Below are 67,879 nucleotides of genomic sequence, written 5' to 3'. Positions count from 1 at the left end.
GAATAAGCAGAGTCCAAAATATCAACCACAACCCAAGCAAGATGCACCCTAGCAAAATTCCAAGTGATCAGAAGCCACCACCAAAACAAACAAACAGACAAAAAAAAAAAAAAAAAAAAAACAAAGCCAAAATGAAAAACAAGAATAAAACTTTAAAAATTGAAAAAAGGGGGGGATAAAAGTAAGGCTATAATCTCTCAGTGTGGACAAACCAGGGAGTTTCAGTTTTTCCTGGGTATATTTTGGTCTGTGTGTTAGAGGACACTAAATTCCCAAAATTACAAGAAAAATAATAGTTATGTATATCTCTATACCTATATCTATATCCAATATATATATAACTGAATAGTGAGAAAAGGACTATAATAATGTATATATGTATAAAAATATAGCAATGAAAAAATACAAGTTAAAAAGCTAGTACAAAACACAAGTTGATATAATAAACATCTAGTTGAAATGAGAAGGCAAAAAGGAAAAAAAGGAGAAAAAGCATAAGAACAAGAAAAAAAAGAAAAGGAAAATTTTATCTGAAAAATGAACAAGTGGTGAGGCCACACCTGGAGCTCAGTATGTAATTTTCCCCTGACATTGGGATTTTACAGTCTTACAGTATCCACAGGATTGTCGTCCAGCTCTTATTCTAGCCTGTCTTCTGGGGAGAAGCCTGCCTGTGGTTTCTCAGGTAGCCTTGTGTGTGCAGAGTTGCCCTACCCCCTGTCTAGAGTATGGGCTCAGGGGAAACTGGTCTTCTGTGTGGTTTTTGTTCCCTGGTTGCTTTTTTCTCCTCTTCAGAGGATCAAAGCAAAAGTGATTGCAGTGAAACCTCTGGCACAGAGCAGAAAATTCAAAGTCTGCCTTTTAATTAACCCTCCAGGACATACAGTCTCCACTCTGCATGCACTGCTGAAAACTGCAGCCTCCCATGGCGTGTGTCCACAGAAACTCTCTCGGGGACAGTCCCAGGGACCCGGGGGTGCTGCTGCCTTTTGTGATTCTCAAGTCTTGAGCAGCTACTGGCTCCCATGCACCCAGAGTTCCTGGATCATGTCTTGGTGCCTCTAAAGCCCTTTCTGGTTTGGTGCCATGGCAAGTTTTTGCCCTTTTTGGGGCACAGTTTCCAGATTTCTTTTCAGGCAGTTCAAAGAAAGAGCAGTTATCAACTGGCCCAGGTCGTGGTCTATGGAGATCCAAGCTGAGAGTCCCTTCCTGGGCTCACTGACCATAACCTGTTTCCTGGCTCCACTGCTTGCACTTTCTACCACTTTGGAAACCTCCTTTTGCTCTGTGGTCCCTCCTACCCTGAAGCCACAGTGCTCTACCTAGAATTCTGCTTTTTCTTCTCCGGAGCCCCTTTCAGAGAAGGATGTCCCTCCTAGAGCAGATTTCTGAGGGTTCTGAGAGTGCGCTCCTGTGTTATATCCCTTTCTGGGATCCCACTTATGGAGGCTCCCTCCCCCTCCTGTTTATCTTCCAATATCTCTGCACAGATTCATGACTCCGCATATCTCCCTTGCAAAAAGCAGTCACTTTTCTCCTTGTGGAGATCCAGATATATACTCTTACATCTCAGGCTGATTTCATGGGTGTTCAGAATGGTTTGGTAGATATCCAGCTAAATTCAGGGGACCAGGTGAAACTGGTCCAGCTGCCAGGTACCCTCCTTTCATGCCCCTAAATCCTGGGTGCCTCAGGATGAGACCTGAGTGGAGGATTCCCATTTACCTGCTCTGCTCTGGGACACAGGGGTTCCCTTGAGGGTGGGGAGGGTGGTGCTGCCACACAGGCCTTTTTTATACTCTGGGCTCTGGCCACACCCACCTGAAGCACACGCCTGGCTCCCAGAGCATGCTGGGAGAGGAGAGACAGCCCACAGAGCCCCCAACCCCCTGCTGGACAGTTGAGGGCAGGGTCAGATAGGACAGGGGGATGGGGCAGGGGTCAACATGGGGTCCCATACCCTCCAGCACTCTCTCCTGCCCCACACCTCTGGGCTCCTAAGACACTGGGAGTCCCCAGCTGTCCAGAGCAACAGGCTCCTGGTCTGAACTTTGGCCTGCAGCCAAGCATAAGGTTTCTCTCTCCATGCAGACTTCCTGCTGGTGCAGGCTGGGGAAATCCCAGAGACAGAACTGCCCCTGTCCCCCAGGGACTCACAGCTGGCCTGGCCTGGACCAGGGAACTGCTGTGCCTCCCTGATGGCAGGCCAGAGGGGGTGGGGGCAGAGGGTGGAGCTGAGGTGCACCAGGTGGCAGGCGGGGGGGTGTGTGGTCGGAGAGCATCCTGGGAGATACCGGGGATAGCCCAGGGCCAGCAGCCCAAGAGGGAGAGAGAGGTGGCCTCATCCAGGCTTTTACTTCCTACACATCAGGGTGATATGGCTCCCAGCCAGCTGGGGGGAGAGGGTCAGAGCCGGGAGGAGGGGGCGGTGGGGGCTGCGACACAGGCAGGGATGCCTGACTTGTCCGTCGGGCCAGAGCTGGCCCTGCCCACCCTGGGGGAAGAGAGAGGAGGAAGGGAACATGACGATGGGCCAAGGTGAGGGTGTGGACAGCCGCGGGGCCAGCCAGCGCCCCTCGCTGGGAGCTGGAGATCCCTCCTCCCCACGTCTGCCCGGTGCAGAGTTGGAGGATGGAGGGTGGAGGCCGTGGGAGTGTGGGGTGTCCTCAAGGCAGAAAGCAAAGCCCCCACAGGGAGAGAAGGCGGCTGAGCTGGAAGGGTGCACCACAATGGTTATTCTTGTCCTGTTTCCCTGGAGATCTCATTCTGGGCCCCCTCAAGACAGCTGTGATGGTCTCTTCCTCCAGCAAGTCCTGTGGACAGGTGAGGGGACCAGGCCCAGCATCCCAGCCTCAAGCAGGAAGCCTCATCTTCCTTCAAAGACTATCATCCCTGGATTCTCTCCTCGTCCTTGGCAGCCAGCTGCCCATCCTGGCCAAAGCTGAGCCTCTCCGCCCCCCTCCTTCACCAGGAAGCTCTCCAAACAGACCCTCCCTGTCCCCTATCCAGAGCTCCTCATCCTCAGTGATCGGACTCCCTTTCCTTTCCTGGGTGTTGACAGGTGATTGTGCATGTGTCCTAAGTTCTGTGGTTTCCTGGGTGTGTCTCAGGTCTCTCCTGTAAGAGCAAGTCCAGGGCAGGGACCTCGAGGCCAGGTCACAAGCCAGTCCATGGGTTCGGGGGAGGGAGCCATCAGTGGATTTTCATAGCCTGGAAGCCCAGGTATGTGGCCCTTGTCTCTCCATCTCCACCTGTCTCAACCTGACCTTTGCATGTTCCCTTCCCCCACTTTCCTCTCTGACCCAAGCCAGCAGCTTCTCCCAACTTCCCTTCTGTGCCGTCAGCCCCGTCTCCCTCCTGCTGGTCCAGACTCGGTCCCCGGAGTGGAGTCATCTTTGCCTCTCTCCTCTGACACCCAGGACACAGGTCAAAGGAAGCCCTACATCCTCTGGAGCTCCAGCCCAGGCACCTTGTTTCATTTCAGGTCAATTGCACCTGCCAGGGCTGGGCTGACATCAGGTGCTGGTTCTTGAGGGAGGAGTAAGACAGGGCAGTTGCCCTGGAGGGAGTCACCACAGGGAAAGTTGCAGTGTAGGAAGTATTATCCTGCAGGCACAGAGGGCTGTGGAACCAGACAGCTGCGTGTCCTCCTGCAGCTGAGGAAGGCAGTGTGGACTGGTGTGTTTGCTCTTCATGGAAGTCCTGGCTCACCAGTGACTGTCTGGGTGGCCTGGGACTAGTTTCTCAATTTTTAGATCTTTGTTTCCTCAGCAACGATATGGGATGATAAAGCCTTGCAGAGTTTTTGGAGGACTGACATTAACAATAGGTAACATTTATTAGGTCTTGTTATGTACCAAGCCCCGTTTTAAGTGTTTTGTATGTATTGTATGTTTTGTATGTCATTTTGTCCTTGCACCTAGTATGAGGTGGGTGACGTCGTTCGTATTTTCAGAAAAACTGAAGTTGTGGCAGGTTATGTAGATTGTCTGATCTAGCCTCCCTAACCAGGACAGTGCCTGGGTTTGATGTAAGACAGTGTTTCATAGTCCAATGCATCCAACTTTATCTCCAACATAATTGTAGTAAGAGGTCATATTTCTTGAGCATTGCCATGTGCCTGACTCTAGGCTGATTGCTTTTCTTCCATTTAAGCTTTAACACTGTTCTAAATAGGCAGACATTATTATAGGATATTAGGAGAAAACTGAAGGTCAGAAGATTAAGTAATGCCTGATGTCTTACAGCTAGTTCCCTACAGATCCAAACTTAAGCTGAATCTATCCAAAAAGGGGCCCATCTAGTCCAGAACTAAATTTTCTAGAAGGTTCCACTTTGGGAGAAAGGACAGGTCGCTCAGCAGTCACAGGTATCAGAAGCTCCTCTCCTGCTGCTACTCAGCTCAGCTTTGAGAACAGAGCACACAGAGAGCTCCAAACTGGGGTGAGGAGAGGAGGTCACCACTTCACAAGGTAACTCAGTAGAGGGCAGGGACATCAGGGGCAGCAGCAGGAGGAAGAGCAGGGGAGGCCCCTTATGTTTTGGCAGCAGATTTACCTGGATTCTCTGTGTTTCTGCTTTTTCAGAGCCCCTGATCAGGAACTTTGGCTGGGCAGTTGTGAAAGATTGGAAGGGAAGACTGTAGCTAATGTCACCGCCTGGCCCTCCCCTTGCCACCTCTTCCCCAGCTCTGGTTATGGAACAAAACTTCGAAAGATAGCACAATCTTGCCAGCCAAAGTTACCAAAGGCCAGAGCTCAGGGTTTCCAAATTAAAGGAAAAATTTGACATGTAAGAATCTAGAGGGATTGAGATCCAAATGCAGAAAATAAAGTCTCTAAAACTCTTGGTTGGCAGCTCAAGTATACACATGAGAAGGACCGTAGGGACCCTGGGAAAAAAAAAAAACCAGTATACAGCAGAGAGAGACATACTATGGACAGACAGCCATGAAGAACCAGACCTGAGAGGTGTTTTGTTTGTTTGTTTATTTGTTTTGTTTACTGAATTTATTCCCTAATGGTGTGCAGCTTGATGGTAAAAAGCTGAAGCCAGACAGGCTTGAAATGTTAAAGAACAGAGTCTAAATCTGGAAGAGACACTGGCAAAAATAGGGGATATCTAAACATAAGAAAAGCATGGAGAGGGCAAAGCCATCTCTGCTTGAATCCTGGCTGGCTGCCCATTTTGCAGACTCACCAAGTCTTCTAGGCTAAAAAAGCAACAATGAGAGTCATAAGAGCAGATATTGGGCAGCTGTATACTGCATGGGTAACAACACGTCCAGTCTCAAGTTAAGCAAATTAACTGCCTATTAGAAGAGCAATCACCTTCAGAAGAACATGGCAGAATCCACAAGTGCTACGATACATTATTTACAATGAGTAAACTTTTTTCCCCAGAAGTATGTGCAAAAAAACAGTAAATGTGATACACATTCAGTGAAAAAACACAATCTATAAAATTTCAAAGGGGCTCAGATGTTTGATTTAGCAGACAAAAATTTTAAATGAAATACAAATATATTCAAAGAATGGAAGGAAAATATGCTATCAATGAATGAACACACAGGGTTTCTCAATGGAAAAATAGAAATTGTAAAAAAAAAAAAGAATTAAGGTGGAAATTATGGAATTCAAAAGTACAATAACTGAAATTAAAAATATTTTTTGATTTGTTTATAAGCATATTAGGTACAACAAAAGAGAAAATTCATTAACTAAATGATAGACCAATAGAGACTGCTCTTCTTAAATGAAAGTGAGAATGAACACTGTATAAAACTGAACAGAGCTTCAAGGACCTATGGCACACTATGAATAAATCACATATGTGTGATTGGAATACCAGAAAAGGAGAGACAAGAAGGCAGCAAACATATTTGAAGAAATAAATTAAAAAAAAAAAAAAAGATTAAAAGGTGTCCAAAATTTGATAGAAAACGTTAATTTTCAAATCCAGGAAGCTCCAAGAAGATGGCCCTTTGTCACATTATAGTTGAACTGCTTAAAACCAGAGGAGAGACCTGTGGCCAGCAGCCACAGGAAAATTACGTGGTGCCTACAAGGGATCAGTGATAACGGCTGACTTTTCATCAGAAATTATACACACATAAAGACATTGGAATGATCATCCGAAGTACTGAAGGGAAAAAAATGTCATTTGAAATCTAAAAAATTTGCAAGAACTCCTTCAAAAACAAAAGACTAAAGTCATTTTCAGATAAACAACAAGGGGGAAATTTGATGCCAGCATATCTTCACACGTTAATTCCAGAGACTCCAGCAGTCTGAGGGGAGATGACTCAAGAGGACAGCTCAGATCAGCAGGAACAACCGGTGACACTGGAAATGGTAAAAATGTAAATACACATAAAAAATTATACATAATTTTGGTTTCTTTCTCCTGAATTTTTAAAAAAGTCATGATTGTTTAAAGCAAAAAAATAGCATTATTTTGAAAACTCTGATACATCTTTTCCAGAAACAGATAGAACAATTAGACACTAAAATGTCAGGAAGAATATAGGTGATCTGATTGGCGTGCTGACATCTTTGACCTAACTGACATTTACAGAACATGACATCCAACTGCGACAGAGTACATGACCTTCCAAGGGCACATATAAAATGCTCATCAAGAAAGACCATATTCTCAGCCACAAAATAAACTGCAATAGTTTTTGAAACATTTAAACATTACAGAAATATTTTTTAACACAACGTAATTAAGTTAGAAGTAAAAAATGCAAAACATCTTTTTAAAAGTCCCCAAATAACTGGAAATTAGACAACAAACTTTGATGACCTATGGGGTCAAAGAAGAAATCACTGAGGAAGTTAAAAAATATTTTCAAAGTACATAACAATAAAGACACAACAATTAAATCTAAAAATTTGGGGATGTAACTGAAATAGTCAAGTATTACCTGCTGATTTAAGAGAGTAAGAAAGTTTCATCATCTAAGATTCCACCTTAACAGGTTAGAAAAGTAGGTTAGAAAAACAGGTTAGAAAAGAGCAAAGTAGATCCAAAGTAAGCAGAATAAAGAAAATACAGAAAAGAACTGAAGTCAATGAAATACAAAGCAGAGAAAAACAGTGGAGGAAAAATCCACCACATCAAGTACTGATTCTTTAAAAATATGATAAAAAACATTAAACATCCAGCTAAACAATAAGGAAAAAATGGAGAGAGGACACAAATTATCAACATCAGAAGAGAGAGAACATTACTAAAGTTACAACACACATTAAAGTAACAATAAGGAAATATCACAAACAACTCTTATCAATAAATTTGATGATGTTGGTAATATAGACAAGTTCCTTGAAAGACACGAATTAGCAAAGCTTACAGAGGAGGAAATAGATCATTTGAGTAGCCCTATATCTGCTAAAGAAGTTAAGTCTATGGTTAAAAATCTTCACACAAAGAAATTTTAGGCCTATGTGGCTTCCTTGGTGAAGTCCACTCAAAACAAAAAGCAGAAATAACCACCAATTCTACAAAAGTGCCTTGAGAAAATAGATGAGAAAAACACTTTCTAACTCATTGTATCAGGCTAACATTATTTAGATACCAAACAAAGATAAAACAAGAAAATAAGGGAACTAACCAGTATTCCTCATGAACACAGACACAAACTTCCTTACCAAGATATCAGAAAATTGGCTTCTGCAATATATTAAATGAATACTGGATTCTGAGCATGTGGGATCATGCCGGGAAGGCAGGGTTGACTGAACCCTCAAAATCGTGTAGTGTAGCTCCCTGTATTACCTTTAATCATCTCAATAAGCCCGAAAAAGCATCTGACAAAACTCAACGCTATGAATTAAACTCCCAGGAAACTACGCCTAGAACATGACTTACTCAAACCAAGAAAGGACATCATAAGGGAGGATGCAGAGCCAGAGAAAATACTTGCAAAACATGGATCTGATGCATGGCTTCTATGGAGAACCTATGGAGAACTCTCCGAATAAGACACGGTAGGAGGACTAGACTCTCAAAAGTGAGCAAATGATGAGTGGACACTTCCGCTGAGGGGTGGACAAGTTACTTGAAATGTGGAAAATGCTTAGCATCAGGAATCACTGGGGAAACATGGATTAGGGTCACAGTGAGGTACAGCTGCACAGCCCTATGAGGGCCAGCACGGGAAGACTGGAACAGCCCCATGTGTTGATGAGCAGGTGCAGCCACCAGAATTCCCATGTGTTGCAGAAGGTTCTAGAAGTGGTGTGTGCATCCTGGGGACTGGTCGGGCAGTTTTGTATAATTTCTTAAAAATTTTTAAAAAGATTTTATTTATTTATCTGACAGACAAAGATCACAAGTAGGCAGAGAGGCAGGCAGAGAGAGAGGAAGGGAAGCAGGCTCCCCGCTGAGCAGAGAGTCTGAGGCAGGGCTCGATCCCAGGACCCCGGGATCATGACCTGAGCCAAAGGCAGAGGCTTTAACCCACTGAGCCACCCAGGCGCCCCTTGTATAATTTTAAATATCCACTGACTGTATGACCCAGCATCCCACTCTCAGCTGTGGATGTCACAGTCCCATTCCTGAAGAGATAAACGCCGAGGGTGCGACTGTATGAGACGAGACATGCCCAGGGAGGGAGATTCACCCCCCAGAGCTGCTCTTGCAGGCCCCGAGCACGGACGCCTCCTTAAATTCTGTCCCCAGTGCTCTCCTTGCCTCACCCTTGTCCCAGCCCCAAGCAAACGTGCCCACACAAGGACACGCATGTTCCTCATGTCTGCTTTCATAACGGCTCGGGTTGGGAACCGACCCAAACGTCTGTCTGTGGTGAATGGATAACCTCGCTGTGGTGCAGTGTTATTGAGCCACAAACACACCCAGAACCGTGGGGGGGGGTGGTCTCCGTGGCACTGCGCTCAGTGGAAGGAGTCAGACCGGGTCACTCCATTTACATAAATTTCTAGACAAGACTGGACTATAGTGTCAAAAAACAGACCCATGTTGCTCGAATCCAGGCGGAGGCAGAGGGAGGGAGATTGATTGAAAAAGGCACCCTTTTTGGAGTGATGGAAGTGTTCTCCATCTCGATTGTGATGGTGGCTGCCTCACGGTGCACATTCGAATAAATGTGTAAACATACACATCCTTCAAGGCAAACAGAACTTGTGAGTCCCTGAGACCGGCTTAGAAGCCCCGAGCTCCAGGATCATCAGACTGTGGTGGGGACTGACCCAGAAGTGAGCCATCCTCCGCTAAGTGGAAGGACCGGAACTCAACCAGCGATGAGCTGACAGCCGCTCACGGAGCATCCGTCTGTAGAGAGACCCATGGATTAAAGAAACAGAAGCACCCGTCCTTCATTACGAAGAGCAAATGGTCCCACCACTGAGCAGAGGACTCTGGAGGCCAATCCAGCTGTGCGGAGCTGCCAGAGGGAAGGGCAGGGGAAGGGCGCTGAGGCAGGGGAGCAGCGCTCATCTCTCATGGATGACTTTTTTATTGAGATGTGAAATACATACAGTAGAGGTCACCAATTTCAAGCATAAACAAGATCTTCTTGTGTTTCCCAGAGGAAAAAAAACAACTTTCCTACATCTCTTTATTAAAAATCCTCTCATTGAGGATTTTTACTTCTTGGGGACAGTCTGGTCTGCTGTTTGCCTTCAGATATTGAGTGAAACTGTGCCTCCCCTTTCAGTTGGGATCTTCCTTTTAGGACCATGTAGTGGGGTCAGATGTGGATGTCTGTGTGGCCACTCAGTTGTTGTAACAGGTGGGTTTAGATGGGAAATAGTACACGTTTACTCTCTGTGGATTTGCTCTGAATTTGCTAGGAACACCTGCATCTCAGGCTGGTAGCCTGGCCTTATGAGCTGGCTCTGTCCCACGGTGACAGCAGTGCCCCTTGGATATGTGTGTGTACGTTCATTTTTGCATGGTCCTGGGGTACTGGCACCATTGGTATTATCTCTAGGAGCAGAGCCTGGAGAAAACAATGTGCTGGCAAACACAGGTTTTTGCAAACCTTTCTGGGAGAATTGTTGGGTGAGGATGAAGAGCTTTGCAGAAGTTACACAATTTACTTCTTCATTTTTTTATCAGAGAAAAATCATAGCAGGGTATCTAAGCTTCCATAGGGCTAAGAGTTGTGTCATTTAGAATCAAGAATTCCCCACACTTGAGATGCTTATTGGTGTCTGGGCAGAGCACCAACCATGGCAGAGCAGTGGCAGGAATGTTGAAGCCACAGTGGGCTATTTGGGAATCATTATCAGCAGACGCCCAGCCACACCCTCACATGTCTTGTCATGTACAGTAGCACCACAGGAAGGAACTGGTTGCTCAGGTGAGCTGATGGGGCACCTTTCCTATGTTAACTTCAGAGGCTAGGGGACAGAGGTGCCCTCACAAAACCCCAGCTTCCTAGTTGCTGTCCAGCACTCGATGGTCTTCTGCAAAGGCCGCTTTGAGACCCTGCACCATGAGGCCCAGAGCTGAGGCTGCACAGTTGAGCTGAGCCCACTGGGAGGGGAACCCAGATGCTTGGCCTCACAGGTGACACCAGTTGCAGCGGGTCACGGTTCTGAGGTCAGCGGTCTCTAACGCAAAGGCTGGTGGAGGTATCTGTGGTGGGACCCTGAGACCACAAGGGCTGCCATGAGAGGGGCAAAGCAGTAGAACATCTAGGTCCAGGCCACACCTCAAGGGGGAGCAGACAGGTTGGAGGGACCTGGTAGTTCCTGCTCGCCAAGGTCTGACCAGAACACGAGGAAGGCATTAGCAGTACTTACATCGCTCTCTCTGGAGAACACCACGAAGCTAATCAGCGTTTTAGTGAATCTGTACCACGAGGGCACGTAAAGTGGGAGAGGAATGAACTGAGTTAGTGTGAGTGTACGTTCTCGGATATAGCGGGTCATCGCAGAATGAGTAGACGGTTTAAAATGTAACCAGTGGACCAGAAAACATGAATGCCCGTGAGTCCCATTAAATTCCGAATCACCGTCTTATTTCCAGCAGGGGAACATCACACACATGAAATTAACATTAGCTTGAATTGTGTTGTTCTGTTTCCAATTTTATACTTTAAACTTTTGTTGTTATTCGAGAAGCATAAGGCGTATGAATTTTGTATTTGCATACCTTTGAGTAATGTGGCAATAAAGTTAATATACTCAAAACTGAGTTCCTTGTGTACGGTGTAAGAGAATGGTAGAATTTCATTCTTCTGCATATAGCTGTCCAGTTTTCCAACAGCATTTATTGAAGAGACTGTCTTTTTTCTACTGTATATTTTTTCCTGTTTTGTCGAAGATTATTTGACCATAGAGTTGAGGGTCCATATCTGGGCTCTCTACTCTGTTCCACTGGTCTATGTGTCTGTTTTTATGCCAGTACCATGCTGTCTTAGTGACCACAGCTTTGTAGTAAAGCTTGAAATCAGGTAACATGATACCCCCAGTTTTGTTTTTGTTTTTCAACATTTCCTTAGCGATTCGGAGTCTCTTCTGATTCAATACAAATTTTAGGATTATTTGCTCCAGCTCTTTGAAAAATACCAGTGGAATTTTGATCAGAATGACATTAAAAGTATAGATTGCTCTAAGCAGTATAGACATTTTAACAATGCTTTTTCTTCTGATCCAAGAGCATGGAATGGTCTTCCATCTTTCTGTGTCTTCTTCAATTTCTTTCACGAGTGTCCCGTAGTTCCTCGAGTACGGATCCTTTACCTCTTTGGTTAGGTTTATTTCCAGGTATCTTATGGTTCTTGGTGCTATAGTAAATGGAATTGATTCTCTAATTTCCCTTTCTGTATTTTCATTGTTAGTGTATAAGAAAGCCACTGATTTCTGTACATTGACTTTGTATCCTGCCATGTTACTGAATTGCTGTATGATATCTAGTAGTTTTGGGGTGGAATCTTTTGGGTTTTCCATATAAAGTATCATGTCATTTGCGAAGAGAGAGAGTTTGACTTCTTCATTGCCAATGTGGATACCTTTTATTTCTCTTTGTTGTCTGATTGCTGTTGCTAGTACACAAAGATAAACTCAAAATGGATAAAAGACCTCAACCTGAGACAGGAATCCATCAGAATCCTAGAGGAGGACATAGGCAGTAACCTCTTCGATACCAGCCACAGCAACTTCTTTCAAAATATGTTTCCAAAGGCAAAAGAAAAAAAAGTGAAAATGAACTTTTGGGACTTCATCAAGATCAAAAGCTTCTGCACAGCAAAGGAAACAGTCAACAAAACAAAGAGGCAACCCATGGAATGAAGGAAGATATTTGCAAATGACATTACAGACAAAAGGTTGATATCCAGAATCTATAAAGAAGTCTTCAAACTCAACACACACAAAACAATCATATAAAGAAATGGGCAGAAGATATGAACAGACACTTCTCCAATGAAGACATACAAATGGCTATCAGACACTTGAAAAAATGTTCATCATCACTAGTCATCAGGGAGATTCAAATAAAACCACATTGAGATACCACCTTACACCAGTTAGAATGGCCAAAATTAGCAAGACAGGAAACAACATGTGTTGGAGAGGATGTGGAGAAAGGGGAACCCTTTTACACTGTTGGTGGGAATGCAAGCTGGTGCAGCCACCTTGGAAAACAGTGTGGAAATTCCTCAAGAAATTAAAAATAGAGCTTCCCTATGACCCTGAAATTGCACTCCTGGGTATTTACCCCAGAGATACAGATGTAATGAAAAGAAGGGCCATCTGTACCCCAATGTTTATAGCAGCAATGGCCATGGTCGCCAAACTATGGAAAGAACCAAGATGCCCTTCAACGGACGAATGGATAAGGAAGATGTGGTCCATATACACTATGGAGTATGATGCCTCCATCAGAAAAGACGAATACCCAACTTTTGTAGCAACATGGACGGGACTGGAGGAGATTATGCTGAGTGAAATAAGTCAAGCAGAGAGAGTCAATTATCATATGGTTTCACTTACTTGCGGAGCATAAGGAATAGCATGGAGGACAAGGGGAGTTAGAGAGGAGGAGGGAGTTGGGGGAAATTGGAAGAGGAGATGAACCATGAGAGACTATGGGCTCTGAAAAACAACCTGAGGGGTTTGAAAGGGCGGGGGGTGGGGTGGGGTGGGAGGTTGGGGGAGCCAGGTGGTGGGTATTGGAGAGGGCACGGATTGCATGGAGCACTGGGTGTGGTGCAAAAACAGTGAATACTGTTAACGCTGAAAAGAAAAGAAAAGGAAAAAAAAGCCCCCCAAACCCCCAAAACCCCAAACTGGAGTTCCTGGTGGGCGGGGGAGTTTAGAGAGCACCCAGGAGCCCGGCACCGCGGTCTGTGCCCACACCGTCAGCGACACCCAGTGGCAGAGGGTGGAACTGCAGCCCCACAGACCGGTTTCCCGAAACCTCCTCCTCCTGGATACAGTCAGCCCTCTTGGGATGGAGTGGGCAGTCCCTCGTCTCCCTGTGCCACACTGTGGCTCTCCAGCTGCCAGCAATTACACAGAGAGAAGTGCGCATCGTGTGCCTTTTAGGGGACGTTTCCAGGAAGGCACTGCTAAGGATTATAGGGGTCTCTCAATGCAGACAGCTAGTCTGGACTCTCTCGTCTGATGTTTTAGGTAATAAGCGCCCTGCCACCAGACGTGTTTAGGCAGCATCCGAGCAGATTCTCAGGGTGCCTGTGAGGCAGGGGCAGGGACGGGCCCAGGCTCCCAGCCGCCACAGAAGCTGGCCCTAGGGTGAACGGGACTTGGGGTCTCCCAGGGTAGGCAACGTCCAGTGATGTCAGGGGGCGAGAGCACTCCGGCTACACGTCCGGGAATTGTACTCACACTCTGGCAGCCTTCCTCATCTTCAGCCTGGGCACTGGCACTCCCACCCAGACGAGGTAAAGAAATGGGTGTGTGCCTTGCTTTAAAGGAACTCTAACCTGTTACAACCAGGTCTCCTTTCCACCATCATGACTGACAAAACAGGTGACTCCAAGAGGGGGTGCTGCCTCCTGAACTCTGTTCCCCTCTTGCCCCTAGCTGGAAGGAGACCATGCATATTCCCTCCGAAGGGCTCTGGACCCAGCTTCTCCATGGGGGGCACAGCGGGGGCAAGCTTGTCACCACATGGACGGTTGTCCTGAGGACCAGGGAGAGGCTGGGTGAGGAACACAGAGCCTCCCGCGTCCACCCTACCCAATGGCTCTCTCTCTGGGCTTTGACAGTGAGTCCCTGTTGCTCAGTCCTGTTACACCCGTCCTTCCCTGCGGAGTGTTCACAGATGGAGGGGAACATCCCAGGGGGGTAGACTGTGCACCTGCTGGGACAGCAGCCACCTCCCTGTATGCCGAGGCAGGCTGATGCCCCCACAGATGCTGATACATGACCCCAGGGCCCAGGCCATTCTCTTCCCAACTTTTTCTCTCATTCCCAAGGGCTCTTCTGCAATAATGTGTAGCTGGCAGGCCGGAGCAGCTCCGGTCTGGCTGTAGGGTCAGAAGGAATTCGTTCTCCATGGACTGAAGTGTCCCCAAATTCATTTGTCAGGCTGAGGCCACGTCTTGTCATTTGTCTTCAGGGTTTTGGGTTTGAGACGACTCACCGTATTACCTAGGTCGGCAGTCCTGCGAGAACAGCTTTTCGCAAAGAATAAAATGTAGAATACTCTACAAATACACCGTGAAAGTCTTCTGTCTCCACGTGGGCAGCCTGTGAGTCTTCAGAAACTGTGACGTACAGTATCAAAAGGGTGACGTTGCCTTTGGGGAAAAGGTCATTACCTTTCCCTGAGAGGCTCACCCACAACGGGCCCTGGAGGGTCCGAGCTGGTGTCCCCCCGCCCACCCCAGCAGTGCCCGGGGCTGTGGCGCTGGCCGTCTCCGAGCCCACGTGGCAGGATTTGATGATTAGGTGCTTTCGTTTCAGTGTTTGGTTTGTCTTTTGCAAGTGGCCTCTCTCCAAGACAGGCAGCGGTGGGAGGGTTGATGAGGGCCCGGGGTGACAGGTGCCTGTGAGGGGACACTGCCTGCGTCTGTCAGGGGCTCAGTGACCCAGAGCCAGGCTTTGAAATGGGCAGTTTCAACTGTTAGGTATTTGCTTGGAGTGCATTTTTGTCAAGCTGCCTCTCATTTAGCACTTGTTGTGAGAAAATTCTTGCTCTGGGCTCCGTTGTGTGCTTAGTGTTGCTGGCCCTTCTAGAAAACCTTGTTGGTGACCGAGCCTGCCTCTGGGACCCTGATGGCCTGCCTCACGCACTGGCCACGCAGCCGCCACGTGCATCCTGCTGGGGACCTTGTGAACCTTGCGCCTGTTGTGTGTCTGCGTCCTGGCGCTGGTGGCCAGTGCGATCCGTCCCCACCACACAGGGTTACTAGCTCTCAAGGGCCTTGTGTGAAGGACAGGAACTGGAGAGCCCTTTCCTTCTGAAGCTGGTGACCTCATGAGCATGGCCCCAGCCCCAGGGTGGACGGAGTCTGCAGAGTGTCTGGTGGTCCTGCCAGCCTTCCCCACACGGTCTGGCCTACTCTCCTCTCCTTAAAGGAAGCTTTCATGAGCCGCTTAAAGATGGGGTTCCTCCTCCCTGGACCCTGACCTTGGACCTAGCTCCCCTGTGCTTACCTATATTTGGGCCTCTTTCGGGATTTTACTGGGTTTTGATCAGGGGATACAGACAAGGGGCACGAAATCAGCAGGTGACAGAATTCGAGAACTTCAGGTGTAGCTGAGGTTACAAGCAGCTGAGAGTGTTCTCGAAAACCTCACAGACAGCCGGCCCTGGGGGAACTGCCTAAGGGACCGAGGGAGGACGGGGGGGGGGGGGGGCTGTGGCCAGGCCCTCGGTGTACTTGTCCACTGCTGGAGAGAGAGAGATCAGTGTGAAAGACAGGAATTACCACAACAAAGCACTATGCTGGGTTTAGGTGTTCATAAAAAATGCAGAAATCCCTTAGAATGATTGTTTTGTTGGAAGAGAACGCTGGACACCAGGATCTTTCCCGGCATGAGCAAGGAGTCCCGCAGCAGCACCCGCTGACGGCGGGAGAGGACCCGAGAAGCTGCCGTCCCCCGGGGAGAAGGCGGACGGCCCGCCCAGGCAGGGGTGGATCTGCTTTTCCTCCACCATGTTGTTCTACTGGGGCCTCAACCCATCGGCAATGCCACCTGCCCTGGGGAGGGGGATTGTTACACAGTCTCCTGACCCAGGCGCTGATTTCTTCTGGAAACGTCCTCACAGACACACCTGCGGTAACGTTTTACCAGCTGCTCGAGCCTCTGCTAGCCGACAGGTGAAGGGAACCCGCGGCTGCCAGCAGACTGCAGGACGGGCCTCTGGCTTCATCCCAAAAGACCTGGAGGAACTGACGAGGCCTTCTCCTGGGCCTCCGGGGTCATCGCCATTCGGCTCCCCGTGATTTTCTTAGCATTTCTTAACATACGACCTTACGATCTTGACATACGACCTTAACCGCAGACAATAAACCAGAAGAAATGTGGAGCAGTAGATCCCGGAGTATTACGTGTTTTGACCTCAAGTCTCGGGGTGTCCACACAGGTGCCCTGGGCGACCCTGGGGCAAGTCGGAGGGCTGGATCCCCCCATCTGTCTCCCATCACGGACACCACCCCTCCCCCGCCCAGCCTGGGACCAAAACTGCCTGAAGGGCAGGCTGTCAACTTTCTGGGACCAGAGTTCTTATCTGTCACTGGAGGCGTCCCCGTGTGTGTGGTGCAGGGCATGCACGGAGGCCCAGCCTGGACAGAAGGAGCTCTGGGGCTTCTGGGCTGCCACCAGGCGGGACAGCAATCAGGAGACGCCCACACCCTGTCCCCTTGGCTGGGCTGAGCTCTCAGCGGCCAGGACGGGCCCCCCATCATAGGGAGTGGCCACAGCAGCATGCTGGCCTGCCCCGCACCTGCCCTGTCCTCCCCGGGGTTTCCTAGCCTGGACACTCAGAACAACACGACCTGGCTTTGGCTGAGCCCTTGCGATGTGTGTGGCCCTTCCGCTGGAAGAGAGGGGAGACCTGCTTAGGTCACCACCGGGGCCGCGTGCGACTGTGGCCTCACGTCATCCCCAACAGGACGGGTGACAGACGCGCATGATGGTGGTGGAGCCACGACTTAAGGACTTCCGTCCCTGCGCCCAGCTCTGCTGTAAGCTTTCCTCCTGCGTCACTCACAGCATTACATGACGAGACCCCGCCTAGCACGGTCTACGCGTTACCCGAGGGGTCTCCACGCCGTACCGGGAAGAGAGGACGAGGAAACGAGCTGCCATGACGGGAGGTCACACAGCCATAAGACCGTGAAGAGCCTGGAAGCTGTGCGAAGGGACAGTGAGCGGTGACATGAGGGCCACTGCGCTGGACGGCACGGGGCCCAGGGCCGGAGCTAGGCTCTCTCCGGAAGTGCCTTCTGGACAGAGACTTGAACGCAGTGCAGGACGAGCCCTGCAAAGCTCCGCGGGAGGAGGACCGAGCAGGGGCACGGCAAGGGCGAGGGGTCCCCGTAAGCTTCACCGAGACGTGTGTATCTTTTTAGGGCGTCGTCTGAGTCCCGGCAAATACACGCGCTCATGTAACCGCCAGCGGCACAATCAAGACAGAACATTCCATCGTCGCCAAGAGCTCCCCAGTCCCCTTCGTGGGGAGCCCTCAGTCCCGCCCTCCTGACGCCCCAGCCCCAGCCGGCGAGCTGTCCCTGTGGGGGACACTGCGGTCACAGAGACCAGGAGCCCTGTCTCTCTCTTCAGCGCCGGGTGGGGGTCCGTTGTATGACCTTCGTCCATTGGATTGGTCCGTTTGCCGGTTTGGGGGTATCTGCGTTGTTTCCAGCTTTGGAGACGGTCCTCAAGCTGCTAAAAGCGCCCACGCACAGGTGTGGTGTAAATGGTGTTTTTCACTCTGCTGAGGTCAGAGCCCGGTGGGGGGGGGGGGGGGGCTTGCTGGCTGCTGTGGTCAGGGTGGGCGTAGCTTTACGGGAAACTGCCGAACTGAGAAACCATGGTTTCAATGTTTAGACCTTAGTCTTCACCGCAGCGGCTTGGGGGAGGGGCTGTCCTCACCCGACCCTGCAGGTGAGGGCACGAAGCTGCTCTCGGGTTAGGCAGCTGGCTGGGGGGCACGAGGCTGGGACCGGGCAGATCTCAGGAATCGGAGCTCCACGCCCTCGCCTGATGCGAAAGCTTCCCTGCCCGCCGGCCTCTGCTGGGTCCCAGGAGGCCTACCTCTGCTTCCCCGCCGCCACCTGCCTCAGACAGCCCGGCCCGGCCTTGGTGCCGCACCTGCCCATCGTGCGTTTTCTCCCGGGGTGATGCCGTGTGGGCTCTCCAGGGGGCGTGCTCACTCCCGTGCGGCCTGGGGCTGCCGTGTCCAGGAACGGCCTGCTTCTCTTGCTGCTGGCACCTGGCAAAGCTGCTGGTCTCCAGCAGTGGCCCCATGGGGCAGGAGCCCCCCTGTTACCCCCGCCCATCCGGCTCGCTCCTGGCTACTCTTCTCCCAGGCCTGGCACCAGCCCAGGGACACAGCAGTACGCAGTGGTCACTAGTGGTCAGCTTGGCCTTGAGTTTTCGCTGTGCAGCAGCAACCCCTCCGACAACCTCCACAGAGACACGTTCTCCTGCGAAGGACACGAGCTCATGTTTGAAGATCCAAGCAGTAGACCAGAGCAGACGGTGAACGGAAGGTTCCTTGTTCCTTGAGGTTTGCCCCTGCAATTAACAGTTCCTGCGCTTGGTCGTCGGGTTACCAGCTCACAAACCTAACTGTCAGGACGGCAGATGTCAATTCCTGATCGATGGACCTCAGAGAGTGTCCTATTAACTCCGCTGGAGGGAAGAGAGAATTTAGTGTTTTAGGACCTTCCTTTCTTCCTGACCCTCTACTTTTAGGTTTTTGACTTGTAAAATGAGAAGGTTTTTTCCAAGGGTTTGATTTATGCTTGAAAAGAGTGACTTGAATCCATTTCTCGATGTAGCATCTCAAGACAAAGTCTGTGGGGTCCCGACTTCAGGAAACAAGGAGATAGTGCGCACAGACGGGCTCGCCGCCTCTGATCCTTGTCAGGCTGGCGTGTTTATGGTATAAGCAGACTGAAGCCGCCGTTACTAAGTGTCCTGTGCTTTGGGTTAATTCTGAAAACGCACTGACCTAGCGTGAGGGCATCATGACGTCGCCAACGTTACCCGTGCAGAAGCAAGCTCTGGGATGGGGCGCCCACGGAAGGACATAAAAGGCCATGTAGGGAAACCCTGGGCGCTCGGACGACAGGGGTCCCTGGGGGGTGGATTCCTCCCTCCACTCGGTGATCTGCCCACCACCTTCGGGCACAGAGCCTGCGTCAGGTTTGAACCACGACTCCGTGAGGTGCCTGGTTTCTCCTGGGCTTCCTGGTTGCTGTCAAGTCTTTATTGTTGCTGCTCCTCAGAGATCGGAGGTCTCTACGGCGTCTTCTGGGACGAAGGCCAGCTCAGGGTCTTTGGGTTCCAACTCGTCTGTCATCCACATGACTTGTTCTCCGCACACAGTCTTCACAGAGGCCCTGCCTGTCTGCAGCCCGCCTCCTCACCTGCTGTGTGGTGGTCAGCTTGGGGTTTTTCTACTGTGCACCCAAGTCCTACATCCCCCCCCCCCCACCCAGTAGTCCACGGTTATGGCCACAGAGCTGTGCCTCCCGAACAGAACTTCATCATCTTGGGAGTCTCTGGGGCACGCGGCGGCTGGCACGCTAGCGGGAGCCCTGAAAGACGGCCGGCGTGGCCTGGAGTGGGCTCTGACGTGGTCACACTTCTGACCCATGTCGGCGTGTGCAGGGACCAAATCTCCCGGCCCCGGAGTGCTCCCAGGCGGCTGTGCGGAGGGAGAATCCTGGAACAACCTCCCCCCCGCCGACACACACACATAGAAATATGCACGAACACACACACACGTTTAAAAACTTTTACTGAATCACTTCAAGGTATTTCAAATATTTTCAAAAATATTCTTAAAGTAATACCAGATTATTATTCAATGGTATCGATACTATATAGTTCACATTCTATTTTCCCTGTCTCCAAAGTTTCTCCTGTGTCTTCCTCTTGACCTGGAATCTGATCACGGCTCCCAGCAAGCTGTCCCGCCTCTGTTGTCTCCGGCCCTGCCTGCCTTTCTCTGTCCTCATGACCTTTGGAGCTGGCTCTGTCACAACAGTCCACACTTGGAGTGCGCGTCTCTTCCCGGTGACAGCTGAGAGGATGTCCCTGTGCCCACACCAGGGGGCACATGGGAAGGGGCTGTGAACCCACTGGCTCGGGCAGGGGTGTCGGACCCTGTGCAGGGAGGAGCTGTCCTGGCGTCAGGGGCTGACCTTGCTGTCTGAGGCAGCTGGGGGCACGGAGGACAGCCCCATGGTGAGGAGGTCTGCAGCCCGCCTGTGCCTGTTCCCAGGGTCCCATGCTGTCCCACTTGGCCAAGTGCTGTGGTAGCCCTGCCAGGCTGATGACCATTGAGGAAAGCCACTGTGAGGGGCAGGTACCTGGGGGCGGGTAGGTGTCCGCAGAGGGGGTAGGTGACCGTGGGGATGACAGGTGTCCACAGAGGGCAGGTGTCTGCGGGGGCAGGGTTTGCAGGGAGGACAGGTGTCTGCAGACGAGGTCGAGGAGCAGGTCCCACTGAGGAGAGCTCAGGGTGTATGTGGGAGTGGGACTCAGAACAGGATCTGTGGCTGAAGCCCACTGAGGAAACCAGGGGACAAGATGGCCCTGAGTGGAAGCCACTGTGCAAAAACCCGTGAGCTCTGGGCTGTCACTTGGGAAACAGCGACGTCCTGTGGGGCCCATGCTCCAGCCACACTGACAGCAGAGGCCGCAGGACGGGGCCTGGAGCCGTTCAGACCTTCCTACTTGCACATTCGCACCCCAGGATGGCTTGGGGTGCAGGGAAGGGTGTGTGGACTCAGCTTCGAGGAGCTGTGGAGACTGGGGGCGATGCCACCTTCACCTGGGAGTAGATGACCGAGGAGGGCCGGGGTCTGGAAGGCTGCTGGCTGGTGGCCGGGCCATGCGAGGGCAGGTAGGTCCGGAGGAGCCTGAATGCAGAGTTTGAAGCCGCTGTGGGAAGAAAAGCAGCACTCAGCTGGCCAAGATGGCCCAGCCCTCTGGCCCGGCCCCATGCCCCCAACGTCCCCGACCCAGCCTGAGTCCCCTCCCCGCCCAGACGGCAGCATCCCTGTACCGCCAGGGCCCGTCCTGAGACCCCGGCCTCCAGCAGAGCCCAGCCTCTCCTCGTCTCCCGAGAGCACGGGAGTACGGTGCTAATGCTTGGAGTACGGTGGGAGAAATGACACCAGCCCCCCTGGGGTTAGTGTGAATTGGTGAGTGTGTGTGTGCGTGTGTGTATTTTCCAGTGTCCGTCTCGCGTGCCAGGTACGGTCCCGCCCGCTGTGAATGGACACAGAAGCCCACGGAGCGTATTTATTTACAGCACCTGGACCTGTACTGGGCACATAGGACCTTAACACATGTCGGTGGGAAGCTAGGTGCTGTGATTGCTTTTACACACTGTCCTGATGGAATGGACCGGGACCCCAGCAGTGAGTCATCCTCGAGCGGCCGGGACTGCATCTCCACGTCTGCTCTCTCAACCCCGTGGGTTAGGGTGGGAGGCAGAGCCTGGCCCCGAGATGTCCGTGTCCCAGTCCCTGGAACCCGCGACTGGGTGACTTCACAGGGGACTTTGCAGACGCAATTAAGGTAAGCACTTTGCAATGACAGATTATCCTGGGTTCTCCAGGTTGAGATTTCGGGAAGAACTTTCCCAGCTGTGCTCAGAGGGAGACCGATTTGGACAAATGATCAGAGGGACACAGCACAGCACCTCCCACTTCGAAGACAGAGGAAGGGGCCCTGAGCTGGGGGGAGGGCTGTCCTTAAGAAGGTGGAAAGGGCAAGAAAGTGCTTCTGCCCCCGGAGCCTCCAGAAAGGAGGGCAGCCAGGGCAGACCCTCAATGTGAGCCCGGGGGGGCCCGGGGGGCCCGGGGCTCCAGCACGGTAAGATAATGTATCGGTGACATTCGTCATGGCAGCAACAGAAAACTGACGGAGGGAGCACGGGAATGCTAGCCCGTGTTCTATGACAGGAGGGAAGGCCACAGCCTAACAAGGCAGGTGTCTCCTGAGGCCGTGGGTGGGGGATGGAGAGCGTGGCCTGTACGGTGGGGCCAGGGACCCCAGCAGGGCAGGCAGGTAGCAACCCCGCATGAGGGCGGCTCTGTGCTCCTTTGGCCCAGAGCTGCAGAAGCTGCATGCTGCACCTTTGAGTCAAGAGTCGCGGGTCTTACCTGCATGTCTGTTCCCCTCCTGAATCCGCACTTCCGAGTACATCACGTCTCCTGCTTTAGGGTTGACTGAGAGAGAAGGCGCAGTTTGAGAGAGCGACAAGGGCCTGGCCTCTTGTCCGAGCTAGTCCCCAGCCAGAGCTTGTCCTCCGCACAGCCCCGTGGTCCCTGCCTGCCTCACCCCTGCCTGGACCAACCCTGGGGTCCCTGCTCAGGTGGGCGTCATTGGTCCTCACCGTTGCTGTCCACTGGCTGCAGCTCCAGCCAGCCTGGAACATTGTAGTAGGTGGGCTCTTGGGAGTCGGAGTCTGAAGGGCTCCTGCGAGACAGAAACAGCCACGTCTCCCAGCAGCCCTGACGAAGCAGCTGTGGCCACCACTTCCTGCTGCCAGGTCTCTCTACCACCGGGTGGCCGCCAAGCCCGGACGCAGAACCGACCCCACATCCGAGGATCTGCTGTTAGGAGCGATCACGCTATAGATCACGACATCTGCAGACTTCATGGGCACCGGGTACATAGCAGGCACTGTGCTAATGTTTATACAAATATGAAGCTGATTCTGTCATTATCCTCTTTTATAGATGGAGAACGGGAGGGTTCTGAGAGGCGAAGTGACTTGCCCAAGACCACGCGACCACGAAGGACAAAAGCCAGGATTCCAACTCTTAGAGAGACCAGGATCTCAGAGAAATCGGTCATGATCAGGCCCAGAGGAGCTATGCGTGGTTTGGGTGCTGGGGCCATGGGCTTGCCCAGAGATGGACTGTGAGCCATGGCAGGGCTCCCAAGGTTAGCCTCTGAGATCCAAGATGGCAGCCCCTTCTTCATAGGCAGTGCCTCTGGGTGGCCGGTCATGTGACTCCATCTCTTAGGATGTCCCCGGAGCAGCTATTAGGTTGGTCATGGCCAGAGCTTTGCAGGCTGACCAAGCTGAGACTCGCTTAGGACACAGATGGATTCAGTCTTGTAGTGGTCACTCAGACCACCAAGGCAACAGGGGTAGAGAAGTACGTCACTAAATTTTATTTAGTACCTCTTGATGCAAGAAGGTGTATGTGGCTAAGGTGGTGGTGAGACCGTCCTGGCAATTGCTTTAACATATATGCCCAGGGAAACAGTAACATGAAGGTCATACAACCTACCTATCACACAACATGTCGCACAACCCAGCAGTGACCAGACCTGGTTCATTTTTATCCCCTGTGGGCATCTTATTAACCACACACAACACAGTCTGGGACATACCTGGCGGGGTCAGAGGTCAGCCTTCCTCCTGCAAAGGAAAACAGAGGGTCACTGGGGCCAGGAGAAGGGGGCCTTTCCAAGGGACACAGGTGCTCGGAGGGTCACGAGAACCTGTCGCGGGTCAGCGGGACTGGGAGGACCCGGCTCTGCTATGCCCAAGGGAGGTGGCAGATGGGGCAAGGTGGCTGGCCCTGGCTCGCGGTGGGGCACAGGTACACCCCGGAAGAGGATTTGTCGAGAGTAATGCTGCATAGCTGCAGGCGGGAAACAGGTCTGAGCAGCTGCGGAAATACTGCCCATGAAACAACCAGCAAGTCATCAGGTCCCACTGGGTTTCTGTTCTCACTCCCATTTCTCGGTCTTTCTCCTCTTCCTCCCATTCCCTTGGGGCTTGTAAGGGTGCAGAGGGAGACATGCTGAGGTTTGTGATGTGGATAAAGTCTGTCTCACGGAGGCATCTTCTGTGCACTGGGGCTGTTTGGGCAACTCTGTAAAGACGAATTCTGGGGAGGTGGGCGGGAAAGGTGGGCACTGGGACTGTGCAGGGGGAGGAGGTGCTGAGAGCTCAGGGGTGCTTACGAAAGCAGCAGGAGCCTGAGGGGAGGGGGCGGGGAGGGCAGGGACTCAAGCGAAGCTAACCCACCTGCTCTCCTGGGCAGTCGGCAGTACAACAGCAGAGCCATGACCACGAGGCCCGCCACGCTGAGCAGGCCCCCGGCCACGCCTGTGGCAACAGGGCCACTTCTGCTCCCTGTCAGCCCTGGAGGGGAGACCCCGTGTGTGAGCTGGAGGGAGAGGCTCGTGGTCTCGCACTGCTCTGACCCCTGGAGCTGATGCCGGGGCCTGGGAGGGAGGAAGAATCCAGGCACCAGGACTGGGAGGCTAGACAGCCTCCGGGGAAATGGCTCTGCTCCCGGGGACGGGGCTCATGTCTGCGGCTGAGGCCGGGCTGGAGGGCCGGGCTGGGCGGGGCCCAGCGGTGAGCATCACATCAGGGATCCTCCTTGGCCTCTGCTCCCACTCAAGCACTGTCCCTTCAGAAACGCGTCAGAAGAGGACCACATGGAGAACTCAGCTTTGTGTCCCTGTCCCTGAGAAACCGTGCCCAGCTCACGCATGATGAGGATTATCAGAACATCCTTGGAGGAGACAGCTGTCCACATCTGCGACCTGGGCACAGGAAACCTACCTGTGACGCTGAGGGTCACCGCCTCGCTGCGCTGGGCCCCCAGGCCATTGTCGGCCTCACAGGAGTAGTTTCCAGAACGTTCTGCGGTCAGAGATAGGTTGAAGGACACTCCTCCTCCAGAGGGGGCCGAGCTGCTCCCCAGGATGATGTCCTCGTGGTAAAACCGGTACAGGATCGGGGGAGAGCCGCTCTGGGCCTCACAGCGAAGCTCCACCATGTCTCCCACCATGGCCCGGGTCCCGGGGGCCCTGAGGGTGAGGACGGGGCGGGACGCTGGGACTGAGGGAGACAAAAGTGAATATATAAGTTCCTATTTCTAACATATTCGTAAACGAGCAGAAATCATAACAAGTGGCAGAGCGCAGACTTCAACCTTGGATTCAATCTCTTAGACGGAAACTCCTATGACAGACAAAACTAATGACCTTCATCCACAGACGCACAAAAATACCCAAAAATACCCAGCAGAGAAGTGCGGAAAGGTGTGAATTGCTGAAAACATCAAGTAGTCAATAGATAGATGAAGCGATGATTGTTTCTATTCCTAATTAAATATATACAATAAACACACCCACCAGAAGGGCAAAGCCTGAAGAGACAGATAATACTCTTGGGCCTGTGGACAAACAGACCTCACCACGCTCTGGAGGGACTGTGGATTTGAGACACTTTCTCGCATGGCAATAATTGCCTGATTTAGAATGCACATCACATTTGACCCCACAAATCTACCTGTAAGACTGCTTCCTTTAGGGATACTGACGTGAGTTAGGCAAAAGCATTTGTGCAAGGATTTCGGCGGACGAATTCTTATAATAGCTAAAAACTAGAGACAACCTTGTTGAGTGACTAATGAAATACAAGAGACATCCAAGATGTATTTTTTTATGTGAAAATGCAAGTTGTAGAATTACATATAACCTGATTCTACCTCTGTGAAAAAAGGTTATATCTCTATGTTTATAATATATTTGAATATTTCTAGAAAAATACCCACGACTTCAGCAACTTGGGGGTGGATATTTGGGGTTTTCTACATAGACTGTCATGTCATTTGCGGAGAGTGGAAGTTTGGCTTCTTCTTTGCCAGTCTGGATGCCTTTTATTTCTTCGAATTGTCTGACTGGTGAGGCTAGGACTTCGAGAAGGTATTATGCTAAAAGAAGTAAGTCAGTCAGAGAAAAACAAATACCATACAATTTCACTCCTATGTGGAATTTAAGAAACAAAATAGTGAACATGGGGGAAGGGAAGAAGAAATAAGATGAAAACAGAAAGGGAGACAAACCGCGAGAGACTCTTAACTCTAGGGAACAAGGGGGTTGCTGGGGTAGAGGGAGGTGTTGGGGGATGGGGCAACTGGGCGTTAAAGGGCCATATGATGTTGTATGCGACCGGTGAATCGCTAAACTCTGTCTCTGAAACTAATACTACATATGTTAACTAAATTAAATTTAAGTAAAATATTAAAAAAAAAAGAAAATATCCATGAGACTCTCTTCTTCCCCATGAAATTATTAACAGTGGTTTTATCTTGGAAGTATGTGGACGTGAAGGTGTGTTTGTTCCTGCAGGGAGGTTGAGACCTTCACTTTTCATATTGTCCCTTTTGTGCCATTCATTTACTCATCATGAAGATTTATGTCTTCCTTCAGAATAATTGCTAAAAACTCGAAAGTTGAATACCCACCATTTGCATTAACATGTTTGGAACTGGAAGGAATTATGCTGAATGAAGTAAGTCAAGCCGCGAAAGACACGTACCATGTGGTTTCACTCATACGTGGAACGTAAGAAATAGCAGATAGGATGACGGGGAAGGGAGGGAAATCCGAAGGGGGAGAATTCAGAGAGGGAGACAAACCAGGAGAGACTCTGGACTGTGGGACCCAAACTGAGGGTTTCAGAGGGGAGGGGGATGGGGTAGCCAGGTGATGGATATTAAGGTGGGCATGGGTTGTAATGAGCACTGGGTCTTATAAACAACTAATGAATCACTGAATCATCAGAAACTAATGAGGTACTATATGCTGGCTAACTGAATGTAATACAAAAATAAAATACAATAAAAACTCAAAAGTTGTGTGAAAATATAGCCATAAAGGAATGTCACAATGCAGACTCAGGTGAAGACCTGGGTAGACCCATCCTTCAACATGGCTTTCCTATTGCCAGCTACATGTAAACTGGCTATTTTCTACCTCTAAACCTCTCTTTCCTCTCCTGCAAATTGGGGATAAAAGTGATTTCACTGGTTTATCTTTAAGATGAAATGAGATATTACATGCTAAATACTAAGCACAGGGCCTAGTACAAGTAAGGACTCAGAGATGATGATGATGGTGGTGATGGTGATGATGAAGGTGATGGTGGTGATGGTGGTGGTTATGGTGTTGGCGGTGGTGATGATGGTGATGGTGGTGGTGGTGCTGGTGATGGTGTTGATGGTGATCATGAAGGTGATGGTGGTGATGGTAGTGTTATAGTGATGACTACGGTGCTGGCGGTGGTGGTGGTGGTGTTGATGGTGGTGTTGATGGTGATGGTGATGATGGTGGTGGTGGTGTTGATGATGGTGATGGTGATGATGATGGTGATGATGATGGTGGTGGTGGTGGGGGTTGTGATGATGTTGGTGATGATGATGGTGATGGTGGTTGGTTATGGTGGTGGCTATGGTGCTGGTGGTGGTGATGGTGGTGTTGGCGGTGGTGATGATGGTGATGGTGGTGGTGGTGCTGGTGATGGTGTTGATGGTGATCATGAAGGTGATGGTGGTGATGGTAGTGTTATAGTGATGACTACGGTGCTGGCGGTGGTGGTGGTGGTGTTGATGGTGGTGTTGATGGTGATGGTGATGATGGTGGTGGTGGTGTTGATGATGGTGATGGTGATGATGATGGTGATGATGATGGTGGTGGTGGTGGGGGTTGTGATGATGTTGGTGATGATGATGGTGATGGTGGTTGGTTATGGTGGTGGCTATGGTGCTGGTGGTGGTGATGGTGGTGATGGCGGTGGTGATGATGGTGATGGCGGTGGTGATGATGGTGATGACCAGAACACTCATCTCAACTGCCCTTTGCATACTTTTGCTATACCCCAGTTCTCCCTAAAAGGAGTCTGGAGGTTGGAACAGCCAGTAGGGGCCATCACAACAGGTTCAGAGCTCACAAGTAGCAGATTTCCTTTGGATATAATACTTAATGTCAAAAGGTCAGAGGGCAGTGTAAAGAATGGAGGGATTTGGTGGAGGGCTGGCCGATTCCATCCAGGCCATCTAACTTTCACTGCTCTGTGCGGGTTTCTTGTGTCCCCATTGCTTTAAGAATCATTTTGTAAACAGGACTGGCTTTGTCTCCCGAAGGGCTATGCACAGACTTAATGTTAATACAGAGTTTCTAATATGGAAGTTTGAGGCATGTTTATATTTATGGTAATAAAAGAAGCATAAGAGTAGAGGCTTGTGAGGGTCAAAGAGAGAAAAACCTTTCTGACAGAGGCATAATATTCCATAGTGTATATGGAGCACATCTTCCTTATCCATTCGTCTGTTGAAGGGCATCTTGGTTCTTTCCACAGTTTGGAGACTGTGGCTGTTACTGCTATAAACACTGGGGTACAGATGGCCCTTCTTTTCACTACATCTGTATCTTTGGGGTAAATACCCAGTAGTGCAATTGCAGGGTCATAGGGAAGCTCTATTTTTAATTTCTTGAGGAATTTCCACATTGTCACCAACTTTTCTATCAACACGGATGGGACTGGAAGAGATTATGCTGAGTGAAATAAGTCAAGCAGAGAGAGTCAATTATCATATGGTTTCACTTATTTGTGGAGCATAACAAATAGCATGGAGGACAAGGGGAGATGGAGAGGAGAAGGGAGTTGAGGGAAATTGGAAGGGGAGGTGAACCATGAGAGACTATGGACTCTGAAAAACAATCTGAGGGTTTTGAAGCGGCGGGGGGTGGGAGGTTGGGGGGACCAGGTGGTGGGTATTAGGGAGGGCACAGATTGCATGGAGCACTGGGTGTGGTGCAAAAACTATGAATATTGTTACGTTGAAAAGAAATAAAAAATAGAGAGAGAGAGAGAGAGAGAGAAACCCAGACAAGGGATGGCTAAATTTTTTTTTGGAGTAGAGAGACATATTTTCAAAGTTTAGTAATTTCTCTTTCACAAGCATAACTACAGATCAGTCTAGAGTTTATGGCCTAAAAAGACTTTGGATGTCTAGTGAGGTGTTTGGATCCCATACAGGAAGAGGGACCTGGGCTTGAAGATGGGGCAAGATTCCTGCCGGCAGGAATTCCCCGGGGTTGGGCTATCTCACCAACAGTGGGGGTGTCAGAACTCCCCTCTGGCTGCTGGGGAGAGAAGGCGTGCCACGCTTGGTGATGCTACTGTGGGCGGGACCAACCTACCTGTGACGCTGAGTGGCACTGTCTTGCTACGCTGGGCCCCCAGGCCATTGTCGGCCTCACAAGAGTAGTTTCCAGAAAGTTCTGCGGTCAGAGAGAGGTTGAAGGATGCTCCTCCTCCAGAGGGGGCCGAGTTGCTCCCCAGGGTGACGTCCTCATGGTAAAACTGGTACCGGATCGGAGGAGAGCCACTCTGGGCCTCACAGCGAAGCTCTACTACATCCCCCACCACGGCCTGGGCCCTGGGCACCCTGAGGGTGAGGACGGGGTGGGACACTGGGACTGAGGGAGGAAAAATAGTTAATCATCAGTTTCTACTGTTGAAGTATGTTCCTCCAGAGGAGAGAGCTTTCAAACTGGAAACTGTTTTCTGTAGCTTTCAGGGACTTTGTGACACTACTCAGAACCCAGCTGTAATTTGTGCGGATCTGAAGAAACAATGACATTGGTGTGGTGCTATGTGTGGCACCGGGGTTGGGTATGCAGCTGCAAGTGTGTTTGGGGAATCGGAAAACAAAGATTCAGCTGACTTCTGGGAAATCAAAAGATAATTGGGGAAAAGGAGAAATCGGTGCTATCAAAAGTAGGAACAGGAGAGACCTGTTACTCACGCAGCCAGGGATGGCACTGAGCGTCTGGGAGGGAGTAAGGCGTCAGTGAGCCGGGGCTCTGCTGGGGTCTGAGGAAGGGGTGATTCAAAGGGTTGAAGGACAGGAGGCTGTGCTCAGGTTATTGGAGCCTCGGCAGACATGGCAGTGTGGCTGATGTGGAGCAGATGCCAAGTCACGGTGTTGAGTGGTTCACCCATGTGCACGTTAGAGTCATGGACTGATGGCTGAATGCAGGGTGGAGAGGAAGACCACGGGTGAGGTGCCAAGTCGGCACTAAATGGGGCATGGCAGGGAAATCAGCCCATGACAGGGCCAGGTGGAGACTGTGCTATGGCTGAACGCTCAGGGACAGGTAAGAAGTCAGAAGAGGACATCAGAAGTCTTCTAGCCAGACCTCCTGGTGCCCAGAGAAATTGACCTCCCGAGCCCAGAGAAATTAAAGGGCCAATGGGTGAGTGAGTTGGCCTTTTTATGGATTATCGGACAGAGGGAACCCCACTTAAATCTCCTGTGAGGTGAGATACACTGTACTTGTAATTTCCTTTCTGGTTGATCATTGTGGACTAGGATGCAGTTGGTGCCCTGAGAGCCTTTGCGTCTATGTTAGGGAAGTTTGGGTCACAGTGGCTACAGCGTTGCTTCTAGGAAGTGCACAGCAAGCAAAGGGAAGGTGCAGGTTCCCGAAAATGCAGACTCCAGAGCTCCCAGATGGAGGCTGTTTGAGCAGTAGGCCTGCTGTGATGTCCCAAGCCAAAGGGTCCCGTGGGACCTCTGATCTTGGCTACTGGGGAAGGTAGGGGCACGGTGGGCCCAGTTATGCTGCAGTTGGGGTGGTCAACTCACCTGTGACACTGAGTGAGGTCTCCTCGCTGTGCTGGGCCCCCAGGCCATTGTCGGCCTCACAGGCATAGTTTCCAGAATGTTCTGCGGTCAGAGAGAGGTTGAGGGACACTCCTCCTCCAGAGGGGGCCCAGTTGCTCCCCAGGATGACATCCTCATGGTAAAACCGGTACAGGATCGGGGGAGAGCCCCTCTGGGCCTCACAGCGAAGCTCCACCATGTCTCCCACCACGGCTCGGGTCCTGGGCGCCCTGAGGGTCAGGACAGGGCGGGACGCTGGGACTGAGGGAGGAAAAATAAGGTAGTTGACATCAGGATCTTTTCACATTTCCTTTATTTTCATTTTTCAGAGATTACCCCTGGAGAGCATCTGTGGCACGTTCTAGATCTTTCCTATGTATAAGAACACCGGTTCACACCAACAGTAAGCAAACACATGACACATACAGGCACACAGGTCCTGGTCTCCAGCCGGGTTTTCCCCTCAGCAGCGCGTCCCGAGCATCCTTCCACGTCACTCTTACGGGTGTATCTCCTCCACCTTTAGAGACCAACTTCACCTGGGTGTAATTTGTACACAACAAAAGGCAACCCTTTCAAGTGTACAGTTTGATAATTTGGGGGTGAATACTGCTCGATTAGTTTAATAAGCACAAATCCTTCCAGTGTGTGGATTCACCGTAGTGCACCGGGGGATGCCCTGACCGGGAATGTCCTTGTCCTCCTCCTGCAGATGATGCCACGGGCCACAGTCCTGCATCTCCACTCTGGCCCATGTGTGCCCATGCTGCTTAGGATAAATTCCTAGGAGTGGGATTTCTGGGATGAGGAATATGAATTTCTCAAATAAGCATATATTATGCTTACGCTACATTATTATTCAAAAGCTTTGGGCCGGTTTGCATTTGCACTAAGGGAATGTAAGAATTCCTATTCCCACACTCTCACTGGTGCGAATCATAGAAGTGCAAAGGCTTACTTATTGCTCCTTCTCTACTCCTAAGCCTCAACTCCACAGTTACTCCCTCTGAACAGCTCAGTCACTGCCTCCTGTGGGACCCTGTGGTCTATGACTGGGTGTTTCCATGGCTGCTGGTGAACTACAATCCATTGATGAGAAGTTACCGCCTGTAAAGGATTCAGACATTATTGACAAAGCAAAAGATTTGAAAACTCTTAATTTTTCAAAATGTATCTAGTCAAGTCTTTTCTTTGGTTTTCTGCTACGAAATAAGGATCATAATCACGAGAGACGTGTTGTTCTTTTATTTCTTCTGCTCCCTTAGAACAACTGCCTTTTCTTTGTTACATGTATTTTTTACCTTTTTTGGCACTTTCTGTAACCATAATTCTCACAGTTGATTAGCCTTTGTTTTTATTTCTGAACCCGTGGTTGTCAGCCCTATTTATACAATATTCTCACCTAAGCATTTGTTAAGAAATATCGATTCTGAGGTCACATCTGAGAGATTCTAAGTTTAATTGGTCCAGAGAGAGGCTTAGTAATGAGCCTGCTTCAGAGCTTCTAACTGATTCTCTGAGCTGAGCTCCAGCTGCGGAAAGATATTCAGTGCATGCATTTTGTATCACAGTGAAGTAAGTTTGAGTCCTTTGTATCAATTCCTAATTTGTCTGGATGGTTTCTGTCATCAAGTGATTTTTTTAAAAAAATATTTTATTTATTTATTTGACAGACAGACATCACAAGTAGGCATAGAGGCAGGCAGAGAGAGAGGAGGAAGCAGGCTCCCCGCTGAGCAGAGAGCCCGATGTGGGGCTCTGTCCCTGGACTCTGAGATCATGACCTGAGCCCAAGGCAGAGGCTTAACCACTGAGCCACCCAGGTGTCTCTCATCAAATAATTTTTTAAAAAGGGTTTAATAGACACTACGTTCCCTGGGTCCCTGCATGTCTGAGTATGACTTGCGGATTTGGTTTAGAATTCTCGGTTCTCTTTCCTCTCTTCAAAGTCCCAGGACCCTGGGATCATGACCTGAGCCTAAGGCAGACGCTCAACGACCGAGCCCCCAGGCGCCCAGAACACTAAAATTTCTTAAATCATCTCTTTACATCTTTACATCATCTCTTCACACTTTATATTGGGGAAAATGCCTTCTTTTGGTCATTCTTGATTTCCATGATTGAAAACAAGGGTTATCAAGGAGACAGAGAGCCTTCACATCCACAGGCTCAAAGATAAGGCCATCCGTACCGAGACTCACGCGTTCCTAAGATCAGCACATCACCCATTTGCACACTCAGCAGCCGCCATCTCCAGCTGAACTCACGCGCTAACACCCACTCCCACAGCCCTCAGGGTGCCTCTCCAAGCTCCCCCATGAGCGGCGATGGAGCCCATCATGGTGGTGCTTTCTCTTGCTGGGACAGGTAAGTGAGCCCAGCTTTGCAGCCCGCAAAGCTGTCCTCTCTGGATCTTTTTCCCCAGCTGTCCTCTCTGGATCTTTGACTGGTGCCTCTCCTACCTTTCTTCCAGAGCATCATGAATTCCTGGCCCTTGGGTTCCTGTTCCAACTCAAATCACAGAACTCTGGGGCTGCCACGGACACTAATTATTGTCTTATCTAACTACCAGTATAAGGTGAAAACAGTAGGACGAAGAAAGTTTAAATGTTTCGCCCAAATTACGAACCAATGATGTTCATAGCCAGAGCTCGCATTCAGGTTTTCTGACTCATACTTAGATCTGATGACCCAAATGTTTTTCAGGCACCCTGGCTCTTTCTAGGAAACCTCAGAATCTGTGCTATGCCTCTAGTTCCCTAAAACAAGCATTTTCTGAAACAGACTTCCTTATGTGTCATGTCACCTCCGTACTTTGTTAGGCTAATGGTGGGCAGTAGCCTGGCCGTGGCCTTGGTGGGTGGTTAGACCAGGGAGAGCCGCTCACTGTTTCGGCAATGAGCCACCCAACATTGGCAGCCCAGGCAGAGAGTGGAATCCAGAGCGAGGGGTCCCACCCAGAAGCTGATCCGTCGACGCGGGGAGCTGCAGAAGCTGTGAGTCAGGAGAAGTCATGGGGGGGGGGTGGAGTGGAGGATGCCCAGGAGCGACAGGGATGATGGACAGGGACACGAGGAGAACAGCTGGTGGCCCGGGAGTCCCGTGACGGGAGCGTCTAGCCTGTCGCGTGTTAACATAACCTGCTTTTGAGAAGTAAGCCCTATTCTGAGACATTGCTCATCTCTTCCGTGGGTCTGCACGTGTTGTGTTTCTTGTTTTACGCACTCCCTGGGTGTCCAGCCAGCAAGTCTCCCCCCTCTGGGGACGCCCTGTCTCTGTTTCCTTCTGAGGGGGAAGGAGCCCCTCAAGGTCTCTCGGTCATACGTCAGCCTCTCGGAAGAGCCGACACACCAGTGGACGACCAGACTCTCACTCTCTCGTAAGCAAAGATCCCAGTGTAAATAGAAGCGACTTCACTCTGAACATGACACCGTTTTGGTGGCTACATGAGTCACCATGAACTGTACACCCCTGATTTGTATACTTTTCTGAATGTGTGTCATACTTCAACACAAACTTTAAAGATGTAATACCGTAAAATGAAACTTATTTTAAAGGGTTGGGACACAGCATCACGGAAACTCCAGAAAGCCCTTCCCCCTTCCCTCGTCCACCCTGCTGTGAGCTCTTGAACCTCTTGGGAACTCTGGAGAAGCTGAGGGCTCGCCTGCGACTTGTCCCCCTGACTGTGCTTGTGGCTTCGTGAGCGCATGTGTTAGTGGGGAAAGCAGGAGATGCTTCTGTGCATTGAGTTAAGAAAAAATGGTCTTGGGGACTGAACCTACAGGGCAGGAGAAAATAATTTGAGGGAACACATTCATCTGGCAAAAGCTGGGGATTACGTTGAGCTACCGTGGTTCTGGCTGAGCCAGGGCTGCGTGAGGGCTGAGGCCCAGGCAGCTGGTTCTATAGAAAGGGAGCTGCCAGGGCCACCAGGTGGGTGGTGGGGGTAGGGGGGGCGGCAGGGACTGGAAGGTACATGCAGACTTCGGAAGGGGCAGTGTGAGGGGCGAGAACTGAGTCACCTCCCTTGACTTCAGCCACGAAGTGCTCAGTGCAGGTGCAGGAGATTGCAGACGAGAATAGAGTCCCTGGTGTGCCGGCTGTCTCGCCACTTACCGCATGGGGCCTCAGTTTCGTCTTCTGTAAAATAGGGACACAAGAGTAGAAGACGAGTGACCAGTAGGCATCCAGGGCTTACCTGTGACAGACAGGCTCTTGGGGTCACTGCGCTGGGGGCCAAAGCCATTGTCCGCCGTGCAGAAGTAGGTCCCGGAGTGCTCTGCAGTCAGAGTAACACTGAAGGAGTCCCCTCCTGCAGAGGGGGCCGAGCTGCTCCCCAGGGGCACGTCTCCGCGATAAAACTGGTACAGGATGCGGGGCGAACCTCTCTGGGCTTGACAGGAAAGCATCAGCCGGTCTCCCTCCACAGCTCGGGGTCCGGGAGGGCTGAGGGTGAGGACAGGACGAGACACGGGGACTGAGGAGAGAAACGTCAGTCAGCAGTGCTCCTCTGCATGTCCGTCACGGGCCAGTCTCAGCCCTGCCCTCCACGCTGGCCTTTCCCTTTCCCGTCACCCACAGCCCCTTCTCCACAAACACCCCCCTTGTTAGGTGACCTCAGTCCCATTTTCCAGTGTACATGATGCTCTTGGGGAAGAAGTTTCTTATTTTGCTGCTGCCAGGCGCCACGCTTACCTGTGACCCTGGTAGACTTGCCTCTCCCCTGCCCAAGGAGGGCCCCCCCCCCCCGCCCCCAGTCCAGCTGCCTCTGTCTGTCCCAGATGCAGATGCTCTCGCTGGACTGGCTCCTTCCAAGTTCCAATTAGATGTGTTCCATCCCCTGCACGCAGGAGAATCCACAAACACTAACTACCAGGTCCGTGTTCGCTCTTCCCGCCGGCGCCTTTCTCCCTGGTTCTGAGGACCGAGCTCTGAAGGACGGGGCTACACTTACTGTCTCCACTTCTCTTCCTCCCACTTCTTTTTCTGTGTGCATTGAGACCTGCTTTTTATCCCCACCGATCTATAAAGCGGGTTTTCTGTGTCGGTGATGATAATGGTACTATAGGGCTTCCTTGCGCGTGCCCGGTGTGTGTGCGTTTGTCTTAGGTGATCGCAAACAGAGGCACGCGAACCGTTACTGAATTGCTGAAGAGTCCTGTGGGGCAGGCGCACTTATGGACCCTGTGGTACGGAAGAGGAAGCTGAGGCCCGTCGCTGTAGGTGGTGAAGCAGCCGGCGTGCTCAGCACTCCGCTCTCGTCTGCATCCTGCTTCTGCATTCGGTGCTTTGTGGCTGGACTCAGGGGCAGTGACTCAGTCCTCGCCTCTCACCAGCTCTCAGCTCTGCTTTGCCTGAACTGGCCCCTGTCTTCTGCTCAAGCTGTCTCTTCCCTTGGTTTCCGTGGGACACGCGGACACGGCACCTTCTCTGCCAGCCACGGTTCTCAGGGGCTTTCCCCCTCCACGGGGCTGGCCTGGGGTCCGGACTGGCCTCTCTTCTGGGGCCTCTGCTCTGATCCTGGCTGCTCCCCAGACAGTCTTTTCTGCCATCCATGCTCACCTGTAGTGACCCTGCACTGACCCTCCCAGCGCGAAACTGTTCGCAGACCCCAGAGCTCCCTTCAGGATGAAGCTCTAGTGTCCCCAGGTCCTGGCCCTGGACCACTCCCTTCCTTCCCGCAGGCCTTCAGCACCTGCCCCTGCCTGGGCCACAGCCTCTTGCTGTCCTTCCCCACTTCCCATGACACGCTATCCAGCCGTCAACTCGTGCGCAGACTCCCCCAGAATCCTCTCAGGGCACAGGAGACATTGGGGTTCCTTCTACCCACCTACAGTCCAGGTACTCATAGCCCTTGGACTGGTCTTGCTCTATTGCAGTCCACACCTTCTGCGTGACCCCAGAACTGTGTGCCCAGGCCACGCAGGCTGGCCTGAGGCGTCCATAGGTGGAGCGCAATCCGGCCCCAGGGCCCTCCTGCCTTAGGCGAGCAGAGGCGCCGTCACGCAGAGCCTTCCACCCTGGAGGGCGCTCCTGGAGATGCCACTGGCTATGCCCTCGGCTGTCCAGACATCAGAGCCATGTGTCCCCGGTCTTTCCTCTGAGGGTCCCATAGGACTCCCGGGTCTATTTCCTCATAATGCTTTGTGCATCTGCTGCGGGAGGGGCTGGATTCAGGCTTGTCTCTGGCCTGGCTGTGCTTTTTCTACAGACGAGGAAAGGGAGTCTGCTCTGGTCCTGAGCCAGGACTGGGCTCCGCACTGGTCTGGGCCTGCACCTTCCAGTCCCCGCCCCCAGCACTGCGCCTGGACTCTGTTCTCCATGGACAGCACAATGCTCAAGGCTCCACGGAACCCACTTTGTAACGTGGACACCCGCTTTTGTGGCCTCGGGGCCTGACGCCGGTGGGCAGGCTGAGCCACCTCGGCTCTCCAGGCCCCCGCGTGGCCTCCTGCCTGACCGCCGGAGCCCATCTGGCCGCACACCCTGTCAGTCCTCATATGCCTGAGCAGGAGGGGCGTCTGTGGGGAACCTCGCGTCCTGCTGCCGGCCATGTGTCTTTTGTGGCTCTGTACCCCATTGTGATCAATATGTGATGTTAGGCGGACAAGAAACACCTGCGAGCCCCTGGGGACTGATTCTGTAGTTTCTGAGAACACCGGGCAGCAGGAGAGTCACAGGACGAGTGGTGAGAAAGAGGAAAACTTCTGGCTCCTCAAGGGTCTGGGTGGAATGGAGGTCACTACCCTGCACCAGCGGGATGCGCAAAGACGGGGCAGCCGACCCCAGAGCCAGGACATCCAGAAGCGGAGGAAGAGGCAGAGGCTCTAGAAGGTGGGGACATGCTTCTGACCGGGCTGGGGACTGACCATCCAGGGCTTACCGGTGACAGAGAGGGACACCGGCTGGCTGCGCCGGATACCCAGGCCATTGTCTGCGGTGCAGAAGTAGGTCCCGGAGTGCTCTGCCTTCAGATAGAGCTGGAAGGTCGCCGTTTCCCTAAAAGTGACCTTCGTCTTCCTGAGAACCACTTCTTCATGAAGAAACTGGTACTCGATCGGGTAAGAGCCTGTCTTGGCTTCACAGGAAAGTGTCAGCCAGTGTCCTTCGACAGCTTGGGTGCTGGGAGGGCTGAGGGTGAGGAGAGGGGGAGACACGGGGACTGAGGAGAGAAACGTCAGTCAGCAGGTGCGCCTGTGCGGGTCAGTCACCGGTCAGTCCAAGCTCGCCTTTCCCCTTCCGTCACCTGCGGCCCCTCCGCCCCACGGACCCCCTCTTGTTGCGCGATCTCGGTCCCATCTTCCAGTGTCAATGATGGTCTTGGGGAAGAAGTTTCTTCCAGACCCTTACCTGTTCCTTCCTCCCGCCAGGGGCCCTGGGCCCCTCCCCTGCCCAGGTCCAGGGGTCTTCCTCTCTGCCCCTGTTTTCCACTTCTCCGCTCACTGGGGCTGGACTCAAGGGTCCACCCTTCACCCTTCTTTCTACCAGAGTCACACACACTTCCAGACCCTGTTCCCTGTTGCTCTGTTCTCCCGGCGCCCAGCCTGACTCCCTCTGTTTCCAGAAGAGGACAGAGTTAGATAGAAGCTCACAGGCCCGTCTGCAGCCACTCTGCCAGCTGTTTCCAGAGCCCGCCAGGACCTCGATCTGTCTCCTGAGCCCTGGTCCTAGCGCTGAATCCCGTGTCTTCTTGGGAGTGCGCTGGAGTTGGCCCTGCGTGCAGGGACGCCCCTGTAGAAGCTATGACCTCTCACGGCCACGCCTGACCGAACAGCCTTGAGTGCACCGGTGAAGGAGAGATTGGTCTGCTGGCCTCCACACCCCTGGCCACATCTTTGGCGTAAGCATGACGCCCCCACCCACCTCTGGATCCCACCAGGGGCGCCTATTGGTTATTGTCAACAATTAACTGATGCCTGGGAAGGAGACACCTCCATATCCCTGGGGGACAGGAGAGAAAAGGGGAGGGAGAGAGAGAGAAAGAGAGGAAGTGGGGGGGAGAAGGGTGGAGATGCTGCAGACACACTGAGGGCGCTGGTTCCTGGGCTGCACAAAGCACGAGGCCCACAGAAGACAGGCATGTGTTCAGGCATCCAAGAGCCGGTGGAGACATCGGGATGTGTCATCAGCAGAACTCTGTTCCCTAGAAATGCGTATGTTGAAGCCCTAACCCCCCGTGTGGCTTATTTGGAGATGGGATCTTTGAGGGGATCATCGAGGCTAAAGGAAGCTATAATGCGGGGCCCTAATCAGATAAGGCTGGAATCCTCAGAAAGCAGGAGGACACGCGGAACGGGAAACTGGGGGATGGTGGCCAGTGATGGGACAACCTGACTTCAGACACCAGTCTGCTGGTGCCTTGATCTTGGACTCGTAGCCCCCAGAACTCTGAGCGAGTACGGTTCTGTCGTGCAAGCCAAACAGCCTGGGGTGCTTCGCTCAGGCAGCTGGGCAGACGCGAGCAGGCGACTTGGGGGGGAGCAGGAGGCGGGTAAGGGGAGAGGTGGGTTGGGTGGCAGGAGGAGGACTGAAGCCGGGAGTGGTGGGGCTTTTATAGACGGACCGAGAGGGTGACCGAGGGCTGATGTGAGGCTCTGCCGGGCTCCTCCCAGCAGATCTCAGCACCTGCCCACACTTACTCCGCACGGGCAGCTGGAGTTTCTGGCTGCTTTTGCGGACACTGGAAGACACTGTCTTTGCCTCACACCAGTAATGCGATGGGTCTTCATTCCCCACGACGGAGGGTATTGAGGTTCTCAGAGAGCCCTTCCAGCCTGACCCCAAGCGCCGGTAATCTCTGAAGAATTGGAACCAGAGTCGGACATCTGACTTCTGAGGGGCGAGCTGGGTCTCACAGGTCAGGATCACTGGTTCCCCGGGGTTGGGCGAGGAGGGGTTGGCCCTCAGTATGGGTCGTGGAAACAGCTCTGGAGAGAAGAATCCCAACAGGCCCCAGAGCAGTGAGGCCTGGAGCAGCTCTGGAGAGAAGCACAGCTTGTCTGCGGCCGCCGAGAGCAGAGGGAACAAAGAGGGGGTGCCACGACCCCCGTGCTCTTCAGCGCAAAGCACGCTTGCACTCTCTCTGATGCTTGCGGGAACGAGCCCTGAGGTTTGGTGATGCCCCAGCTCACCCTTCTCCTCCTCGACCACCTCAGGGACCTTCCTTCCCAGGAGCCCTCCTCACAAATGACAAAGGCTTTACCTTGGATTTGGATTCTGACTGTGTCTGACGAAAAAGCGCGACCATGGGTCTCAGATCCAAAACAGCGATATTCTCCATTATCCTTCAGACCTGCGTGGTTGATGTGGAAGCTGGATTTTTTACCAAGGTCTATCAGCTTATTGTCATTCTTGTACAGGGTCCTGGTCTTCAGGGATAAACCTGGCTTTTCTTGGCACGTCAGAGTCAGAGAGTCACCTTCAAACACGGACGAGGGAGCCTGCAGGATCAGCTCAGCTGTAGGAGACACCAGGATGGCCGTTGGGGGCCGTCCACGGATTCTCCCTTCCTGTCATTATTATTCCAAACAGGTTTTATAGGGTAGGGGATGGGGAAAAGAAAGCATACAGTAATTACAATTCCTTTCGTCCTGATTTAAAATGAGCACATACGCCCCAGTCAACTTGGAAAGCAGAAACGTAAGTCACAATCTTCTCTCAGGCGTGCACTCTTCTGGTGCTCTTCTCCGCGGGCCAGTTCAGGGGTGTGCTGTGCTCGCTTCAGGACATCGGAATAGTGTGTGTATTTCCTAACTTGTTCTTTCACTCACTGTGCTGTGAACACTTTGCCGTCAATCTCTTGACCGAACCTGACCTCTAATGGCCTTCAAGTTTTCCCTCACTGTGACATGATGTGATTTACTTAGGGAGTTTCCTTCTTTACCATTTGAGTTCCTTCCGTTTGGGGGGTGCATATCTATGATTTCAGAAGGTCAATTCCGAGGAGGGGAATTGCCACTTCAAAGAGGACAAGCATCTAATTTGCTCCTTGTTACTACCACACTGCTTCCTTGTTTGCGAAAGAAACAGCATTATAACTGCTTCAAATTCCAGACAGGTGGCCTTAGGGGACAGGAAAAAAAAGAGAGATGTTTCTTCCTTGTCCCTTGCTTTCTATATACGGTTGACCCTTGCACAATGTGGGGGTGGGCACGGATCCTCCACGCAGTGGAAAATCAGAGTATAACTTTTGACTCCTCCAGAACCCAACTACTCATAGCCACCTGTGCCAGAAACCTTAGTGACAACATGAATGGTCAACGGACATGTATTTTGTATGTTCTCTGTATTACAGACTATATTCTTATAACGAAACTAGAGGGAAATGTTAACTAAGAAAATCATAAGGAAGAGGAAATACATTTATAGCTCTGTCCTATAACAAAACCAAACAAACCCCCCGCCCCCCAAAAAAACCTGCAGGTAAGTGGATCTGTGCAAGTCACACCCATGTTGTTCATGGGTCAGCTGTACCTCTATCTGTCTGCCTGTCTATCTATCTGAAAAATTCTCATGCTGCCTATTATTCCAAGTAAATCTTTTTTTAAAAAAGATTTTGTTTATCTGAGAGAGAAAAAGAGAGAGAGAGAGCATGAGTAGGGGAGCTGCAGAAGGAGAGGGAGAAGCAGACTCCCCCCGGAGCAAGGAGCCCAATGCAGGACTCGATCTCAGGACCCTGGAGTCATGACCTGAGTGGAAGGCAGATGCTTAACCAACTGGGCCACCCAGGCGCCCTTCCAAGTAAATCCTATAAGCTTAAAATTACACATAGATTCAGAAACTATTCAAATAAATTTCTTTTCAAATTTCCTTTTACCTAAGTCACACACACTCCAAAGTTTATAGCAGCAATGTCCACAGTAGCTAAAACATGGAAAGAGCCCAGATGTCCATTGACAGATGAACGGATAACGAAGATGTGGTATTGGAATGGAATATTACTCAGCCACCAAAAAGAATGAAACCTTGCCATTTGCAATGATGTGGATGGAACTAGAGGCAATCATGCTAAATGAAATAAGCCAGTCAGAGAAAGACAAATGCATATGTGGGAATTAAGGAACAGAACAGATGAACGTAGCGGAAGGGAAGAAAACATAAAATAAGATGAAAGAAGAGAGGGAGGCGAACCATAAGCGATGCTGAAGTTTAGGAACAAACGGGGGTGGCTGGGGGGAAGGAGTACCCGGGGGACGGGCATTGAGGAGGACACTTGATGTCGTGAGCACTGCGTGTTACCTGCAGCTGGTGAGGCACGGAAATCTACCCCTGAAGTCAACAATATTACATAAGCTAACTACATTGAATTTAAATAAACATTTTAAAAAATTCTCTTTTTACCTGGGTCCTATCTGTATAGATTTTGGTTCTGCATAACTATATGCTTCCCAAAGTTTTTATTTCTTTCACTCTTTTCTCACCTGGTGAAAAAGTCAAGCTCACACCATCACTTTGGGGCGAGCCCTGTATCTCGCATTTGTACTCTCCAGAATCCTGGACCTGGAGGGTGTTTGATGGGATTTCACGTAGGATTTTTGTCCCAAGGTACCACCGGTACCATTTTTTGTCCTCTGCTACATGGCAAGTCAGAGTCACTGCCTGTCCTTTGAAGATGACAGTCCATGGAGGTTGGAGAGAAATCATGGGTTTGGATACAGGTGCTGAGGAAAGAAGAGACAGAGTCTGAGATAGAGACCCCTGTGGTCCCCAGTGCATTCATCTTTGTGGGTACAGACCCAAAGACCAGGATTTGGAGAATACCCAAGGAAGCCATCTGGGAAGGTCAGTGATTGCTCAAGGTCATTTGTCCACTGGAGCCCCCAGGGGAGAATGGTTGCTCAGGGATGACAATGAGCAAAATTATTTCAAGAAGGCAACACCAGCAGGATTTACTGACAAATGCCAGTGGGAGAAATGGCTAGTTAGTCTGCTGTGGATCCTAGAGAAAGCCACCCCTGCCCCATTACTTCATCATGCTCACCAACTCATAAGAACCTCCCAAGGAATTGGGTAAATCACAGGTTTGTACTTTCCTAAAAGGATCAATCATATTTTCTGAAGATTTAACCCTGAGTAAAGCTTGGGAGATTAACTTTTTTAACATCTTCATTTGATAGATGATGATTCAGATGCCCAGAAACTCTCACCATAGCTAATTGTGTGAGAGCAAGGCATGGACAAGTCATTCACTGGAATCCAGAGGTGGTCCAGACAAGGATGAAACCCCAGGTCAGCTGATTTTGGACAAGAGAGGATGTAGGTCTTCCTTGCTATTCATGGGCCACTCTCTGACCCAAGACAATGGAATTCAGAACTAAGAAAATGGGTGAAACCGATATTATTTCTTCTCCCCCAATGTCTTCTTTTTTGCATTTCTTCCTTTAAGGGCCCGATTTTTGGGTGTTCTTCTGTTCTCCACACATTTCCCGGAGGATTTTACTTCTAAAACTATAAAGAATGTAATATTCATGCTGGTATCTTCACAGTGTGATGTTATCAGATAAGATTTTCTAGTTTGCTGATTGGAGAAACCCCAAGTCCTGCATGTTTACCATGGAGTTGAAAATGTCCTGCCTGGTGAAGTGGGTTCCATTGGCAACAGGGGTAAGTGCAGGGCCTACCAAAGGCCAGCTGCTCGTGCATTTGTCAGTTCTTCCAGGGAGAGTCAGAGGGGTAGCCACGAGGCTATCCTAACCCTTGGAGGATGCCAATAGACCACAGAAAACTTTCACATCCTTTCTGGCCTCAGCAAGTAAATGTCTCATCTTTATTAGGGAGACACTCTTATCCAGGGACACTGAAGAGCAAAAGAAAGGAGAACTCACCAAATTGTCCACTGATAGGAGCTGAAAAAAAAAAAAAAGCCAGAGATGAACACAGACCAAAAGTTTTCAAAAGTAATCCCAGTTTCTTTTTCCTATGCATTTATTATTTCCTTCATTAGAAATTCATTTTTTTTAAAAAATTAATAGACATTTGTCAAATGTCTCTCTGTCTACTAGTTATTGTGCTTAGACTTCTAAGATGAGCAAAAAATTGGTGCCTTCTGGTAAGCCGTTGACAGAAGGTGGAAGCAGAAACATGAAGCAAAATTAAGTACAATAGAAGTACACACAGAGCAGCTTCTGGGGCCGAAGGACCATCCCTGCCAGTGTGGGGGGTATGTGTGAGTGTGTGATGGGGGGGAGGGGCGGGCTATGACAGGTACCTGACACTGAGATGCTTGAGAAAAATGAATGAACACATAGGATTCAGCCAGGCAAGGATGTCAGTGCATGGCAAGAGGTGATGGAGAGAGTAATAGAGGCAGAAAGGGCACAGAAGTGAAGAAAGAGCGCTGGTGTTCAAGGGTTAGGGGGGAGTTCTGGAAGGTAGGGATTGAGGGGGAGTCAGGTGAGAGAGGTACGCATGGCTCATGTTATGGGGGAAGTAGCTAGGGCTTTATTATGAAAGATGCAGTTTTATTATTATAACCAAGAGGCATGGAAAGTCTTCAAGTAGAGTGTGACAAGGTTAGAATTTGAAACTTAGATGGAACATTGTGACAGTGGGTAGACGTCAGTGAGAACAGATGTGAAGCAGAGAGACTGATTAGAAGGCAGGAGAAGAGATAATAATGTTTAATTTTCTTCAGAGTGTTTATCCAAAATTTTTTCTTTTGTTTACTTTACTTTCCCTTCTCTGGAAAAGAAGTTCTGGGAGAGCAGGAACTTTTTATATTCATCATATGCCCCCTACCAACCTATAACCGTGCCTGGCATATAAGAGATATTCCATAAATATTTATAGAATATTTACTTATTGAGTAAAAATTAATTAGCTAGGTCAGTAAATAGAGATAGGAGGATTAAGTCTTGAGAAATGGGTAATAGAAAGAGGAGGAAAAATTGGCAAGTTTATAAATCGCTTAGACATTTCAGGTGAGGGACAGATTTGGTTTACTCAACACAAATTTCTGAAATGTCAACTATATGCCAGGGACTAGATAGGGCAAAGGAAATCCATCAGTAGGCAAGAGAGATATTATCCCTCTCCATAAGAGGGTGATGGAGAAGTAATCCAAGCCTAAGTGTTTTTATAGAGAACAATGGATTATTTGTCATTACCCAAATATCTTGGCCACCATGGAATTTGTGTTGTTTTAAATGTAGCTAAAACTTTTCTGAGTGTTTCCTATGTGGTAGACTTCCACATCTATTATTTCATGAAATCTTGTCAATATCCTTATCAAGTAAGTTCTATGATTATCCCCATTTATAGGCCATAAACTGATCTAAGCACCTAGTAGGTAGCAGAATGAAGTTTTGAACCTCTTGTTTGAACACATATTATTTTGTCCCAAAGCATGTGCTTCTGGAAGATCCTGTCTTTTTGTGTTGGTACGACACTGGGATGTGCTTCCTATTTCTGGAGTGTTTCATGCAGCTTTCATGGGGTCTTTTTTCTGCTCCATCCCTGCCCCCTCCAGCTCCTACTCTCCCTCTGTCTCATGAAGTCGTTACCAACTACTTGGCATATAGTTTATTATTTGTTTGCACCATCACTGGTAAATTTGGACAATCATTTAACTGGGATCTTGTTAGATGGATGTTTCTTGTACACTGGACTGGCTGGAGGGCCTTTTATATAATAAGCTTTCTAAGCACAGAAATGCTACTTCCCAAGCTTTCTCATCATTTTCAGCACCTAGTGCAGTGCTATAATTAAATGTTACTAAATTTTTAAAAAATATATGAATAAATATATTTTATTCTAATAATTTCAACTTTGGTTAAAAACAAACCCATTTATATGTGTGAATTGATAGAAACTGAACCACACCCACAGGTGCAATTAGAATGTCAAGTACCAGAAATGCAGGAGCAAGATGATGGAATAGGAGGTCTATAGCCTGTGTCTCCCACACACAAACATATTTTGGAGCCATCCACAGAAAAAAGTGAGGAGCTTTAAGAGCTAGATAGGAAATTGCAAAATCCCACTGGAGCCCAAGACCAAGGAGGATCACTTTGAGAAGGCAGGCACATGCCCTGGGTGAAGACTCACTGACTATGAACCCACCTGCATACCTAGAGCTACTTCATCTTTCGTGGACTCAACTCCAGTCCAGTTTGTCCATTGTCTTGCCTCTAGATCCTATTGCTAAGGGACCCAAGAGGAACCATGTTCATCCAGGCCCCAGTAGCAGGCCCACTGATCTCACACTTGACTGTTATTGCTGAGGCAGTCCTGTGACCCAGCTCCAGTCCCACTTTACTGCAGTCTAGAGGTAGTCTTGATCATCCAGCTAAGAACCCACTGGGAGAATACTCAGGAACCCAGCAGAAATCACACCCATTCATTCCCCTGGTAAGAGGTTTGACAACTGTGGGCCCAACTGCAGGCCCAGAAATGGCCATGAGACCCAGCTCCAGCCCTATGCAACCATGATCCTGGAGGCAGTCCCATAAGTCCAGGGAAGCAACAGATGATATTTACCTGCCAAAACCATACTGAAAAGTTATCTGTTCTTCTAAATAAACAGACGCCAGTGCAAAGTTACACAGATAATGAAGGGTCAGGCAAATATGACAACATCAATGGAAATTAATGAAGCTCGAGGAACTGACCCTAGAGAAAAGGAGATCCATGAACTGCTTGACAAAGAATTAAAAATAATAGTCTTAAGCTCAGTGAGCTATAAGTGGACACAATGAAATGAAATCAGGGAAGTAATACATAAACAAAACCTGAAGTTTAAGAAAGAAATAGAAAACAAAAAGACTCAAGCAGAAATCTTGGCACTAAAGAATAAAATAACCAAACTGAAAAACTCAATAGAGACTTTCAATACCATAACTGATCATTCAGGAGAAGGAATAAGCAAACTTAAAGACAGGGTATTTGAGGTTATCTGGTTAGAAGAACCTAAAGAAAAGAAAGAAAGTGAAAGTGAAAAAATGCTCAAGTGACTTATGGAATAACAAAAAGTGAATCTATATACATATTATTGAAGTCCCAGAAGGAGCAGACAACAAAGGCAGAAAGATTATTTAAAGAAATAATGACAGACAACTTCCTGAATCTGGGAAGACAAATGGGTATTGAGAAAAAGGACTCATTATGGAATCTCATACAAAGAACCCCCCATAAGATTTATCGTGGATTTCTTTAGCAATATTGTAGGCCAGGGAAGAGTTGGATGATATATTCAAAACTTTGAAAGAAAAAAACACTATCAATCAAAATACTATGCCTAACAAACCTGTCCTTCAAAAATGAAGAAGAGATAAAGACTTTCCAAGACAAACAAAAGCTGGGGAATTAACCATCACTAGACCCACCTTACAAGAAAAGCAAAAAGGAGTTCTTCAAGAACACGAAAGAAAAGACACTAATTAGGGACATAAAAACACACAGAAGTATAAAACTCCCTGATGAAGGTAAATACATTGTCAAATTCAGAATACTCTAAATACAGTATCTTAGTCCATTCAGTCTGCTATGATAAAAATACCATAGCGAGTGGCTATGAACAACAGAAATTTATTTCTCACTGGAGGCTGGGAAGTCCCATATCAATGCATCAGCAGTTTCCTCTCTGGCATCAGCAGATTCCTTTCCTTCCCTTCTGGAGGCTGGAAAGTCCCATATTAATGCATCAGCAGATTCCTTTCTGGGGAGGGCACACTTCGTCATAGATGGCCATCTTCTCATGTAACGGGCGAGAACGGTGAGAGAGTTCTCTCTGGGCTCTTCTACAGGGATACTAAGGATACTAATCTCATTGATGATGGCTTTCTATGAGCCTCATGGTAATCACAAAGAAAAAAACTATAATAAATACACAACAGATAAAAAGAGAGTAATCAAAGCACGCCACTACAAAAAAAAAAATAATCAAATCACAAAGGAAGAAAACAGGAGAGGAAGAAAGAAAGAAAGAAAAAAAGGAACTGCAAAATAGCCAGAAAACAATGAAATAATGACAATCATAATCCTTACCTATAAATAAATACTTTTAATTTTAAAAGATTAAATTTTCAAATAAAAAACACAGGTCAGCTGAATGAATAAACACAACACAACTATATGCCGTCTACAAGAGTTTCATTTTAGATTTAAGGGCACACATAGGCTCAAAGTAAAAGGATGGAAAATATATTCCATGGGTATGGTAACAAAAAGACAGCAAGAATGACTCTACTTTTACCGGACAAAATAAATTTTAATTCAAAAATTGTAACAAGAAACAAAGTTACTATGCAATGATAAGGTTAGTAATTCATCAAGAGGATATACAATATATGTGCACCCTTTATGAAAGCACCTAAATATATAAAACAACAGAACTGAAATAAGAAATAGGTAACAATACAATAATAGTAGGGGACTTGAATAACCCACTTTCAACAGTGGATATATTATTCTGACAGAAAATCAATAAAGGAAATGGCAGGCTTGTACAACACTCTAGACCAAAGGGTGTAGGTATCGAATATGTAAAACTAATGCACATATATAGAACATTGTATCCGACAGCACCAGAACACACATTCTTCTCAAGTGAACACGAAACATTCTCCAGCATAGACTATATATTAGGTCACAAAACAAGTCTCAACCATAAGAAGATTGTGTTTTCTGACCATAATGGTGTGAAATTAGAAATCATGAATGGGTGAAACTGGAAATAATGAAAGCAAAGCAACATACTCCTGAGCACTCTGTGGGTCAAGGAAGAAATTGAAAGGAAAATCAGAAAATATCTTGAGCGAAACAAAAATGGAAACACCACATCTTAAGACTTACGGACTACAGCAAAGAGATTCGAGGAGAAAAGTTAATAGTGATTAATGCCTACTTTAAGAAAAAGATAAAGCTCCCAAGTAAAAACCCAACTTTACAACTCAGGAAGCCCAACGCTGGCAGAAGAAAGGAAATAATGAAAATTAGGGCAGAAATAAATCAAATAGAAAATAAAAAAAAATAGAAAAGAACAAAACTAGAGCTATTTTTTAAAAAAAGATACATTGACAAATCTTAAGATAGACCAAGAAAAAAAGAGAGAAGACTCCAATAAAATCAGAAATGAAAGCGGAGGCGTCACCGATACCACAGAAATATAAACAGACTACTATGAGCAGTATACACCAACAAATTGGAAAACTTAGAAGAAATCAATAAATTTCTAGAACTAATACAACATACTAAGATTGGATCATGGAGAAATAGAAAATCTGAGCAGACTGATAACAAGTAAGGAGATTTACCTGTTAGTCAACACCATACACAACAAAGGGGTGCCTGGGTGGCTCCGTGGGTTAAGCATCTGACTCTTGGTTTCTGCTCAGGTCATGGTCTCAGGGTCATGAGATCAAGCCCGTGCCAGGCTCTGCCCTCAATGGCGAGTCTGCTTGAGATTCTCTCCCCTCCCTCTGCCTCTCCCCTGACTCACATTCTCTCTCCCTCAAATAAATAAATCTTAAAACAACAACAACAACAGCAACAACAAAAACAACAGTCCAGAATCAGATGACTTCGCTGGCGAATTCTACTAAACATTTAAAAATTTAACTCCAACCCTCTCAAACTCTTCCAAAGGACCGAAGAGGACAGGACACTTCTAAACAGACTGCCTGTGATCAGCCAAACAAGCACACGACAAGAAAACGAAATTGCATGCCAATATCTCTGATAAGCATCTAAAAAATTTTAAGATCTAAAAAAATCCTAACATGAAATGTTAGGCAACTGAGTTCAACAGTGTAGTGAAAGGGTCATGTGGAATTTACCCCGGGTTGATCCAACTTGTTCAAGGCAATAATATGCTAAATTAGCAGAAGGAAGGGTAAAAATCTAACAATTATCTCAATAGATGCATAAAAACATTTCACAAAATTCAACCTACTTTCATGATAAAAAAAAACTCAACAAATTATGTCTAGAAAGAAATTATCTCTTTATATGACAAATCCACAACTCACATCATAGTCAATGGTGACAAGCTAAAGCTTTTCCTTTCAGATCAGGAACAGGGCAAGAATGCTCTCTCTCGCTGCTTCTATTCAGTATAGTGCTGGAAGTCCTAGCCAGAGTAATTAGGCAAGAAAAAGAACTAAAAGACATCCGAATCAGAAAGGAAGAAGTAAAGTGGTCTGTTCGCAGATGGTATTATCCTATATATAGAAAACCCTAAAGGTTCTGCCAAAAAACTGTTGGAACTAAAAAACACTTTCAGTACAGCTGAAGGACACACAGTCAATGCACAAAAATGAGTTACATTTCCATACATGAGCAAGAAACTATTTGAAAAAGCAAACAGGGAAACAATCCTACTTACAATAACATCAACAAGAATAAAATATTTAGGAATAAATTTAACCAAGGAGGTGAACAATCTCTATACTGAAAACTACAAAACAATGAAAGAAATGAGAGAAAACACAAATAAATATAAAGACATCCTGGGTTTATGGCTTGGAACGACTAATACGTTAAAATGTTCATATTACACAAAGCAATCTACAGATTCAATGTAATCCCTATCAAAGTTCCAATGGCACTTCTTCACAGAACTCGGAAAAAGAATCCCAAAATCTATATGGAGCTGCAGAAGACTCTAAGATTCAAGGCAATACGGAATGAAAACCAAACTGGAGACATCGTACTTCTCGACCTCAAAGTGTATTACAAAACGGTAGTAACCTAAAACGGCCATGAAAGCAGACATAGAGAGCAATGAAACAGAATCAAGGACCCAGAAATAAATCCATACATTTACAGTCGACTGGTCTTCAAGAGTGCTTCGAACACACAGTGGGGAAAGCATAGTCTTTTGTATAATGTGCTGGTCCAACTGAATATTCACATGAAGAAAAAAATTGGGCCCTTATATCTCACCATGTACAAAAAGAAACTTGAATATATTGACTCACATACAAGCACAGGGAACAAAAGAAAAATAGACAAATGGGATTGCATCAAAATAAAAAGCTTATGCACAGCAAAGAAAATAGTCAACAGCATGAAGAGGTAACTAGCAGAATGGGAGAAAATATTTGTAAGCCATTTATCTGATAAGGGGGCTTAATATCTAGCATATATAAGGAATTCTAACAAATCAGCAAGAAAACAGACTCATTAAGAAACAGGTAAGGAGGGCGCCTGGGTGCCTCAGTGGGTTGAAACCTCTGCCTCCGGCTCAGGTCATGGTCTCAGGGCCCTGAGATCAGGCCCCGCATCGGGCTCTCTGCTCAGCGGGAAGCCTGCTTCCCGCCCCCTCCTGCCTGCCTCTCTGCCTACTTGTGGTCTCTCTCTGTCAAATAAATAAATAAATAAATACTTTAAAAAAAACAAAAACAAAAAACAACCCAAAACAAAACAGGTAAGGACCTGAACTGATATTCTCAACAGAAGATATACAAATGGCCAAGAAGTATATGAAAAGATGCTCCACATCACTCATCATCAGGGAGATGCACATCAAAAGCCACAATGAGACATCACCTCACGCCTGTCAGATCGATTATTATCACAAAGACAGAAGATAACAAGCATTGTCTAGGAAGCGGAGTAAAGAAGTCTTCGGTGCTGTTGGTGGGAATGTACTTGGAGTAGCTATTGTGCAAAAACAGCATGAAGGTTCTTCAAACATTTAAAAATAAAACTACCATATGACCGAGCAATCCCCCTTCTGGACACATCCAAAGGAAATGATACTAGTATCTCCCAGAGACACCTGCCCTCCTGTGTTCACGGCCTGTTCTCTACAGTAGCCAGTATATGGAAACATTTTAAATATCTGCCCTCCGATGAGTATAAGGACAACATGGCACAGATACGCCATGAAGTATTATTCAGCCTCAAAAAAGGAAATCCTGCTGATGTGACAACGTGGATGGACGCGGAGGACACTCAGGTCAGTGAAATTAGCCAGATCCAGGGGAATACTGCATGACCCCACTGCATGTGGAACCTAAAGTTGACACAGAAGCAAAGGATAAACTGGTGTTTTCCAGGTGGTGGGGAACGGGGAGATGTGGGTCAAAAGAAACAAACTTTCGTTGACAAGATAAGTAAGTTCTGGAGATCTAATGCACAGTGATGACTGCAGTTAATCGTCAGGTATACTTGAAATTTGCAGGGAGAGTAGGTTCTGAGAGTTCTTACCAAACACGCACAAAAGGTGAAGTGAAAAGATGGAAATGTTGATTAGCTCAATCAGGGTACTTATATTAATAATATATTATATCAAAATGTCACCTTTTACATCTTAAGTGTGCACAATTTTTATTTGTCGATTACATGTCAATAAGCCTGGAAAAAGCCTGTAGCCTGCCTTAGGTTTTCCTCGTGCCTTCCGTACCTCCCCTCTGGGTCCCTCCCATCACTGCTGTGGTTTGCATTCGAGTACAGGGAAGGAGACATCTTTTGTGGTAGAGACAGTGCCCTCCCCTGCCCAGGACCAGGACCTGGGCTTGTCATACAAGCAGTAAGTATACGTCCTTTGCAGAGAGAAAAGGAAGGTCTTCTGGAAATAAGGCAATAGGAACAAGCGAACGGCATACGTTTTCTGGACTTCTTGAAGCAATATTTATTGTAGAAAAACAATGGCTAGGACCTTAACTGTTGGGGTCACGAGGCTTCCTCCTCTGTAGGACTGAAGGTTTATCCCTGCTCTGACCACTCCTTCAGCCTCGAGGGAGAAACCGCTGAACTGGACGGTGAATCCCGAGAATATAATCCCCCCGCACAGGAAAGAATGTCTGAGCTGTAAGAAGGACCAGGCCCAGGGGGGGAGAGAGGCTGTCCCTGCCCTACCTGGGGACCCCATTGAGAAGTTCTACTCACCCAGGACCAGCACTGACACCCACAGCAGCATGAAGGCCTGGCTTGCCCAGGGCTGAGACCGAAAGAGCGGTTTTCTCAGGAGTAACAGGGTTGGTTTTGATCTGAGAGTAGGACACCGCCCAGCAGCCTCAAGGAGCACATCTGAAAAATTTCTTTTTCAGAGAGCAAGATGCCTCAGTGAATTAGAAAAAAGGAAGTGGAAGTACCCATTTTTAACTACTGATCAAATTTTCCTGCCCTGTGATCAAAGTGAGGAAATAATGCTAGGGTTTTTAAAAAGCACATACCTTCGTCCCCGCATTTCTAACGCTGAGAAATCACCTTGAGGAAAGTATGCGTGCGTTGTCGAAGAGAATGTTTATGGTAGCGCCATCCAGAATTGCCCAAGCACGGCCAACCCGCAGGGATCATCAGGCAACCCCCCCCCCCCCCCCGCTAGTGGGAAGAGGAAGACGCGAGGAGGGGCCTGATACACGAACTGTGGTCCCCGTGGCGTCCATGGGGAAAATGGAATGCATGTGTGTATCAACCGATAGAGATAGACTTTTCTTTCTTCCTGGAAACTGTACCTAACATAGTAGTTACATTTAAAGAACTGTGGATGGGGAAGGAAATACTCATTTTATGTCTTTTTATACTGTTTGATTTAAAAAAAAAATTACTATGTATGTGTATTGCTTTTAGAACTTTTTAGGTCAAGTTTCCATCCTGGTCAACAAAGATCCTGAAGACATTAGTACCGTGAGGAGTGCCAGTTTCTTCCTTTCAAATAACATCTTTTACCCCTTTCTCAAGGTTATACCCTGGTCTCCTAAGGGGACCGTTCACATCTACAAATGCACATCGTTTTACGTATACTGTGCTTCCTCCCACCTGCTGTGCTCAGAGACCAGAAGAGCATATCAGGGAAAGTAGAGGTTGATCCATCTTAGTCCAGCAGGAGGACCTCAAATGTGAGCAAAGAGGCTTTTTATGCTTTTGAATGCAAACAGCACTGCTGTGAATAATCCTGGGTCAATCTCGTGGAGTGCGTGTGCACACATTTCTACTGGGTACACGCCCAGGAGGGGAATCTGTGGCTCCCAAGGCTTGCATATATTTTTAGAAGGTACCACGAAACTATTTTCCAAATTGTTGTGCTAACGCACACCCCCATCAGCCAGGGTGTGCGAGTTCTCATTGCTCTGAAATCCTTGGTCTTGGTGATGGTGGTATTACATGTATTCTTGTGAGTTTCAGCCCTTCTGCGGGGATGATCTCAACGTGGTTTCAATTGTGTCCCTGGTGAATTTTGCAGTTGAGCAACTTTCATATTTTAATTAGCAATTTAGATAGTCTTTCTTAATGTGAAATGTCTGTTCAAATCCTTTCCCATTTTTCTACTGTTTTTCAGACTTTCTCATTCTGTACTGTGGGCTTTTAAAGCTGGACATGGGTCCTTTTTTGGGTACGTATTGCAATGTCTTCCCTGGTCTGTGGCTTGCCTGGTCCCCCTGTGATGAGACCTTTTGGCAAACCACTCCTCCAACTCTGATGTGCCCTTTATCAATCTTTTCCTTTATGGTTAGAGCTTTTCCCGTCCCTTTCAGGAAATTTTATCTACTCTAAGCTCTTGAAACTGTTCTGTTGCTTTCTACAAATATTTATTTTACTTTTATTTTATCTACTATATCATTGGAATTGACTTTTGTGTTTAAGGGTCTATAATCACTTACAAGTGGCCACTTTGCTCAGTTCTCATATTTACTGAAAATCCAGGCTCTCCACAGCTCCATGCAATTTCACCTTTGTCATAAACCAACAGCCGCATGGCTCTGCTTCTGGAAACTCTTCTCTTCCCTTTGGCTGTCCGTTCTCATGCCGGCACCACACTGTCCCAATTAATGTTGCTTTTTATTTTTATTTTTTAAAAGATTATATGTATTTATTTCGCAAGTGAGAGAGGGAAAGAGCGCACGTGAGAGAGCACGAGAGAGTGTGTGAACTCACCAACAGTGGGGGAGAGGCAGAGGGAGAGGGAGAAGCAGACTCCCCACTAAGCAGGGGACCCGATGCGGGACTCGAATCCAGGACCCTGGGATCATGACCTAAGCTGAAGCCGGACATGTAATGACTGATCCACCTAGGAGCCCCTAATGTTGCTTTTTAGTAAGTCTTAGTATCTAATAGTTTGTCATGAATATTGCTCTTCCTCAACAAATCTGTGGCTCTTTTGGTCTCTTTATATTTTTCTGTGCATTTAAAAATCAACTTGTGAATTTCTACTTCTGTCTTCTCAAAAAAAAAAAAAAACCCACAAAACAATACCAAAAACCCACTGAATTTTTAATACTTGGAATTATGCTGACTTGGTAAGTCAATTTATATAAATTAACATGGAGTGAGTCTTCCAAACCATAAACAGGGGTAGCTCTCCCTTTATGTAGGTCAGCTTGAACTTCTCTCAAGAATTCTCTGTAACTTGTAGAAGTTACATCTTTTGTTAGGCTTGTTCCTAAATATTTGATATGTATTTTTGATATAACTGTAAGTGACATCATCAAGTTTTTTCCTAAATATTTATTGTTGGCATATAGCTACACTTTTTTTTTCTGATTTTCTGTCAATTACCAAAAGAATTGTGTTAAACTTTCCACTGTAATGGTGAATTTGTCTACTTTCATTTCTGCTCATGTTTTCATTTTATATGTTGAAGTTTCATGGGGTGCACATACATTTAGAATTATTATTTCTTTTGGTGGTTTGACACACTTACCACTATTAAATGTCTATCTTATCTCTATATGTTCCTTTTTAATTTTTTAAATTTAAATTCAATTTAATGAACAAATACTGTATTAGTCATCTGAGAGATAGAATTCGGTAATCCATTGGTGGCATAGAACACTCAGTGCCCGTCGCTTCAATTGCCCTCCTCAATGCCCATCCCCCAGTGAGCCCATCCCCCCATCCTGCTCCCTTCCAGCAACCCTCAGTTTCTCTAGATGTTTCTAACCTGAGAACCACATCGGAGGGGGCTCATCTACCTTTGGACCTGATTGAGAGGATCGAATCTCTATCTGAATCTGTTACTGTGTTTGGATAGATCTTCGGGGGTCTCTGGAGGTGGTGGGCTTATTTTTCACATAAGAAGGATGTGCATGTTGTGGCTATAGGGTGGACGGTCTCCCAAGAGACAACTCTTCTCACATCTGCACGTGCGCCCTGCTCTTGCCATCAGAAAGTTCATTGTATGTCCTTCATGCTTGAATCTAGCTGGCCTGTGACTTGCCAATAGAACGTGGCAGAAGTAAAGCTAACCACGTTTTGAAACTGACCCTTCAGAGCCCTGGCAAGGTTTGTTTTATTGTCTTGGAGCCAGGCTCTATCGGTATGAAGTCTGAGTGCCCTACTGGAGAGTCCTACCACCGGCCACTGCCCCTGCCTCCCCAGGTGAGGCTCCAGACGTGTGAATGAAGCCATCTTGCCTGTTCCCACTGACTGCGTTCCTAGGTGAACGTAGATCCCTGAGGGACCCTAGCTGGCCCAGGTGCATGGACAACCCACAGCATCACTGCTATTTTAAGCCACAAGTTTTGGGGGTGGTTTTCTATGCACCAATAGGTAACTGAGATTGGCTTATTATATCTCTCTTAGGAATGGTAGTTTTTTCTTTTACCATTAAGTTATACTTCATTTATCCCTAATAATGCCTTTGTCTTCGAGTTTATTTTTCTAATTAATTCAAGCTTGTTAAACATGTCATTCAAATCTGCATTCTTACTAATTTTAGTCTGCCTCAGCTTCTGCTTTTTTATGCATGTATGCTTCAATTTTACCTTATTCTTTCCAATTTTTGTATTTTATTTCTCTTGGCCTTTAATCATCAGCCAGTGCTATAGGGCAGACATTTACTGCTCCGGGAATAGCCACATACTCCACATTTCCCAGCTCCCAAATAGCAGAGGACCGTGTGAGTAGGTGTATCTGGTGGACTGTGAGTGGAAGCGGCGCCTGCTTCTCCCAGGCTGACATAGACGAGAGCAGGTGTGTGTGTCCCAAAAGCCGGTGTGTCCCAGAGATCACAGGTACACAGTGGTGAAAGCCAGGTCATCTGCCCTTTTGTGCGGGGGAGGGGGGAGTTCCTGACTCATATTGGATGTGTAACTTGAAATAAAAAATTAACTTTTAAGGTACAGTAGGGAATATAGTCAAGAGTGTTACCAAAAAATCTAGCTGCGAAACTGTCTTGAACTGATTTTTGTTTTTTTCAATAAGATTGTTCCTTGGTAACAGTCTAAATTCCCACCATGGTGATTTATCTGTTCAGACTTTCTTCTTACCTCAGGACAACTTTTATTTTTATTTGATTTTCCTTATTTTTCCTGGGTTTTATTTCCTGGTGTTTATATCTTAATTTCAAAATAACCAGCTCCTGAATTTTATTACAGCTCTTTTTCCTGTTTTGTAATTTTTACATTTATGTGTTTCTTAGATGTACTGTTGTCTTCAAATTACTCAATAAAATGTTGATCTATTTTAATTTTTTCCTGTTTATCAATATGAATATTCAAAGCTATGAATTTTTTTCTGCGCTTTAGCCATATTTTGTAAGTTCTGATACAGTCTTTATTATAGCATGTCCTAGATAGTTTGCAATTTCAATTTTGAATTTCTCTTTGAAACTGGAATTTTTAGAATTTTCAAATATCTACATGGTAGATTTTTCTTTTTCTTTTTTTTTTTTTTTGCTATTAATAATGACGTTTTATTAATCATTCCATTTTAATCCAAGAATATGGTGTGTACATACCCTACTTTCTGGAATTTACCAGGAGTTTCTGTGACCTAACATGGTCTTTGTTGTTGTTAAGAATTCCCTGAAAAGGAGTGTCTACTCTTTATCTTCAGGAAAGAAAATTCTACACACACTGAGTGGAACCGGCTGATTCAATACGTTAAAGTAGATCTTTGCTGTTCTCTTGTACTGCTAACTTTTGGTTGACTTGTAAGTCATAAAATTATGTGATCTGACAGATGGAGATTCATGATCAACCTCAGGTTCTTTATCACTATATAGTACCCTTCTTTTGGTACAATTTAAATTTTTTAATTTTCTTTTTAGCTCGAATTAGGTTTGTTTGGTATTAATGTCAGGAATCCTGTTTGTGTGTCTACTGGGTATGCTTTTAGCATCGATTTACTTTGTTGTAGAATTATTTCTTGCATATAGGATAGGCAAAAGCCGATTGGGTCTTATTTTTAGATCCCAAATGTCTATCACTTTTATAACATTTGTTATACATTCATAGGGCAACTAACTGTGTTGGTCTTCGTTCTGTCGTTTAAGTCTGTGTCATCAAAGTTTCTCTTCTAGTCGTTTATTTTCCTTCAGCCCCCGGTCTGTATTTTCTTTAAGGGCTGTATTACGCTGCTCGTACTCCGAAGAGGCCCCGTGTAGCTGCCTCTTCCTTCTCTTAGTGGGTTAACTCTACGACTCTAGTGTTCTGAAAGCTCTTTTTCTTAATTGGACTCTATTTCCTGAGGAAAAAAGAAAGAAATCAGCCCACTTTACTTCTCCCCATGTTTTCGTCTCTTTCATCTCCTGGTTCGTAATAATATGATTTCCACATTTCCCAAGTTATACCCTTTGTGCCGAGAGCTACAACTGCAGAGTGTCGGCACCGTGTTCTTGTGGGTTGAGGGCTCACCTCCAACTCCACATTCTAGTTTGTCCTCAGTGCTCCCTGAGCTCCGGTCCCTATGCTCTTACATGTTAGAAAGAATCTGTCTTTGCCTTTATTCTGAGGATACCTGGGTTTGAAGTTCTTGGTTCAACATGCTTCTCTTGCAGCATTGTCCGGTCCTCTCCCAGTGTGGGTTCGAACCCTGCCTCTCCCCGCGGCGTTCCTGTCGCTCGACCCCTTCCTGTTCCCCCAGCTGGACTGGTCCTTCATCAGAATGTCTGCCTGCCGGTCCTATCTCTGTGCTCGGGATGCCCTCTTCTATTACAACTTTAGATATTTTCTATTTTCGTTTATTCCGTTGGCTTTGCTCAGCGTGCCATGAATGGGTGCGTTGGCTCTTCCGGCGTCACTCTTACCTGTTCTTTTCCCATAATAATTTTAACCTTCTAATTCCTCCCCATTTTAGTGTGCTTACTTTTCTCAAAGCCGTCTTTCATCGCGCAGTACATTGTAGCCGTCTTTAGTCTTTTTCTGTTTTCAAACGATTTGCATTTACCTCCAACCTTGTTTCTTCTTTTTGTTTTTCACTCCCAAAACGTTTATTATATAAAAAAGAGAACTTTTCAAAGAATTTTTCTGATTTCCCCTGCTTGACTTCGTGGCACGGGTCTACTTCTGGTCATACTCTTTGCCAAAATTACTCTTGTCCTTATGGTGAACCCAATGCTCGTAACATTCCAGCGCAGCTCATCTCTGCACGAGGCCCGGGCTCTCCCAGCTGTGTGTCGGCTGAAGAAGAGGTCTGGGTGGGCAAGACCAGGGATGTGAGCCGGGCAGCAGACAGCTCCCACCTACCCGTGTTGCTTTAGAGCATTTCCTCACCGTCTCTGCCACGGCCTCTGTCCTGGGGGCAGAGGGCAGTCCTCCTGGCTTGAAGCATGTCACGGCATTTCTTTGTGACGGGGTTGGCTTGTACTTCTCTCCAGCTGATGGCGTTTGCACCTGCAGAGACAAGACGGCCCACCATCCCCTCCTGTGTCTGCGTGGTGCTTTGTTCAGCCTTACCACCCCGTCCCAGCCCTCAAACCCCCGAATCTTGCCTTTTTAAAAAAATATATTTTTTTCAGTGTTCCAAAATTCATTTGTTTATGCACCACACCCAGTGTTCCACGCAATACACGCCTACTTAATACCCACCACCCGGCTCACCTAACCCCCACCCCCTCCTTCCAAAACCCCCAGTTTGTTTCTCAGAAAGGATGAAGGCCCGACTTTTGTGTCAACATGGACAGGACTGGAGGAGATGATGCTGAGTGAAGTGAGTCAAGCAGAGAAAGTCAATTATCATATGGTCTCACTTACTTGTGGAGCATAAGGAATAACATGGAAGATATTCGGAGAAGGAAAGGAAAAGTGAATTGGGGGAAATCAGAGGGGGACACAAACCATGAGAGACTGTGGACTCTGAGAAATCTTACCTTTTGAGTGAGGGTCATGGCTGAAGCTTTGACCTTGAGGGTTTTGCCAGCAATGTTTGGAGAAGCTGGACGTCTTCCTAGAGCTGTGTGTAGGGGTCTGTGTTCACAGACACCTTCTTTCTTCCCTTGGTTTGGTTTAAAATTTGAATTTCACTGAGATTAAGAGCTGTTCCTCCTAGCTTGTGAGTGGGGATGTGACTTTTCAAAAGTTTCATTCTTTTTGACAGTTGTGGTTGGTCTCAGAGAGTAAAATGTGGCAGATAAGCTTTATCTGGAACTGAACAAGATCCTTATCCTCAGGGTTCCCCATTGCTGGATGCTTACCATAGCAGAGCATCACACTAGGCACATTGTCTGGCTTCCCTGATTCAATCTTTGCCTCAACCCGAAGCGTGTTGAGTGGGGACCAAGACAGCATGCTCTCAGGCAGGTGTTATTACCCTTACTTCATGGCTGAGGGAAACCGAGGCTCAAGGACATTAAGGGCCTTAACTTCCAGTCCCTTGTGAACCCAGAGCCTCACAGCCAATAAGTGGTGGAGGCGGGACTGGAACCCCCAACCATCTGGGCAGGGGTCCCGCAAATTCAGTGAAAAATTCAATGGTCGTTGACGTTTGAGCAGGGTTCCAGATGCAACACTGCTAAAGCCGCAGTTTCTATGGTTAAATGATTTGCAAGACCAATTAAGGGCCTATTCTGAGTCCCTGGTGGCAGGAAAAGGAAGTCCTGAAACCCCGTGTTCTGAGTTCATAAATACATACTGTACTATTTCTGCATATGCCTACCATGGCTCTGGGTCCCTGCAGATCAAAGCCAAATGCTTGTGGGGGACCTTTAGTAGGAAGGGGGGATGAGCCACAGTCACCTGATCCTTGCAGGGCTCTGTGAGTCCCTCTGGGAAAAAGGTGGCACCTCCCATAATGATCCTCTGTCGTCGAGGAAACCACAGGGAACGCTCTCATGGAACGTAGTAGCAAGAGGGCGCACACAAGTGAGGGAAAAGTCTTTGCGGCGTGAACAAATCTGGACGAAAGGAGAGTTTAATTTCTTAAATGGCACTCTGAGGTCATTTTGAGGAGGGAAAATCTATGAGGCAGTGTTCTGTAGGGCCAGGCAGGGGACGGGGAGCAGGCTCTGTCCCCAGGGAGACGCGGGGCTTTGCCACTTACCAGCTGCATGACCTTAAACAAATAATTAAACTTGACCCCAAGTTGCTTTGTCTTTACAAACAGAGGCAGCAACACCGGTGCCCTTGGGTTGGAGAAACACAAAACCCGGCCGGCTTGCCCTGAAGCCTGCTGGTCTCTCAAGTTTCTACACCTCAGGGATGCTACCCAACTGCCCCGATGCGTGGTAATGAACGCTTAGGAAAAATCACTGAGCGAACGCTTATATATTGAATCACTCCACTGAAGCATAATTTTCGAAGAAAAAAGTCACTTGTCTTAGCACCACCGCCCAAGTCGTAAAAATTTCCACTACCCCAGATAGAACTTTCCATTCCCCTGCACAGGCCCAAGCAGCAGATTACTAATTTACTTTCTTTCTCTGTAGGTTTGCCTTTCTGACCACACCATGGACTCGCGTGATGGGGCTCTCCTGGGTCCGGCTGCTTTCACTTCGTGCGCATTTCTGAGGCTCACCTCTGTGTCTGCTTCAGTGTTCGGTGAAGGGGTGCCTTGAGGTTTGAGCGCTCTTGGCCAGGATGACCAGATTTGTTGAGAGTCTCAAGGAGGATTTCACAGCTTCCTTTCGGGTGGAGTCTGCAGCACCTTGAGTCTCGTAGGTGAGGGCAAGAGGCAGAAATAATGAAGAAAGGCCTTGTCTGCCGTCCGCCATCAGACTTTCCGGGGCTGGAGGCAACCCACCCACGCCCTTGGGGCACGTGCCTCCTTGCTACCGTCCTCCTGGCCGCGTCCAGAGTGGGTGTTCGGTCAGGCTACACTGGCCCTCAGCCTTGTCCTTGAATGCTGCCCCTTCTCCGTGAGCTCCGCCTGTCCACCTCGCACGGGGCTCCAGGACAGACGCCCCCGTCTCCCAGCTTATGGCTCGTCCTCCAGTCACGCCCCCGCCTCCCACAGTTCAGCCTCCGAATGTCTTCTGTAAGTCCGCTTCCATGGATTTTTGTTTCTCCTTGGCTCCCCGATTAGCCTGGTTCTCACTAGAAAAGCTAACGGAGGAAGGCAGCCATCCTGCGGTTTGCCAAGCACAACCTGCCCACCTTGGGGACGCGCCGAGGCGGACCCCCCCGAAACCTCCCCACAGAGGCCCTCTTCCCTGCGCACTTCCTCCCAGCGTGGCCGTCTCCACACACACCCGTCTCATCTGTTCAGACGCGGGTCGCTGGCCAGGGAGGAGGCTCGCTGCGTGGGAGGCCGGCGGGGCTGCCGGCGGACAGACATGGGGCCGGGTCTCAGGAGTTTGGGCCCCGGTTTCCTCGTGTAGGAAGCAGGTGTTACTGGTCCCTGCAGCCTGGTCGTCAGCACTGGATCCGCCGCTTGTAAAGTCTGGGCCGCCAGCACCGAGAAGGGCCACGCAAAAGGCAGGTGGGGAGCTCCCGAGCCCCCCTACCCTGGCCCCTGACCTCTGACCTTTCCACCTTCGTGGTAGCTGAGTCACGGGGCTGCCCTCAGCCTGGGGCCCGTGGGTGCAAGTGCTTTCTAACCCCAGCACTAACCCAATGATGAAGCCAACAGTGGTTCAAATAACCACGGAGAATCTAGAAAAAGAGAGCTTGAATTTTGGGGGGCCTGTTTATCTCAGGAGGTGGGTTCCCAGCGGTAGTCGGCCGCTGACCGGTGCCTCACGACGTGAAGCATCGAGCTGTAGCCGGCCCGGCGGGTGTCACGCAGGCCAGCACTCAGGAAGGCCCTGAGTCCGGCCACCGTCTCGAAATTCCTGATGGTTTTCTCTTTGAAACTGTGTTTTCTTTTTAGATTTTATTATTTTAATTTTATTTTTTTAAGAGAGGGAGAGGGGGAGAGAGAAGCAGACGCCCCTTTGAGCATGGAGCCGGACATGGGGCTCGACCTCATGACCCTGAGATCATGACCTGAGCCGACATCAAGAGTGGGCCACCTGGGCGCCCCGGACCCGTGTTTTGTGAATGAAGTCTGATGGGACTGTGGAGTGAACACGGGGGCAGAGGAAAGCCCTGCCTCACGTGTGCCCATTTTCCTCACTGCCCGTCTGCAAACACATTCCCAGGGCCCGTGAACACACAACTCCAGGCGGGCCCACAGGGCGTGCGAGTCAGTGAGGGAAAAGCAAGTGTTTTGTTGCATTGATGACCAACAGCTCTGAGAAGCCACGCTTTCCGTTTGACCCTGAACCTGGCTTCGAACACAGTAAGAGACTCGGACAGCAAGGAAATACGCTTGTCCCTCCGTATGCGGTGCCCCACGTTAGCTTATCGCTTAGGCTGGAAACGCCGTGTTGGAGAGAAGAAGGCCGAGCAGCCTGTGTGCGGTCACTTCCCTCCCAGCTTCCCCAGGGCGGACAGGGTGGGCAGGAGCCACACGTATGAAGAAATGGGTGCAAAATGCCGAGAGGTGGTTTTCCGCATTTCCGCCTCCCTCACAAGGACAGAACACATGTGTGTGCATTCGCTAGGAGATGTAAATTGTCTAACCTCCGAGACACCCCAGAGGCAGGAAGTGCTCTTGTGTTTGCAGTTAAAATATAAAGATGAACAAGAAGATTCACAGTAATATCTTAACATTTTATTTGTTCTCTTCTTAGGATGACTAAGAGCATCATGACAAGTCAAGGCAGAGACCACCACGGGAAAAAGGAAGAAGCTTTATATTTCTGTACTTGGAACCACACTTTTTTCCTTGCCTTTTGAGCAAGGGGTCTTACATTTCCCTTTTTCGCTGGTCCCCAACAGGTGTATATATTCCTGCCCCGCACCCTGCTCTGTCATCTGTGGTCCTGAGCGGCCCCCGGGGGAGCACTGGCTTCTTGTGCTCTCGGAGAAGGAGGGCCCCATGCAGGTGAGCTGACTTCCTAATGAAAACTCTCATTTTTTAAACCAGACAATAACAGAAGCCAACCGGTTCGAGGCCTTCCCCCGCCCTCCTGCTTATGTAAATCTCTGAGGTGTTATTTTTCCATGCCTCTGGGAAGTCCAAAGACCCAACACACTTTTGCATAAACATAAATGATAAATTTGTCTTGGGGTTCCTCTTTCTGAAACTCTTGACCTGACATTTGGCTGTTTTATATTTTACCTCCAGTTCACGCTCAGCCTTTTGGATTTTATTAAAAACGATATGCAAGAAATGGGGGTGGAACTCATGTGAGCGGAAGGCCGGAGGTGTGCCCCGTGGGGTCGCTGGAGACCCAGCTGGAAGGGGCATGGAGGTCATCCAGGTCAGCTTTCTACCTAGACTCAAGTGGAGAGGCAAGGGATTGTCAAAAGCACTCAAAATTCTTAAAAAAAAAAAAAAAAAAAAAGTTTAGGCTGAGGGAGAGAAAGCTAATGTGAATGTCAAACTTTCTAGAAGTTTCTGGGGGAGTAATCTGTGGAAAATTAAATCCTGATCCATGAACGCAACATGGAGGAGAACCAGAGGGGCAGCGAGCAGAGCAGCCTGTCCCCATCGGTGGCCCGGTCACCCCCGCTCCCCCTGGTTGTAGCAGCTCTCCCTGGAGCCCCAGACGCCCCTTGATGGTCAGTCAGCCGTGGGGGGCTGGGAGGGGGCTGCTCTCTTGCCCGCCCATGGGCAGGGTGCCCCCGGGAGCTGCTCAGCCCTAGAGGCTCACTTTTCAGCCGTCCCTTGATGCCCCGTATTGAAGCCCTCTCCCCATAAACCAGCCGCAGCGGATTCTGCTGTCCGCAGCAGAACCCTGGCTGATGTAGCAACGGGCACAGATTACAGGGTGGCGACGGCTCGCTTGTCTGAGCCAGGCTCTCAGACGTTTTCAGTGGCACAGATGTGGCTGCTTCTGTCTCCCGGTCCCATGCTCCAGAGTCCTGGTCAGCCGCGGTATTCTGATGACCATTCTGGCCTTGCTGGCTCTCCTGGGAGCCGTGCCCTCCGGGGGCTGCACACGCGCCTGGGGCTGCGCCTCCCCGGACCCGTGGGAATCCTCTTCCAAGGCCCCATCTTCACCTCCGTCCTGGGCCCATTTCTCTGATGCTTTTCAGGGAGGCTTGGGTTTCCTGTCGTGTATTTTTCAGCGCTGTGAGTGGAAAGCACTGTCCTCCGGGCCCTCTTGGGAGACGCAGTCAGGGTGAAACACGATAAATCCGCAGCCCCATCTACACAAACCTGGGATTCTTGCCCTGCCCGACACCCCGGGGTCACGTCAGCTTCGCTCCAGTCACAGTCCGCCCACCACAAACGCCGCTTGTCCAGACCACCGCGCGCGGCTCGTGCAGGTGCCGGGAACCCCGAGCCTGGCAAGTGCGCCAAATCCCACTGACCCAGCCCCAGGCCAAATCATCTTCGGGCTCCCTGGTCTCCCAGCGTCAGCAAAATAAGCAGGTTTGGCTGTTAAACTTCAGCAAATTCTTTTAATTCACGGGATACGCGGTCCCTCCGCTTCTGGGTTTTGCAGTGTCACTGGCCCCCGTGACTTGTTGAGCATGTCCCTGCACACGCAGACTGTGGCTGCTCGTATTTTCTTCAGAGAGAAGCCAACCCCGGGCAGGACCCTGGGCATCAGAGGCAAGGCGTGTCGCACTGGGCTGCCCAGCTCTGACTCCAGACCCTGATAACCCATGAAGTTGCCTCTGAGTGGGCCCTGGGCAGGCCGGGTGGCTCCCGCTGGTTCCGGCCAGGTGCAGCCCACCCCGGGGAGTCCTGGTGTTGCTAGAGCTTCCGGCCGTGCACCCCTCTGGACACGGGTCTCTAACCTGCCGGGCGTGCGTGTCAGTCTGCCTCTTCTCGCGACCCCCGGCTTGCTCGAGGGTCGCACCACGAATGAAGCGGCATTGATGGGGGTGCAGAGGTTCTAGAAACACCTGCTCGTGAGGCCAGACCGGTCACTGGCAGACACGGGGCCAAACTTGAGCTTTCCATCGAGTGGAAGACCCCTGTGGGGCCCGCTTGCTCCTTGGGCGGACTGTTAACCTCAATCCCTTCATCGCCAGGAGGACGGGATTTACTTCAATGAAACCGATCACTTATTCTCTAAAAAGTGTTTATTATGCACCCACTGTATGCCAGGCACGGTTGTAGGTTCTCGGGATCTATCTGTGAGCCAAAGAGACAGAAGGTGTTGTCCCTGTGAAACTTCATTTCTTTCTATTCTGAGAAGTGTAATAAGTAAATTTTGTCCTGTGCTTTGAAGTGATGGGCTAAGGGGGAAAAGTAAAGCAGAGCAGATATGGAGATTAGCCGCGCTGAAGACGGGGACAAGTTTCCGAAGTATGAGTGATTCAGGGTAGACCTCAAGGCCCTGATGGACGTCTGTGAGGACGTGCTCTCCATGCGAGCTTTAGGGGGCGATTGTCCTGGTGCAGGCAGTGTCGGTGGCTCAGTGATGAGGGGGAAGGAGCAGGAGATGGGGCCTCGGAGGCCCGGGAGGAAAGTCGGTGGGGCGTTGCTGGCACACAAGGGGCAGTGAGAACCCACTGCCAGGGTCTGACCACACGACCATAGTGCTAGGAACGGGGGGTGCGGAGCAAAGACACCAGCAAGGAGACGGCGAGCCAGAGCTTGAAGGAGGAGGGTCCTCGGCCAGGGTGGGGGTGCTGGCGGTCCAGACTGAGATGGTGTCGTGTAGGGACATTTTAGTACTTTATCGTGGAAAACTAAACACGTACAAAAGCAGAGACAAGTGCCAAACCCCTTTCCTCCTGCGATGTACCTGCCAGCCGGCTTCGGACACGGTGCACCCCCGACCAGCCCCGTTTCATCACACCCACCCGACTCTTACTGAGTTATTTCAAACACGCTTGTATCATTTGATCCACAAATGCCTCAGAATGAGTTCTTACAATTTTTTAAATACCTGTATTTTTAAAATGAAACGTAACTGTAACATGATCACGCATACCCCAAAGCATCCTTCCTTGATCAAAACTCTTCACAGTGTAGGGACAGAGGGTACACACCTCAATACCATCAAAACCATCTATGAAAACCCCACAGCGAATATCATTCTCAGTGGGGAACAACTGAGAGCTTTTCCCCTAAGGTCAGGAACACGGCAGGGATGTCCACTCTCATCGCTGCTGTTCAACACAGTACTAGAAGTCCTCGCCTCAGCAATCAGACAACAAAAAGAAATAAAAGGCATCTGAAACATACTAATTTCTTAACATTAGTATACACATTTCCTTTAGAATTTCCTAAGCGGGATTTTTCTTAACTCGGTTTGAGTCAGGATGCAAACGAGGCTGGCGGTCCCTTTGGTTGATGTGTGTCAAGTATCACTGAGCTTGTAGGTTTTCCCTCCCATTCCGGTCCTCCCCCACCCTCCCCCCCTGCTCCTCTCCCACCCTCCCCCCTCCTCCCGCCTCCTCCCCCCTCCCTCCTCCCTTCCACCCCGCCCGCATCATTTATCTGTTGGAGGAACCTGCTCATGTGTCCTGTGGACGTTTCCAGTGTGGGTTTCCTTCACTGCGCTCCTGGTACCGTCTCACGGCGCGGTGCTGTCGCTTCCTGTAGTTCCTGTGAGCTGGCGGTTTGATCTAGAAGCTTGACGGGATCCAGTTTTGATATTTTGGGCAGGAATACTTTGTAGGTGACATTGAATACTTCCATCAAGAGGCACAGAATATTAGGCTGTTTTAATGATAATCTAATCAGTAGGTGTCCCATGAAATATCTGGTCAAGATAGTGGTCTTCTGTTTCTTTTATTCCTTCTTCACGTATTGGAAGAATGATTTATTCCCACATCAACTATTTAACGGTGGGGAAATAGCATTTGGAGACTACAGTCCCTGGAAAGGTGCTCACTGCTGGCGTATTGCTAATTATTTCCACGCCTTTTCAGTGGACAAACCTAGGAAATAAATATCTTTTTTTTTTTTTAAAGCAGGGTTTCACATCAGCTTATGCTGATACTTCCAACTCAAATTTAGATTGGTACGGCTATTAGCTTTTTTAATTTCTCAAATTTCTTTTCTCTAATGTTAAAAATCTTTGTCTGAAATAACATAGACTTAGTTGCCTTTTGCTTTTGGAAGCTCCACTTAGAGGCTGCTTCTTTGGCTCTTCAGATGATTTTGTAAAGTACTTAATATCCTGCTTAAATTCCTGTTCCTGTAAAGCACTGGCGGGGATCCTTCTGTCTGCAACTGAAGCCTGGCAGTAAATGG

General features: G+C 48.8%; 2 protein-coding genes across 4 annotated transcripts in view; both read right to left on the bottom strand.

The window, feature by feature from the left end:
• Positions 1 to 19,903: 19,903 nt before the first annotated feature.
• FCRL5 (Fc receptor like 5) lies at positions 19,904 to 52,618 on the bottom strand. 3 transcript variants are annotated; one of them, XM_059145602.1, is made up of 15 exons: positions 52,460 to 52,617; positions 43,453 to 43,473; positions 42,049 to 42,288; positions 39,831 to 40,085; positions 39,268 to 39,555; positions 37,512 to 37,790; positions 34,827 to 35,105; positions 30,608 to 30,886; positions 29,157 to 29,435; positions 24,730 to 25,008; positions 24,184 to 24,300; positions 23,541 to 23,568; positions 22,531 to 22,613; positions 22,298 to 22,363; positions 19,904 to 21,068 (listed from the first exon to the last, which is right to left on the bottom strand). In XM_059145602.1, exons 1-15 carry the CDS (start codon positions 52,488 to 52,490, stop codon positions 20,914 to 20,916), a joined length of 2,679 nt encoding a protein of 892 aa, XP_059001585.1. In that variant the 5' UTR covers positions 52,491 to 52,617; the 3' UTR covers positions 19,904 to 20,913. The 3 variants fall into 3 exon arrangements, with proteins under 3 accessions (XP_059001585.1, XP_059001586.1, XP_059001587.1); XM_059145603.1 differs by lacking the exon at positions 52,460 to 52,617 and adding an exon at positions 48,880 to 48,920; XM_059145604.1 differs by lacking the exon at positions 24,184 to 24,300 and having other exon boundaries at positions 52,460 to 52,618.
• Positions 52,619 to 67,110: 14,492 nt separating this feature from the next.
• Positions 67,111 to 67,879, bottom strand: part of FCRL4 (Fc receptor like 4) — a 20,043-nt gene continuing 19,274 nt past the window's right edge. The window contains exon 12 of the mRNA XM_059145605.1: positions 67,111 to 67,879. This exon is cut by the window's right edge and continues 579 nt beyond it. The gene's annotated coding sequence lies outside the window, so the exon portion shown is untranslated.

This window comes from Mustela lutreola, chromosome 14 (genome assembly GCF_030435805.1).
Source record: "Mustela lutreola isolate mMusLut2 chromosome 14, mMusLut2.pri, whole genome shotgun sequence".
NCBI classification, from domain to species: Eukaryota; Metazoa; Chordata; class Mammalia; order Carnivora; family Mustelidae; genus Mustela; species Mustela lutreola.
The sequence above is the reverse complement of the archived record's forward strand: the minus strand, read 5'-3'. Positions and strand labels throughout refer to the sequence as shown.

What these genes read in the sequence shown, in the direction of transcription:
- FCRL5 (XM_059145602.1), bottom strand. Translation starts at nt 52,490, where the DNA reads ATGCTGCTGTGGGTGTCAGTGCTGGTCCTGG. An exon ending in CAAGAGCCTGTCTGTCACAG is followed by an intron (nt 30,887 to 34,826) that starts GTAAGCCCTGGA and finishes TTCCTCCCTCAG; the next exon opens with TCCCAGCGTCCCGCCCTGTC. An exon ending in GGAGGGGAACAGACATGCAG is followed by an intron (nt 21,069 to 22,297) that starts GTAAGACCCGCG and finishes TTCTTCCCACAG; the next exon opens with CGGCTTCAAACTCTGCATTC.